The sequence below is a fragment of the Tinamus guttatus genome, unplaced genomic scaffold (assembly GCF_059628265.1).
Source record: "Tinamus guttatus ecotype Peru unplaced genomic scaffold, ASM5962826v1 Tinamus_guttatus_pri_ptg000175l, whole genome shotgun sequence".
Lineage (NCBI taxonomy): Eukaryota > Metazoa > Chordata > Aves > Tinamiformes > Tinamidae > Tinamus > Tinamus guttatus.
In genome coordinates this window covers 818,233-889,376 of record NW_028288709.1, presented here as the reverse complement: position 1 = coordinate 889,376, position 71,144 = coordinate 818,233, and positions in this window count along the sequence as shown.

The window sequence follows — 71,144 nt, the reverse complement described above, 5'->3', positions numbered from 1 at the left end:
GATATATCTATAGGTCTCCTTTTTTCTTTTCTTTTTTTTTTTTTTTTTTTTAGATACAGTGTAGCGGTGTATACATATAGCAAATACTACTCTTTTGGCTTTCATCACTTGTATGGTTTTACTGCCACATAATGTTGGTGGTATTTGTGTAGTGTGTGGGCTTAAAGTGCAGAATTTGGGTTGAGTTCATTCATCACAGAGTACATTTGCACAGTGCTTCACTGAAATGCTGCACAAGCTCAACGTGAGGATCTGTGTCTCTGCAAAGCGTCAGTCGAAGAGGTGGCGCTGCCCTGGTCTAGCAGGGACAGACATGTAGCTTCAGGGGTAGGGAAGAGCAGCAGCAACTTATACTTGCCATTTTGCTTGTCTGTCAGAGATGTGAATGTGCTCTGGAAGAGATGCACTAGCGCACTAGAAAGCAGGGAGCTGGCTCTTTGTTCAAGGCTTTGAAAGATTTTGATCTTTTTATTTGTTTTAGGCTGACAGGAAACGTCCTTGGTTCTAGGTGTAGATTCATCTGTTTAATGTCCTCCAAGCCGAAGGTGGTGGTTATCAGGTAAAACAGGGAATAAGGCAAGGGGTACTTCAAGGAGACACGAGTGTGTCCTTGAAGACTTTCTGCCTTCCACAGAAAGCTTGTTAACCTTTGCTTTGGAGGGATGGGAAGCTGCTATTTTTTTTAGCAGTGCTTTACTAGTGTCTCTACAGTCATACAAAGGAATTAATGCATTTCTGTAAAGTACCTTATTCTGATATTGTACGTTCATGAATAACAGCTTAGGCTTCAGCTTCTGTTGCGTAGAAGTGCTGAATGTTTGGTGCAAACTCCATATGTTTGTGTGTGTTTCAGATTCTAAAAGTCTGCAAGTCTCAGAAGTCTTAGTCTTTGACATGATATTCCCTCTTTTTCATAAGGCACTCTGAGGAAAGTATATCTAGACTGTATGGACACTTAAATTTCATCTTCCTCATAAAGTATTGCTCCCATCACTACGGGAGCTTTCATGGCATTGAGTTCTGTCACTTGGAAAGTCCTTTTTCAGCATAATTATGTTTTGCTTGCTGCTGTAGCAGATGCCAACAGCCATGCTTCTTGTATTGGCCTGCCTAACAGCATGCTTCCCAATTAATTTGGCACATTCAGTCTAATGCTTTTTTCTGTACCGCAGCCCCGGACTTGCAGTCTTGGAGATGGAGTTTTGGGAGGCTCCTGCTGGGAGAATAGGTCTGACTTGCCTCCTCACCCACAGAGTGGAAGCCCCTGCATCGATCATTGATCTGATTGGAGCTGCTTCTTTCTGTTCTGATTCTTGTCTGTGGATGGTTGCCTCCAAGTTCAGCTCAGCTCTGGAAGGAACCAGGGTAAAAGTGGACTAGGAAATACCAGGCCCTCTGCTAGATGGGAAGGGGGAGATAGTGACAAACGACTTGGGAAGGGATGAGATGCTTAGTGCCTTTTTTGCCTCTGTCTTCCCTGGCAAGACTGGCCTTCAGCAATCTCACCTTCAAATCTCCAGCCAGTCTTTCTTTGCTAGTATAAAGCCCAGCAGAACAGCAGTGCCTCCCCTCTGCCCACAAAATCTCTCGGCTCCAGCTAAACTTTGTGCCCGCGAGTGCAACCCTTAGCTCTGCCTTTCTGCCAAGTAAAGGAGATAGTGTCCCAAGTGTTGCAGAAGACAAGGTAGACCACATGCTCTGCCCTCCCCTCCTCCACCCAGACATCATGGAGGGCTCTCAAGAGTGGGTAAGCATGGTTTCCCCTTGTAGATGCGTGTCACTACCCTGAGCTCCTTCTTCCCAGGCTGGAGCTGGCGTGCCCATGGAGCCACCGGGTGCCCTGGGGCTTCTGCGGGGCTGCAGGTGAGGCTGCTGGGCCTGCTGTTGACAATGGCGGTGCCTTGCCTGGCAGGAGCTGGTCCTGCAGCCAGAGCATCTGCGCAGGCAGTGCGGGGCAGAGTGCTCAGGGAGGCATCACTGCTGCCATGAGCAGGGCCAGGAGCAGGGGGCCTTCCTGCCTCTCCATCCCAGTGTCCCCTGTCTGTGCGACTGTTGAGATCAAGGGGAGGGTGAGACTGGGGAAGAAGAATCACTCGACTCCTGCTACACAGCACACAAGAGTTTATTGCACATTTACTGCACTGACCCCCGGTGAGAGGGACACCCGGCTCAGCACGGGGCTGGTTAGCGGTGTCTCTGCCCCGCGCTGAGCTCTCCGGTGTCCCGCAGCTGCTCCTCCTGGCCTGGCAGCCCCATCAACTTCAACAGGACCAAGGCCAGGAGGAGCCGGGGAGGCCCCCATGAGCTCTGGGCCTCCCCCAAGTCTCTGTGTCCTGAGCTCAACTCTGAGCTCGGCTGTTCGGCCACTTCTCAGGCCATCTTCTGGCTGCTCGTCTCGCCCGCGCTTCCTGAGGTGGCCGAGGATCGTTGTTGTGGGAGCCCGTGTGCAGGGAGGGGTCACTGTTGGCAGGGCCAGGAGCAGGGGGCTTCCTGTGGCTCTGTGCTGGTGCTCCCTGCCTGGCTGTCTGGTGAAGGTGAGAAGCTTTGTGGGGAGAGGAGAGGCCCAGGAAGAGGCACTGGATTCCTGTGCCTCTCCTTGATGACGAGGGCCCCGTGTTCTCCATCGCGGTGCACAGATGTTTTTTGCACCGCCCAAGGGGACAGGGCACCCGGAGGCCCAGGGAGAGGCACTGATGGGCTGCACCTCTCCCAGATGACAAGGGCCTCCGGTACCCTGTTGCGGGGCACAGATGTTCACCCCAGGGGGACAGGGGCGCCGGGCCGGTGGGCGCTGCTCAGCACAGCCTCTGTACAGGGGCTGTGCTTCACAGAGTCCCACTGGTGTCATGGGCGGCCCGGCGGTCCCTGCGCCCTCTCCTCCTCCTCAGGGCGGCGACGCGGCGGCGGAGCCCCCTGCCCAGCGCCCGCCAGCCCCCGCAGGAGCAGCCGGGGCAGAGCAGGGAGCGAAGCGCCGCTCGCCAGCCGGAGCCGGCTGCAGGAGGGGAGGGAGCCTCCGTGTCCCCAGAGTCCACCGTTTCCCAGCGCTGCGGCGCTGGGACAGTGGAGGGCTCCTCGCTCCCGGAGCTGCTGCAAGGCTCGGGCTGGGGTGGAGACCCAGATGGGCTGGTCTCCACCACCAGGATGGGTGCCCAGAGGCGCTGCAGGGTGGATTTGCGCGCCGCAGTTGAGGGCCGATCTAGGTGGGGCTCCCTGGGGATGAAGCCAAGGAGTTCCTTGCCCGGCCCCAGGAACACCACCTGGCTGGCCCCGAACTGCACACGGCGGCGAGGTGGGGAAGGGCCACGAGGCTCCCTGGTCACCCCGCCGTCCGTGCCTGGGCACCTGGGAGGGAGAAGGCAGGTCAGGAGGGGCCCCGGGGCTGCCCAGTGTCCCCAGCAGGAGGCCCTGGCGCTGGCGGGTCCAAGGGAACCCGGCCCAACTCTTGGCCTCCTGGCCCACCCTGCTCCTGCTCGTGGGACCAAGCCAGCGCCTCAGGGCAGCCCTGGCAGGGCCGGGCTCCACTTACCCTTCCAGCCCCCTCCCAGCAGGCTCCTCCGGGAGCTCAAAGGGGAACACGGAGACTGTGGGAGAGAAGGCAAGAGGCTGTCAGCGCCCTGGGGCAGCCCCTGCGCAACCCCAGCCAGCAGAGGGGTGGGCGCCGGCAGCCGGGGTGCTGGCCAGGAGCCACTACCGTGGCTACGCTCAGGACAGGGCTGCTCACCTCCAGGGATGAACATCAAGGCCATCCAAAAAGACGCCAGGACGCGGCAGGCCGAGGGGATGCCCAGGATGGCAAGGAGCACGAGGCTCAGGGCCACAAGCTGGCACGCGGCTCGCACGCGAGAGTCCATGTCACCGAGGTGACAGGGCCTCGCGTGCGGCCGGCGCCGAGCTCTTCTCCCAAGTCCTGTTTGCAGAGGAAAACACGGCCCAGCTCATGTTAGTGGCCCCAGCAGTGACCCGCAAGCCCAGCCCCAGGTTGGGCAGCGGCACCACAGCCCTGCCCAGCTGCCTTCCCACCCACTGCACCCGCTCCTGGCCCCAGCCCCTCTGCTCTGGGCTCACCCTCGCGCCTGGCGTCCGCAGCAGAATAAATCCAATAACAAAATCAGCCCAAGGCTGACGAGAGGATATCTGGGAAGAGAAGGGCACCCTGTACTCACTCCATGTGCCCTCCCTGGCACCAGGCAGCAGCTGGGGGCCCTTGGGAGGTCACTGAGCAAAGGGAGGCTGGAGAGGGGACCCTGGAGTGGCTCTTACCCCGCAGCCTCACTCCTTGACCGCAAAGTCAAGTCTTTGCCCGTTCGCCAACGGGCAAAGTGAGCCAAGGCCACCCCAGCACCACCTTTATAACGGGCCTGGTATTGTGATGCAATAGCGGTGTCACAGCAACAGCCCTGGGCCACACGGCAGGGGTTCTGATGCGAAGCTGACGTCATGGCAACATCCCTGACTCTGGTGACACACGAGGGCTTGGAATGTTGTGTGATGCAGACGTCCCGGCAACATCCCTGGGCCTAGTGATGCCCCTGTGCTGTGCTGACATTGTCATCACCCAAACACCAACACTGCCCAGCACTGCAAGGAGAAGCCCAAGGCACCTAAGATCCATCATGGCCAAGCCCATGTGCAGGTTGCAGCCTTTGCCTGGCAATGATGGACTCTGGTGTCCTGGTCTTGCAGGGAAAGGCAGCACGGATGTGTCTCCAAATGCTTTGCTTCCCAAAAAGACCTTGTTCCCATCAGCGCTGTCTCTTCTTGCAGACTCCATCTAAGGAATGACTTTCGGGCAGAAAAATGATGCACTCAATATCCACCTCCCAGACCTCCCTGGCCCAGTAGTTACTGTGAGTGCGCATGATCACAGATTCACTGAATTAAGTGGAGAGCAGAGAAAGCGTGTGTGTGATGCGGAGGATTACCCTGGGGTAAAGGAGGTGTGAAAAGTCAAAACGCAAGCACAAAGTTAGTTGGGTCTTTCTGTACTTTCATTGCATATTATTTCCTCTTCTGCAACTCAATGTATGTGCCTTGAATATTGCCTTAGAGTACAATAAGAGCGGTTATGTAGATCGTTACTTTTGCAGCATAAAATAATCTTTTAAAAACTGCAATCCAGTAAACAAAGCCCTAGGAGATAAACATCCTTTACAACTGTCAAACTCTGAGCAAATGCTCATTTTTTTCGTTGCTGCAAGGCATGCCTTATTCTGAGAAAGAGAGAATAGCCAGTATCATGCCTAATATTTGAATGATCTGTTTGCAAGAACAGATATTGATGTTACCTTAAAGAAAAATGGTTGAGGGCTAAAAGGTAATAAACAAAAGTGCTGAAATACCAAGCACCACGTCTAACCCTACAGCTCAAGGGCTGTAAATTAATGGCATACTTTTTCAACATAGCAATGAACTACAAAAATTGTGCAGTCTCTTATTCCTTGCAAGGCCAACACATCTCTGAAACCTAAGTGACCTTTTGCCAAGTAAGACTGATCTTGGAAACACATCAGTGTTTCAAATCCTGCTTCTGGAAGGGTCCGTGTGAAACCTTTTGTAATGACGTTTCAGTTTTGGTGGTAACGCTGACTGTCATTTTTACTGGCCCAAAGCAAAACCAAGCATAGTTAACTAAGTCTCTTGTAGTGAATTCTATCAGCTAGATAAGACATGCAGCACTTAATGTACAGAACATTTGCTGATTGTGGATGTAGTCCAAGAATGTGAGGCCAGCTCATCTTTTTTGGTTAAACGCTCTGAGCAGGACAGTTCCATCTCTGCATAAAGAGACTATCATTACATAGTTCACCTCTGTTCCCATTTTTCAGGCTTATGCATGCAGTAAAAAGTTTACACAATGCATGCTGGAAATCGGTGGAAGAATTCCTACTGATTTCCATTAGATTGTGCCATAATATGGGGCCTTGTGTTTTATTGCGTTGCCTTAGCACTTGGTCATTAGTACTGAAGTGTCCCCTAATAAAAACTAAGGAGCCTTGGCAATTTTTTTTTTCTCGTATGACTCATAAACAAACAGCTGCATATAAAAATGAGAATATCAGACAAAGGTAAGTTCTTATATCATTTATACCTCCTTAATTATCTTTGCCAGAAGATCATTAAAACCAAAGTTATCATTGCTTTTAATTAAGCAAACGTCCTTAGAATGGCAAGACGTGCTGCCTTGTGTTTATCCCTGCTGGAAATGTTTATTTCTGTTGAGAAATTTTAATATGAAATATCAGGAGGAAGGAAGGAGAGTAGAGGCTTCAAATATCCTGGCTCCTGGTCCTGTATATTATGTTTTCCAAACTGTGTCTTCAAGGTGAGCAATCAAGATAAGCCACAGATCTGCAGCCCATCTAATTTGTTTTTCCATCATTTCCTTAACTTGGCTTACATGCAATAATCATTATAGTGCAAGTAACACTGCTGGGAAAATCATTTCTTCCTCACTGAATAGAATATAACTTATGCTACACTTGAATCATAATTGGCCTTGTGTTTATTTCACAGACTTGCAGTCAACCTATGACTTCTCTAGCTGAGGGAGTTCTGTGTCTTCTGGCAAAGATCCTGCTTGTTACAAAATATTATGAAATCTTCTTCTGATTAAATGTAATTAAAAACACTTAGGAATCTGAACTGATTTTTTATGTCAGATGTTCAATATTATGTTCCTGAAGATTTAAGAAGTTTCTGAATATTTATTAGGAAGGTGGAAGCCTATTCTAGACAGGCTTTGAACTGTGCTCCTTGCTAGAGTAACTGAATGACTTTCCGCAATACATTTGTCACATCTTCTATTATTATAAGGTTATTATTCCCTTCCACTGTTTATCTATAATTCAGCTGCAACAATGGAAACGACTCTTATGTGCTATATATGAGCATCAAGCCCGTATAAATGATGTCAGCTATTCAGCCAGAGGATGAACAGTAGTTGACAGAGGTTAGCAGTCCCCTGCATTGCACTCACACCCCTGGGATGTCATGCAGCGTGCCAGAAACATCTTCAGCTACACTCTCTTTGATTAAATATATTCAGGGCTGGTGGATTGCACTTAGCTTAATTTTAATGAGAAAGTGATATCTGAGGAAAAAAAAGGGGGGGTTTTAAATTTGTTTTTGTTTTGTTTTATTCATTTCAGTGATTTAGTTTCCTATGGAGTGCTTATGCTCCTGAGCTAATGCTCAGGGTATTTGCGATAACATCCCATTGAGAGGGGAGCTCATGGGTTTCTTTTTCTGTGATGAGCCATATAAACCCTCTGCATGCAGCAGACTCAGGAAAGACATGGGTTGGTGACCTTGAGTCCAAGAGAGGCTTGAAAAGCTGTTTATCACTGGCATATGGTTTTCCTCAGTTTCGGTATTGGGGGAGGAGAGCACTATTAAGCACTTTTTGAAGTAAAGTCCTCCCTTTGTTACCCAGAGGCAGCTGGGGATACTCCTTTTCTTATTCCTCCCTTTTAGGGTGTCTCTGTGCTGTAACTTTTCACTTTGCTATGAAGCTCCAGCTGAGGTCTTGCCGGGAGCAGCCGTGCGCCTCAGTGCCTGGGGGAAGGCGTTTGCAGAGCTGGGCTCCTGCTGCTGAAACCTGCCAGCCCTGCTCCAGCAGAACTGCATGTAAATTAGTAAGTGGAATTAAAACAGCCATGAAAAGCTACAATAGCTTTAAACTATACACCAGGGGTCCTCAAACTATGGCCCACGGGCCGGATATGGGCCGGATAGTCAAGAGCAACTGTCTAGAGGTCATCTTGACCCTTCCCTACATCTCAATAATCTCAGGCCGTACCACAACTGCCCAGCGCTTCCCTCTGTGCTTCCTACAATCTCCAGACTTTCCAACAGCAAGAAAGGTGCCAGCACAACAGCACATACCATACATCCTGAGGTTGCACGCAGTGATAGCAAAAAGATTCACACTGATCAAACCACCTTGCCCCGGACGGCCAGCCACTTACCCATTGGCAAGCATATCCAGTGCAGATACATGCAGCTTCTCCCGCTCAGTCGCTGCCTGTGATTTTGCCTGCCTCATCATCTTTCTCACTGCACTGTCCAGCTCTTTGTGGAGCCGTGCTCAACTTGCAGTGCCAAGCAGCTCCAAACCATGAGCCATGGCATGTAGGTGAAAGGGGTCCCAGGCTTTAAGACATTATCCAGTAAAATCAAACTGAAGAAGAGAAGGTTACACTCATTAAAACTTGGATCTGCTGCTTTTAACTTGGAGAGTCTCCTTATTGGTCCAGGTTGCATACTGTAACAGAGAAAGACAATTGCTAGAAAGCAGATGATGCTGAACTTCTTGTCATTCGCACAAGCAAGTCAAGCTCAAAAGTAAGCAAGCCAGAAGAGGAAAAGAGAAACTTTATTTTCAGGTAAGAGTTAGCTTAGTAGGATGATGGAGATCCTGGCTTCTTTAAGGCAAACCGGCAAGTGGAAGAACTTGCATTCTAGGGGATTATGCAGTTTATGTCTGGTGGTAGATTTTCCAGTGTTGAGTAGAAAGAGCTGACTGGCTGGAGGTTTGCCCTGCAGCTGGAGTATTTAGCATAGCTCTCTGAAAGAGAGATTTTTTTATTATTATTATATATTTTTTTGCTCTCTACTAATGGCTGGCATTAGTAGCCATGTGGCAGATGGCTTCTGAGGTTTCCCCTTCTCTTCTCAGACAGCCACTTTAACTCACAAGCCTTGCATGAAGGTCACATCTGGGAGTCCACAAGCTTCTGGTTATATCTGGATGAAATTGCTTAAAAGACTCCCATATTGCTGGGAAGACAAAGGGACACCTGTGCACGCATGCATGCACAGGCCTTGCTGAAGCCTTCTTACCTGAAGATTCTCATGTAAAAATAGCTTTTTTCTAATCTTTTGATTGATAAGAAATTTAAAGAATGTATGGAGCTGTTCATACACAAGGACCTTCATTTCACGAGCTGTCACTTTTTTCTCATTTTTTACCTTTAGGTGTGCTTCCACCGTGGTTAAAAAAAGGAGCAAGAAAAAGCTGGGAGGAAAATGTGAAGAGCCATCTAAAACCCTTACGGAGTAACAATCACACAGGAGAATCAATTAAATAGACTTAGCAGTGGTGGAAGAGGAGATGCACTTTAGAAGGTAGAAGATTTCCCCAGGTTATGAACCTTGCAAGCCCAGAACCATCCTGAATGCAATACAATGCCATGTTGGGCTAGTCAACTCTTCACAAGTAGTGACACAGCAAAAGAAAAGCGTGCTTTGCTTCTGATGAAATCAAGACCACAGGTAGCACACAGGCCCCATAATCTGACACATAAATCCACCAAGCGCCTGCATTAAAGACAGCTACTAACTGCCCACCCGACCTATGCACAGACCTTATGTAAAGGAAGAACATGCAAATCCCATCAAGATAAAATGCAATATCGCATCAGGCCAATGCACCTTCTTAACAAGTTACAAAACACCCATTGAGATGTCACACGCTCTACTGTTCTCAAACTGCTCCAATATTAAAAGCAGACATTTGACCATGTGTGTTGGAACCAGGCGCAGGACAACTGCACAGGCCTTTACAGGAGCCGAGCCGGATTACAAGACACGATCCCAATATGAGTTTAGATCTTGCTCCATTTATTAGCGGAAGTGCACATATATTTATACCTACAAGCATCTGAGGGATATCCAGGTTAGCTACGATTGGTTGCTAGGGAGGTTGCTATGTCCCGGCCGCATAGGCTCTTTCCCAGCTCTGCAAAGTTGTTTACCAGAGACAGCTAACTACTCTTTCCCACATAGCTCCCCATTCCCAGCCGGCCAAGGACAACTCACTAACACTCCCCAGTACATTATCAGCAAGGCGCAGGTGGTGCAGATTCTCAGCACAGTGCAGATTCCCAGCACAGTGCAGATTCTCAGCACAGCATTTCTCTACAATTCCCCCTTTTTTCTTTTGCACTAATAAAGCCTTGCTGGTAAGTGAGAATACCTTATGTCTAATACATGCAAAAGCACAGCCAAAAACTACAAGGCATAAGCAATAGAACAACTAGTAACATTAGCCGCGATTTAGTAATACATGCACCCATCCCCAAGTCCGTGTTGGCCTGCAAGGTCTTTCCAGTCAAAGAGTCCGACGTCCTGCTGAGCAGCGTCTGTTGTCTATTGATCTGCTGATGGGCAGTTCAAGGACTCTCGATCATTTCATCGCCGAGGTTTTACCAACCGCCTGGAGCCGTAAGGTGTCCTCGATCTCCAAGCCATTCCTCTATAAGTCCTCCTTTTTTCTTTTGCATTAACCAGGCGTTATGAGTAAGGGAGGATAGCATTCGCCTTAAGCATGCAAAGGCACAGCTGACTAAGCCTAGGATTAAAAGCATAATAATCAAAAGCATCAAACTTGTTTTAAGCAAGGATTTCAGCCACCCACCAATACCCAATAAATTAGTTAACCCATCCAGTCCAAAGAAGCCCACATCTTTTTGTATCTTCTGGGCATGTTCCATCAGCTGTTGGATTTGCTGGTGGATTGCCTTAGAGTGGTCTTGCAGATCCATACAGCACATTCCTTCAAAGTCTTCACATCCGTGCCCATGGGCTAGCAGCAGGAAGTCGACGGCTGCTCTGTTTTGTAGCACCGCATGTTGCACCTGTGATAAATCTCGCGCAAGATTAGAGAGGACATGACTGGTGACATTTGCTTGTTTAACCACCCAGCAAGATAGGGTGTCTAAGACTTTGTGAGCTCGCGCCGCTGCTGCCCCCGGTACAAAGAAGGATGTCAAAATTACTTCCCACTTGGACCAGAGTCGGACGTTGTCGTTACAGTCCTCCGTCTGGGTTATGCTACGTGCCATTCGTCGAGTTCTTCTTTTGACCCTGGTGCTGTTAGGATGGACCCAGGGGAAAGCCATACTTACTTGGCCTACTGTACATGGACCCCCTATGGGCTTTGATGGAATTCCGGACCAAGCCCGGTTGCCGCATATGAGAAAATATCCTGCAGGCAACGTTCGAGGGGTTACAGGGCTGGATCCCGGATGTGAGGAATTGTGGGACATCTTACCACACCATTTATTCCAACGACTCCCCTTGCCGATTGGGTACAACCAGGTGGGCGCCTGAGAGCTACTGCGACAATTATTATTATAACCCGAAGCGCAACCCTTATGCGATGCATTAATATAAAGGCAAATAGAAGCATTAAGAGAATCTATTAATTCTATCTCCTGTGGTTCAGGCCCTGCAGGCAGGTTGTGGCTCCAAAGATCGAAACAGTTGATTCCCGTTGCCAAGTTCTCGAGTACTGTCAATCTTTTCAAAGTTTGAGGATTCCCAAAGACGGCATTGCCTTTACTGCATTCCAGAAATACTTCCACGTGGTCTCGTTCACAGGTACCCCAACTAGACATATTACAAAGGAGGTACTAGGGGTGGCCAGACTAGCACAGAAGCGCGTGGTATTTAGCTCTTGAGCTAAGGTCACCCAGATGTTCTGTCGAGGATCAAACAACCTTGGATGGTACCCTGGAGCCCCTTATGTCCCAGAGCCCAGCACCCAGAACATCAGCAACGCTGCTGCCCACCACTGTCCTGCATGTCCCTTCCGACAGGACGGTCCCTCGTATCCGTGGGTCCTTTCGCAGGGCGAGTCCATCTGCTGGGAACCCATAGTGGACCTGTGGGTGTAGAAACACACATATGCCCTCGACCATTGAATACAACTTCTGCTGGACCCTCCCATAACCTGGTCCGAGGGTGCCGGTAGTGCACGCTCATAGATGATTCTTGTATCTTTTGACTACGGACCCGCTGCGCGTGCACCCACATGGGGGGTTCCGTGTCATCTCCAAACACACAAAGATGGTTTAATACAAACAGTGTATAGGACAACCGTTCTTTTGGGTCTGTCATTTCCTTAAATTTCATCAGGTAATCTTTTAAGGTGCGATTAGCCCGTTCTACCATGGCTTGGCCAGTGGGTGAATTTGGAATTCCCCTGACATGCTTAATACCCCATTTTTCGCAAAACTGATGAACACTGTCACTGGCATATGCCGGACCATTGTCTGTCTTAATCACTTCTGGGACTCCTAATACTGCAAAGCAAGCGGTTAGATGTTTTTTCACATGAAGGGCTCTTTCCCCAGGCTGAGCGGTTGCCCATATTACATGCGAGTAAGTATCGATAGACACATGCACATACTTAAGTCGAGCAAACTCCGGAACATGTGTGACATCCATCTGCCATATCTCTAATGCCTTCAGGCCCCTGGGATTCACACCAATGCCCAGACCTGGCCCGTGATGACTACATTGGGGACAGGCCTGCACAATTCCGCGGGCATCGGACATAGTTATACCATACATCTGGATCAGGCCTTTGGCATTAGTGTGGAACTGTTCATGAGCAATACGGGCGATTTCAAAACAACTTAGTGGCCCATGCTCGCGCACCAAGCTCACTAACCGGTCAGCCCGATCGTTACCCTCCCCCAAACCTAGTGTCCATTGATGACTCCGGACGTGGATGATACAGAATGCTGTCGAACGCCACCTCACCGCTCTTTTGATTTGTAGAAACAGCTGGAACAATCGCTGGTTAGAAGTTTCTTTCAAAAGAGCATCCTCAATTCGCTGTACTACTCCGAGGACGTACAGGGAGTCCGATACAATATTCAACGGGGTGTCCTTCCAGTGCATCAGCGCCCATGCGACAGCTGCCAATTCTAAAGTCTGCAACGAGTCACCTTCTACCGCTTGTAGGGTGTGGGCTTTCCATAGGTCTTTCTCCTTCCAGGTGATGGCCGCCCTTCTGGAAGATTTCCCTGCATCCGTGAATACCGTGAGGCCATCACGCAGAGGTCTTTCTACACACTTTGGTCTTTCTACCCACGAATAGCTGGTAAGGAAGTGGCCAAGCTTTCCTGCAGGCCTTTCCGAAGTCACCTCCCCAGGGAACTCCAAGAGCGCTAGCTGCAGCGCAGTGGAGTGCCACAGGGCCCACTCCAAATCTGCCGCCTGCAGGGGAAGGTGGATCGCCGCCGGCTCACCCCCTGAGATTGCCAGCACCCGAATTCTCCCACGGCGGATCATGTGAGCCACCGCTTCCAACCGAGGGGTCACACTCTTGCACGGTTGAACTGAGGAGAAAATCCATTCTAAAACTGCAAGGTAGTCTTCTCCCCCTTTTTTCTTTTGCCACTGCATGACTACCGCCGTAAGGGAATTCTCCCGTGAAAGAATGAGAAGGCGCAAAGACAATCCTGGAAGATACCGCGGGCATAAGCGCGTAGCTACTAACTCCCCTAATCGTTCGACACAGGCTTGCTGCGCTGGCGTGAGCGAAATCGGCTTCCCAGCGTCTGTACCTTTGAGCAAAGGACGTAGTGGCTCAAGGTCCTCATTAGAAATACCCAGCAATGAACGCACCCATTGTAGATCTCCCATTAGGGTCTGCACATCAGTTAGTGTACGTAGATTCACATGTAAGGTAACCTTTTGAGGAGCGACTGTGGATTCTGTAATAACCCAGCCAAGGTATTTCCATGGGCTAGTATGCTGTACCTTTTCCGGAGCGATGACCAGACCGGAGCTGCTGAGTGTGTTGGCGATTGCTTCCTCATCTTCTGTCGTGAATCGAGTCTTTCGGGCAAACAGGATGTCGTCCATATAGTGGTAGATGATGGTATCAGGCCATCGTTGTCGGAGAGGCTGTAAGGTAGCAGCGACAAACATCTGACACATGTTTCGCGTACCTTGAGGCAGGACGACCCACTGGAAATGCTGTGCCAGTTCTGCATGGTTCGCCGAAGGTAGCGTGAAGGTGAACCTCGAGGAATCCTCCGGATGTAAGGGAATGGTATAGAAACAGTCTTTTAAATCCACAATCAATAGATCCCACCCCTGAGGTAACATGGCAGGGGATGGAATCCCTGGCTGTAGCGCACCCATAGGTTCCAGTATCCGTAATGACACAAGCATACCCTTTCCCCCAGGTTATCAAGTCCAAGGCTCCCGTCCATTTTCCCGTGTTCCAGGCTCTCAGCATCACCTTACACAGACCCGTTTTTACTTCTGTCAGGGCCCCCTTTAGCCCAGCCCTATGCTTGACCATCCGAGGGACCAGGCTACCCTGGTGCAACCTCAAAAATTTAAAACGTATACTGCTCTTGCCAATTTTTCGTTTTTCGTAGCTGGCATTTCAGCGTTTGGTTCATATGTTCCACTATGTCATGGTCCTCAGGATGCAATGGTATGGTGAAAAAACAATCTTTTAAATCAATTAGTAAGTATTCCCCTAAGCTCTGTCCAAGGATACAAGTCAGAGTACGGCTCCCAGTCCTCCATCGGTGGGGGGGGTGGGCAGGGGAGGTAGGGGGTGACGCCGTAGTCTGAGTTATTCCTGACTTTCCCGTTTTCAAATTCTGGACTTTCTTGTTGTGCTTATTTAGCCCTCTCTGCTGATATATATTACACAATAAAGATCTAAAGACCACAGACACAAACAGCACAAACACAATTTCTATCCAGCGGCACGACCTCACATAGCTGTGCACTCCACTAGTGAGTTCCACTGGTTATCGGCAGGACACTGAGACTGAACATTCTCTCGATTTGGCAGATTGGAGGGTTGCTGACAGGCTCCTAACTCGGCGGGCGTCCCCGCAGAGACAACGTGGGTCTCAGTGTTAGGAGTCTCACCCCCACTCTCTCTGCACTGTCTGTTTACGCCCGGTGCATCCTGCCACGTAGGGCCAGTACGTGCCAGCAGGCAGACCGGGGAGCGGACAAACTCCGCCTTCAGTCACATAACCTTCCATCCTGGGTGCGCAAGTGCGCATGCCAGTAAGTGGTCCCAGCTGTCAGTCTGAGGGTCCTGCCTTTCTCATCTCCCTCCCTCTCGGGTGTTTGACCTTCAAATTAATTTAGAGGATGTTTGCAGTTAAGTTGGCTACAAGCCCGGTCGAGCAGCCACCTTCAACTGCTTTTCTGAGGAGGTCGGCTGTGAGCCTGGCTAAGCAGCCGCCTCCGCGCTCCTTATCTCTCAGCCTGGGCAGGCAAGCATCTTCTTTCTTAAGATCTTGGATTCTATTTCGCACAACAGTTTTATGACTCTACGGATCATACAAATTTCCAGCTTTCAACCATACCTCGTGTCAGCATCAATATACAAAGGACACAACACATAATAGAGATGAACATAGCAAATAGAAACAATAGCCCTAATAACGGTTTCCGTCCTCACTTAAAGCATTACAGTTCTACAACCCCCACTTTTAAAAGATGAATCAAATTCCTCTGCACCTCCCTCCTGGCTTTCATCAAGCCTTCAGCAACATAAGTCTCCTTGATCTCATTCGCACTTTATTCGCCCCTTCTTTTTTTTTTTTTTGAGGTTATCTAACAAGTCCTGGACCCAGCCAGGCCGTTCTTCAGGCACGATGGGGGGGGTTCCGGAAGCGGGGGCACAGACGGTGTAGGCACCGCAGGTGCAGGCACCGGGGCAGGCACGGGCGGGGGGTTTGGCGATGGATCTCCAAACACCAGCCGTTGTCGGTGGCGTGGCGGTCCCGGTCCTGAAGTGCTCACAAAGGCGGACATGACTCCGGCGGCCACTTTGCTTTTGGCTTTCACATCGGATTTGAATACTAGGTGGGCCTCGGCTTTGAACCCATTCTCTCTGCACCAGATCAAAAGCTTGCAGAGGGTCTGTTCTTCAGTAGCTTGCTCCAGGGATTGCACGAGCCTATTCACCAAATTTCCGTAAGACTTCTGCAATCCCTGCTTCACCATCGTAAATGATGGGGCCTTTCGTTCTGACGGCACTAAAAACAGCGCCTGCTTCCGTGAAGCATTATACATGGGCATCGAGTAGGTTAGCTGAGTCGCGGGGTCACCATAGAGATCCCGTCCCATAAGCATCTGCCCAGTCACACCACACAACGGATCTCCCGAGATGTTACGTGCGTTCACCACCTCTTGGATTTGTTTCTCCCACTCCCGTTCCCATAACAGATATTGCGCGGGAGTGAGGAGGACCTTTGCTATCATTACTTCTTGCCACGTACAACCCAAGTCCTTAGCCGTTTTACTACCCCCAATGGTGGCATCGCAGAGAGAGTCCCCTATCTCCTGCCACTCAGTGGCACTATACATAAGTTCCAGAGTCTGCAGATGTCCCATCTCTTGTGCCCATCGTAACAACTCATAGAGTTTCTTTGTACTCACAGCCGCCTCTCGCTTGGCGAGAATATACAATAGCAGCTGTGTTGCCGCCCCCCAGTCCATGGTTAAGGCGGTCTTCGCGGAGGGGCCCCGACGGCTCAACCGCCCCCGCCCCTAGACCCTGTGCCCAGCACTGTCCCGGCGGTGTGGGTACCTCACACCGGACGCCGCTTCCCAGCTCCTCAATCCTCCGTCACGCTGTGGTGACCCTGGATTTTCCGCGATCCTCTGTCAAGCCGCGGTGACCCCGGATCTTCCGCCCGCGGATCTTCCCCCGTCAGCCATGGCTATCCAGGATCTCCGACCTGCCACAGCACCTTCCTGCCGCCAGGTCCCAACGACCCTGCCGTTGGGTCCCTGTTCGGGCGCCAGATGTTGGAACCAGGCGCAGGACAACTGCACAGGCCTTTACGGGAGCCGAGCCGGATTACAAGACACGATCCCAATATGAGTTTAGATCTTGCTCCGTTTATTAGCGGAAGTGCACATATATTTATACCTACAAGCATCTGAGGGATATCCAGGTTAGCTACGATTGGTTGCTAGGGAGGTTGCTATGTCCCGGCCGCATAGGCTCTTTCCCAGCTCTGCAAAGTTGTTTACCCAAAACGGCTAACTACTCTTTCCCACATAGCTCCCCATTCCCAGCCGGCCAAGGACAACTCACTAACACTCCCCAGTACATTATCAGCAAGGCGCAGGTGGTGCAGATTCTCAGCACAGTGCAGATTCCCAGCACAGTGCAGATTCTCAGCACAGCATTTCTCTACAGGGAAGGTGCCGAAGGGGCCCCTGGCACTTGAGGTCTGGGGGGTCCCATCGCTGTCGCAGGGCAGAGCTGGTGGGAGGGGGTACCAATGGGATGGATCGTCGGGGCTTTTGGTGAGGGTCCCAGAGCACTGCGGGGTCCAAAGGGCACAAGGGTCCTGTCCCGGGATGCAGGCAGGGGTTGGGAAATGGTTCCAGGGGCTTCCCAAGACGCCCGATGGTGCAAGAGGGGGATTCCGAGGGGCCTGGAGGGGCCCAGGGGTGCCCCAGGCTGCAGGCAGGAGGGTCCCAAGGGGATTCCAAGGGTGCAACATGGGCATCACAAGGAGTTGGGGGGATGGTGTCCCGTGGGTGCCCCAGGGTATCACATGGGGGTTTAAATGTGTCTGGTGAGATCCCAGGGTGCAACAGGGGTGTCCCAAGTGGTCTGGGGTGGGAGTGGGGGTTCAGTGGTTCCCTATGGTGCAACGGGGGGGTCCCAAAGGGTCCGAAGGGACCACAGGTCCTCCAGGGTGCACACAGGGGGTCCCAACAGGTCTTGAGGGGCCCAGTGGTACCCTAGAGCATGGGCAGGATGGAGCCAAGGGGTCTGGGAGCCCCAAGGATGCCCCAGGGTGCAACAGGGGAGCCCCAAAGGGTCTGGGGGGCCCATGGGTGCCTCGGGGTGTAGGCTGGGGTGTCCCAAGGGGTCAGCAGTGTCCCGTGGGTACCCCAGTTTATGATACAGGGATTTCCAGGGATATGGGGATCCCAAGAGTGTCCCAGGGTCCAACATGGGGCTTCCAAGGGGCCTGGGGTTGCCATGGTGCAACATGGGGATCCCAATGGATAATGGTGGCCCGGGATGCAGGCAGGGGGATCTCAGTGTGTCTGGGAGGTTCCAAGGGTGCCCAGGGTGCTAGAGTGGGTCCCAATGGGTGTGTGTGGGGCAGGGGGGCAGGTCAAGGGTGCCCAGGATGCAGGCAGGGGGTTACAAGGCATCTGTAGCAGGGGGAGGGTTCCAAAGGTGCCCTGTGGTGCAAGAGGGGAATCCCAAGGGGTTTGGTGGGGTCCCATGGGTGCCCCAAGGTGCAAGCAGGGGGTTCTGATGAGTCTCTGGGCGTTCCATGGGTGCCCCAGGGTGCAGCAGGGGAGTCCCAAAGGGTCTAGGTGAGCAAGGGAGTCCCAGGGTACCTGGTGGGGGGTCCCAGTGGGTCTGGAGGGCAACAAGGGTGTCTCAGGGTGCAGGCCTGGGGGTGACAAGAGGGCTGCAGGGGGGCAAAGGTGCCTTGTGCTGCACAGGGAGTCCCGAAGGATCTGGTGGAGTCCCCTGGGTGCCCCAGGGTGCAGGCAGCGGGTTGCAAGGTTTTGGAGATCCCCAGAGTGTCCTCTGGTGCCACAGGGGGTCTGAAGGGGTGTGGGGGTCCCATGGAGCCCCAGGGGCAGGTGGGGGTACCAAGAAGTCTGGGCAAGACCAAGGGTTCCCCAAGGTGCAACGGGGGGATCCCAGTGGGTCTGTGGGGTTCCCAGGCTGCTCCAGGGTGCAGGCGGGTCCCAAGGCATCTGGGGCTCCAGTGGTTGCCCTGGGGTGCAGACGTGGGTCTGGAGGGGATCCCATAAGTGCCCTGTGGTGCAGCTGGGGGTTCCAGTGGGTCTGGAGAGCTGCCAGGGGCTCCTGGGGCAGGAGGGAAACTCCATGGAGTGGCTGGGGCTCCAGGGGGAAGGGGCCCCTGCCCCCCTGCACTGCTGGGTGCCTCCTGGTGACACCGAGCCCGGCACTGCTGGGTGCCTCCTGGTGACACCGAGCCCGGCACAGGGCTCCCCGCGGGTGCTGCGCTCCAAGGAGCTGGAGGGGGCCGTGGGGCCCAGCGCCCCCCCCGTGCCGGAGCTGCAGCTGCAGACGGGGCCCGCGGCCCCGCGAGCCCCCGCACAGGCGCCCCCACGCGCGGCGCCCCTCGCCCTGCGGCCCCCGGCACCCAGTGCCCCTGGGGCGCTGCCACCGGGACCTGCCACCCTGGGGGTCCCAGCACGAGGAGCCCTCGCTGTGGGGCCACCTGCACCAGGAGCCCTCCCTGCTGGGTCCCAACCAGCTGGACCCGTCACCTTCGGGCCCTCAACACCAGGGCCCCCCCCTCAGGGACACGTCCCACCTGGGCACCTCAACCTCGGGCTCCCGACCCCAGGCCCCTTCATCCCCAAAACTCCCGACCATGTCTGCATAGTTATAGAACCCCCACCCACAAGACCCCCCACCCCAGGCCAATATCCCAATGACCATTCACCCGTGGGAACAAGTCCCCAGGATCCCTCAGCCGCCTGCTGTAAACCTCAGGCTGCTTCAGTCCCACGGCTAGGCCCAGGGGACCCTTCATCCATGGGACGTCCCCCTCAGTACCATTTCACACATGGGCCCCCATTCCCAGGATCCCATCGACCCCCACCTATGCAACCCATCACCCGTGGGCCCTGGTACCCGGCACCCTTCATTTCTGGACCCCCACCTCCCGGCCCCTTCCCCCATGGGCCCCCAACTGTCAAACCCTTCTCCCCTGGGTCCTGCTTCCCTGGGTCCTCCTTCCGTAGTGCCCGCTGCCCTGGACCCTTCACCCATGGACCCCCGCCCCCAGTAACCATCCCCCGTGGACCCCAGATCCCAGACCCCACAGCCAGTGTTCCCCAACCTGCAGGACCCAATTCTCACAGGCGCAAAACTCCCGTACCCATCACTAAGGGTCCCCCCCCATCAGCACCCTTACCCCGTGGGCCCCCGCCTCCCAAATATTTCCCCTGTGGGCCCCGTTTCCCTGAACCCATGACCCGTGGTCCCTGGTTCCCTGACCCCTTCATTCATAGACCCCCAACTCTCGAACCCGTCGTCCCTGGACCCTTCTTCCCTGCACCCGTCCTCGGAAGGGTCCCCTCCCCTGAACCCTTCACCCGAAGGCCCCAACCTGCAGGATGCTTTACCCGAAGACCGTGTTCCCCTCGACCCTTCATTTGTGGACCCCCTCCTCCCGGCCCCTTTCCCCATGGGCCCCCAACTGTCAAACCCTTCTCCCATGGGTCCTGCTTCCCTGGGTCCTCCTTCCGTAGTGCCCGCTGCCCTGGACCCTTCACCCGTGGGCCCCCGCCCCCAGTAACGATTCCCCGTGGACCCCAGACCACAGACCCCACAACTTGTATTCCCCAACCTGCAGGACCCAATTCTCACGGGCGCAAAACTCCCGTACCCATCACTAAGGGTCCCCCCCCATCAGCACCCTTACCCCATGGGCCTCCACCTCCCAAATACTTCCCCCGTGGGCCCCGTTTCCCTGAAGCCATGACCCGTGGTCCCTGGTTCCCTGACCCCTTCATTCGTAGACCCCCAACTCTCGAACCCGTCGTCCCTGGACCCTTCTTCCCTGCACCCGTCCTCGGAAGGGTCCCCTCCCCTGAACCCTTCACCCGTGGGCCTCCACCTCCCGACCCCTTCCCCCATCAACCCCCACCTCCTGAGCCCTTTCCCCATGGGCCCCGATCCCCTGCATGCTTCTCCCATAGGGCCCCATCACCTGGACCCTTCCCCCATGGGCTCCCAGCTCCACGTCCCTTTATCCATCGACCCCCGCCTATGGAGCCCGTCATCCCTGGGCCCCGGTTCCCTGAACCCTTCATTTGTAGACCCCCACCTCCTGAAGCCTTCACCCCTGGGTCCCGGTTCCCTGAACGCTTCATTCGTAGACCCCCGCCTCCTGAAGCCTTCACCCCTGGGCCCCGGTTCCCTGAACCCTTCCAAAGGGCCCAAACCTCTGGACCCTTCCCCCATGGGCCCCCACCTTGTGGATACAGCACACGAAGACCCCAGGCCCCTCCACCTTTTATCCGTAGGGCCCCAGGCCCTGAACACTTCATCCATGGGCCCCCATCCCCTGGGTCCTTCATCCGTAGGTCCCCCTACCCTGGGCCCTTCACTCACGGACCTCCACATCCCGAACACTTTGCCCGTGGACCCCCCTTCCCTGGACCCTTTATCCATGGACCCCGCTTCCCTAGACCCTTTACCCGTGAACCCCACTTCCCTGGACCTTTTATCCATGGGCCCTGCTTCCCTGGACCCTTTACCCGTGAACCCCACTTCCCTGGACCCTTTACCCATGGGCCCCGCTTCCCTGGACCTTTTATCCACGGGCCCCGCTTCCCTGGACCCTTTACCCGTGGGGCCCAACCTCGCGGCCCCTTCCCCCATGGGCCCCCACCTCCTAAGCACTTTCCCCGTGGGTCCCGGCTCCCCGGACCCTTCTTCCGTAGGGCCCCGACCCCCTGAACACTTCAGCCAGGGGGTCCCCATCTGCTCGGTTGATCCATAGGCCCTATGAGCCATCCCCCTTGTGCCCCCACCCCCAGGACCGTTGACCCTTGGGTTCCCTTTCCCCAGCCTGATCCTCCCCCCAGCAGCCGCAGGGCCCTGTTGCCAGGACCCCCCACCCCCAGGACACTTCCCTCCCAGCCCCCGTCCAGGACCCCTCCCCCTTGAGCTGCCCCCAGCCCCCTTCACCCACAGACTCCGGTGCCCAGGACCCTTCCCCGCCTGGCCCTCACCCCAGCACCCTTCACCCGCACAGCTCCTGCCCCCAGCGCCCCTCGCTCCCCGCAACAGCCCCCGATCCCTCCTGCCACAGGCGCCCGGGACCCTCCAGCCACCCTTCCCCTGGCCCCTTCACCCACAGCAGCCTCCCCCGTGCAGCCTGGATGCCCAGAGCTCGTGCCCAAGCCCCTGCAGCCTTCAGGGCAGGGGTGCCCACATTGTCCCTGCGGGGCCGTGTGTCCCGAGTGCCCTGCACCCCTGGGTGCCCACGTGCCGGCGGGTGCTGCCGGCTGCCCCAGCACGTGCGCCCCTCGGGTGCCCTCAGGCAGGTGCCCCGGTGCCTGGGTGCTGGGGTGCGTGTGGGTGCCGGGACACCTGGGTGCGTGGGGGTGCCTGTCCCTAATGTGCCTGCAGGGCGGTACCTGCAAGCCTGGGCCCTTGGGTTCATGCGGGCGCCCGGACGCCTGGGCCCTCGGGTGCATGTGGGCGCCTGCTGGGGGGCACCCCGATGCCAGGGTCCTCGGGTGCCTGTGGGTGTCCAGAGTGAGCAGCGAGCTCACAGACACCCAGGTCTGTGGTGCATGCGGGAGGCCGGAGGCGAGCATGGAGCTCCTGGGTGCCCAGCGCCCAAGGTTTGCAGGTGCTCACACAGAACGTGGCAGTGCCCCTCACCGAGCTTCGGATGAAGTGTCAAGCGGCGCATGGACAACAAGGACAAGAGCAGGATGCCAGGTGAGGGCCCCGAGGCACCCACGGGTGCCCCGAGTCCCTGCTGACACCGCTGGAGTCAGAGGGGAAGAGCAAGGAATGGGGACGGCCAAGGGCACAGGGCAGCTCCCCCAGCAGGGGCAGCACCCGCCGAAAAGGGGCACGGGAGCATCCCCCGGGTGGGCAGCCCAGCCAGGTGCTCACCCATGGGTGCCCCCAGATGACTCTGATGACATGGACAACTGTTCAGAGGAGGAGAGCATCTACTTGGAGCAGGAGGGCAGCGACGATGCTCTGCACGGCAGGTGGGTGCTTGACGGGTGTCCCACTGCCTGCACGGCACCCACAGGTGCCCCCGATGGTGCCACCCTGTCACACTGTCCCCCAGGACCTTTTCTACAAGAAAGAGGAGCTGCAGAAAGTGAAGAAGAGGAGGAGGACGCTCCCAGGCTCTGCTTGGACCCAGGTGAGCAGGTGCCTCTCCAGGGTGGAGGTGACAGGGTGCCCGGGGGTCCTGCTGCAGCCTTGGGTGTTGTGGGTGCCGCAGGAGGAGCTGGGGGCAGTACCCAGGATGCTCCCCCACGTGCCAGGGTGCCAGGTCCTAGAGTTGTCCCCAGGATGTCCCCAGCGGTGCTGGGTCCCCAGGGTGCCCCTGCCTCTGCCCTGACCTATCCCCTCTCCGCAACAGCAGCCCAACATCAAGCAGAAATTGTTGGCGTTGCTGAGACACTTCACAGTGTTGGGTGAGGTAGGGTGTCCCCCCAGGCACCCATGGGTGGCCCTGGGCCCCTAGGCTCCCTGTGGAAAATGGGGCTCTGCAGATGGTCCCAAACACCCCCCAGCTCCCTCTACTCCCAATATTGAGGTGTCCCCAACCTCTCCCAGACACCCCTGGTATTGGGGTGAATCCACCTCCCTTCACCCCCACAGTATTTAGTTCCCCCAACCTTTCCCAGACCCTGCCCAGGATTGGGGTGCCCCAAGCTACATTTTCATCCAATATTGGGGTGTCCCAGTTCCTCCCCAGGATTGCAGTGCCCCCAAATCCCTCCACCGCCAATACTGAGGTGCCCCAATCCCTTCACATCTAATATTGGGTGCCCTAGGACCCCCAGCACCTTTTAATATGGATATTGGGATGCTCATCTCCCCCCCAGTATGAGGTTCCCCTTTATCCAACATTCTGGGGTACCCCAGACTCCCCTCACTATTGAGGTGCCTCCCATCTGCCTCCCCCCAGTACTGGGGTGCCCCAGGATATTCTAAGTGCTGGGCTGCCCTCTAATGCCTTCCTCCCGTATTGGGGTAGCTCAGACTCCCCCAGTATCGGGATTCCCCCAGCTCCCTTTAACCCAATAGAAGGGTGAGACCCTCCCATAATGGAGTTCCCCAGGTTCCATCTCCTGATATGGGAGGGAATTGCCCCACTTCCCACTCAGGTTTGGGTTGCTCCCAAATCCCTTCATCCACAATTTTGGGCTACCCTGGGCCACCTCTGTAATGGGATGCCACCAGAAACCTTCATCCCTAATATCAGGAGTCCCCAGAGACCCCAATATTGTTGCCAGACCCCCTAGCCCTGGTGGTTCCCTCAACTCTTTTCACCCCTGTCCTGGGTTACCGCAGAGCCCTCCAGTTTTGAGGGTGCCCCCCAGGTCCCTTTCCCCTCAGTTGTGGGGTGCCACAGACCCCCCAGCATTGGTGATCCCCCCCCACTCTGTACACCCCTAGTGTTAGGGTGTCCCCAACTTCTGCCAGGCTCCTCCTAATATGGATCTGCCCCCTGCTCCATTTACACTGGATATTGGGGTGTCTCAGAGCCCTCTGCAGTATTGGGGGTGCCCCAGACTCCCTTCAGCCCAGGTATTGTTGGGCCCCAGCTACTTGCATGGCCAATACTGAGGTGCCCCCGACATCTCCCAGACCCCTCCCTGTAGTGCAGGTGCCCACAGCTCCCTTCACCCAAAATACTGGGGTGCCCCAGATCCCCCCAACATTGGGGTGCCCAAAGCACCCCTGGCTGCCAGTATTGGGGTCCCCTGGAATCCCCCAGTATTGGGGATGCTCCCAGCTGCCTTCACTCAAAAGTTGGGGTGCCCTGACCCTTTTGCCAAGTATGTGGGTGCCCCAAATTCCCCCCCCCCACATATTGGAGTCGCTCCTAGTTTTTTGAGACCCTACCCAATACTTCTCTCTCAAAACAACCAAACAAACAATATTGGGGTGCCCTAGAGAATTTCATCCATAATATTGGGGTATTCTGCACTCACCACCCCAGGTTTGGGTGCCCCCAGCTCCCTTTTCTCCCCAAATGGGTATGCGTAATTTCCCCCCCATATTGGGGTGCCCCAACTGACTGCCCTAACCCCCCCAATGACCTTTCCCTGCACAGGCTGCAGGAGGAGGACCATAAAAAGATCATGGATTCTGGAGGAATCCCCAAAAAGTTGAAGACCCAAGTGAAAAGCAGCCAAGAGGAGCTGACATCAGCCAGGTAAGGGGCAAGCTGGGGTGGAGGGTGCCAGGCAACCGAGGCTGGGGTTTGGGGTAGAGGGGGAGATATGGGTTGAGTTGGGGTCCTTGGCTCCTGAGGTGTGGGAACATTGGGGTTGCAGGAGGAATTTGGGGCCCCTAAAGTGAGATTTGGGGTCCCCGAGTGGATGAGGGATTTTGGAGTGCAGGAGAAAGGGAGGAAACTGGGTTCCCAAGAGGGCTTGAGGGTCCCTGTTGAGGAAGCAAGAAGGGATCTGTGGGGTTGGGTGGATTTTGCATCTCAGACAGGGGTCATCTCAGGCCCCTGCATGTCCTGAGTGGTGCCCTCGTTGCCCCAGAGCTGCCAGCGCAGGACAGAGGTGCTCCAGGCGGTGGAGGTGGTGGTGGTGGGTGCACAGGGGGGCACAGCCCCCTGTTGCCTTGTTTCCTGCGGCGGCTGCTGCTGGGCACCCGCCGTGCCGAGTGGCCGGGCTGTCTGCGCTGCCTCCTCGTGCTGCAGGTGCGTCACCTTGGTCGGGGACAGTGCAGGGACGTGGGGGGACACGGGATATTGGGTGGACACCTGGGGCATGAGGGACACATGGGAGATTGGGCACAGATGGGATCAGGGACACAGGGGGCATGTGGGATTAGGGATACAGAGGGCAGGGGAGGGAAACATAGAGAACCGAGGATATGCGTGGCATGAAGAACGCAGGACATTACGAATACAGCAGGACCTCGAGGGGCCAAGGGCATAGAAGGCACACAAGACTTTGGGGACACATGGGACATTGGAGAAACATGGGGAATCAGAGGGTTTACAGGAGATTAAGGAACACGCAGGGCATTGGGGGATGCAGAAGGAAATGGAGATTACAGGACATTGGGGGACACAGGACATGCAGGGACACATTGTCAGGACGAGGACATCAGGGGACACAGAAAATTAAGGACTTATGGACATGAGGCACAGAGCACATTAGGGACACACAGGAAAGAGGGGGAATTTGAGGCATAAAGGACACATGGGACACTGGAGAAACATGCAGAATGGGAGGAGATGGAGGAGATCAGGGAACACGCAGGGCATTGAGTGCAAAGAAGTCTTTGGGGAGACATGGGGCACTGGAGACACATGGAGTATCAGAGCACACCACTGAAGGGTCACAGAGGACATCAGGGGGCATATGGAGCACTGGGTGGGCATATGATGCATAAGGGACACAGGATATTAAGGACACATAGGACATTGAGGGGCCTGCCAGAGGAAGGAGACAGCCCAGGGATGCAGGACGTCACAGCAGGGATGGGGGCATTGGGGCAGTGATAAGACAGGGACAGGCAGAGTTTCCCCCGTCCCTGCCGTGGGCACTATGGCGGTCCGTGGGGTGGTGACACCAGTGTAGGCACAGTGTGGGGACACCCTGGGAGCCACCAGCACTGGCTTCCCGGTTGTCCTCGTCCCCTTGGGTGCCCCCGCGGATGCTGAGCGTGTTGGGGCCCCCACAGGGCTCCCGCCAGGTGCTCCCTGAGCAGCTCCAGCAGCTCTGGGTGTGAGACAGCCCTTCCCGAGAGCATCGTTGTGGTAGAGACGGCCGAGCGGCAGGGCCAGGTGAGCGTCGGGGCACCCCCGGGTCCTGCTGGGAGCGGGGGGACACGGGGACCCTGCCGGGCACGTGCTGACCCCTCTGCACAACCACCCCTGTCTGTCCCCAGCTTGTTGGGGACCTGCTGCAGGAGCAGAAGAAGCCACTGGTGGCTGCTGTCAAGCTGCAGGCCGAGCTCTCGGACGTCCTCACCCACATCCAGCACTAGTGAGTGTCACTGCTGGGTCCCCAGGATCACTCCAGTCACCCTCAGTAGTTTCCATGTCTCCTCTGTGCCAGGCCTGGGGTGCCCATGTTACCCATGTCCCCTCCATGTCATCGCTGGGGTGCTCGTGGTCCCCATGTCCCCCCTGTGCCATGTTTTGGGTGCCCATGGTCCCCATGACCCCATTGGGTGACCCCACCCACCCCAACATGCCCCAACGCTCCATGAGATCCCCAGTGGGTCCCCCCCAACCTGGTACCCCCCCGCACACAGTGGGAGCCACTTTGGGTGCCCACTCCCAACCCAACATGAGAACCGCTGGGTTCCCCCGTGACCCTGCTCTGGGCCCAAAGGGGACCCCGAGCGTCCCCTGCGTGTCCTGAGTGGTGCCCTCGTTGCCCCAGAGCTGCCAGCGCAGGACAGAGGTGCTCCAGGCGGTGGAGGTGGTGGTGGTGGGTGCACAGGGGGGCACAGCCCCCTGTTCCCTTGTTTCCTGCAGCGGCAGCTGCTGCTGGGCACCCGCCGTGCCGAGTGGCCGGGCTGTCTGCGCTGCCTCCTCGTGCTGCAGGTGCGTCACCTTGGTCGGGGACAGTGCAGGGACGCGGGGGGACACAAGGCATTGGGGGCCACGGGGTATTGGGTGGACACATGGGGCATGAGGGACACACGGGAGATTGGGCACAGATGGGATCAGGGACACAGGGGGCATGTGGGATTAGGGATACAGAGGACAGGGGAGGGAAACATAGAGAACCGAGGACATGCGTGGCATGAAGAACGCAGGACATTAGGAACACAGGAGGACCTTGAGGGGACAGGGGCATAGAATTCACATAAGACTTTGGGTGTGGGAATATATAGGATAAAAGGTTCATGAAGGGAACCTGTTGAAGATTGCAAAACTAGGACTGAGGAACTGCTGGTGAAGCAGAGGAGATCCAGGATTGGTCACTGGGATGCTGACGCTCCAGGATTGGTGGGTTAAGATGTATGAAGGTTATATAAATACCCAACCATAGTTGGGTATATATACCAACCCTTCAGCCTTTGACTGAAGACCATTGGCCCATCAATTACTCTACAGTGCTTATAACCTACTTTCCAAAGGAACTTCGTAGCATACGACAGTTTTCCTCTGCCTGAATTCGTGACACTTCAGAGGATCCTCACCTCCCTCAGCATCACAAACCTCAGCTTCTTCTGACGATGATGATTCTATAAAATGAAATAAAATGGCAGAAAGTGATGTTTCACCTGTTTATAACTCCAGAAAGCAGTTTCAAGTGTCTTTTCTCAATGCATAGTACAAGGGAAACAAACACAGTAGGTTTTTTCAGGACACAAAGTGACAAGAGGGTAAGAGTACCATGTTGGGTTTATGACTTTTCTTTCAAGGATATGTACATATATCTTTTTATACTTCTCAGTGGAGATCTTTAAATTAAAATCAGTAAATTTGGATATGGAAATAACAAAACTGAAAGGTTAAGTTTTTGATAAAACAGTGCAATGAAAGAAAAAAGGCATTATAAACTAAACTACAAGTAGAAACAAATTTATAAAAAGTAGACATTCTGAAGTGACCCTTCAGCAGCCCATTTGTAATGGGGCATTGACAGAAATGGCAATGAGCAACTGAAGTGGCAAAGAAATGCAATGTACACAGGTTACATGCATGCAATAAATGCAGCAAAATGCACTTGCAGAAGAAATTTAAATCAAAGTTGAGTGTGTGTGTATATAAATATATTCAAGAAATTGTATCTCATTTATATGCAATCATTTAGCCCTGGAGAGTACCTGTGCACATAACCTACTTTCCAAAGGAGCTTGGTAGCATATGACAGTTTTCCTCTGCCTGAGGCCGGAACGCTTCCGAGGATCCTCACCTTCCTCAGCATCACAAACATCAGCTGCTTCTGACGATGATGATGATTCTGTAACTGCAGCAGGAGGATACACTTCAGAGGAGCTCTCATGCACATCTCCCTTCCTGAAAATTCTTGCTGTGCTGCACAAAACCAGGAAAACTGCCCCACTATTGCTGTAGCAAGAGCACTGTTTCCCATGCTGAATAATACTGCCCGTTTACTTGACTTCCCACCTGTCTGTGGCATCTGTTGCCTTTTATTTGTGTTTGGTTGTGAGCATGTTGTGAATGTGTTCCTTTATTTTTCTGAGCATCTGTCCTGAGCTCAGCCCAGCCCAGCCCTGACATCCATCCCTCTGGCTTGTAACCCCGATGGCAATAGAGAATTATGCACACATGGAAATTATCCAGTAGTTAGCTCACTTCTGTGAGCAGTAAAGATAGTTTAAAGCCAGAATTAACCTATCACCTGAGTTGCATAAGCTTTTTCAGCAGCTTCATTCTTCTTGGGAGCATACATCAAGTTTCCCTGCTTAAAAGAACCAAGAAAATCAGTCACAAATATGCAGAGCACCTGACATGCACGTACTTTGTGCCTGTATAGAAACTTTATCAAGGCACTGCATATACACAAAAGATCCATTTTTTTCTGCTCTACTTGAAAAAAAAGGAATTTGGACCTAAGCAGGAAGCTACGAAGGCAACTTTCTAGCCTGCTCACAAAATGAAGTGTTCAGCATCCCAAACGAAGAATTCCAGTTACCAGCAAAAGGAGGCAATAAGGATTGCTGTGTGCTTCAACAGCAGCTCCTCCAGCGGCACAAGACTACTTAAGATGACGTGCAATGCAGGCACAGCAACAAATACATAGAAAGCAGCCACCAGGAAATGTGGTTTAGAAATTAGAAGGCTTCAAAACCCTAAAAAGGTAACTCTGGAAGTGGCTTTTAATCAGTGAATATTCTAAAATGGGCTTTAAGTCGACTTAAGAAAATGCTTACATGCTACATTTGCCTTTCACAGCTGATGAAACTACACTATACAGGACATTCTTTGTAAAGTGAGGAGATTTTAAGAGAAAAATACAGGTCATGAGGAATCAAAGTTTGAGTCACGTCACACTGACAAACACACAGAGGCATTCTACAGTGCATTTTATAGGCTGTAACTTAACTTAGCTTTCCAAACTTTCCCCCGCCATGATCAGAAACTTAACTTAGGAACGAAGGCTGGTGGTGGATAAAGGATTTTCTGAGGCCAATAATTATGGGAATAGTTAGGAGGAAAGGTTAATAAGGATCACCTGGTGAAGGTAAAGAGATGTGGGGATACAGAGGTCACCTGTAGAAGATTAGGGAGTGCCCTTCTCTGGGATTGGTCACTGGGTTATTGGAACCCCAGGTGAGAAGGTTGTGAAAATACCAAAACCCTGAGCTTAGAAGGGGCTGCTGAGCTGTTCCTGCTCCTCTGAGATCCCCATAGGCTAAGATGAAAGAAGCAGTGGGAAAGGGCTAGGATGAAAGGGCTAGGGCTACAGCTCGGGGCTAAAAGAATAGGAATAAAGAAGAATAAAGAGTTAGGAGTTTGGGATAAACAGTGTAAGACAGAGATTGAAAGCTCAGGATAAATCCTAGGGCTTTAGGGCCAAAGGGCCTTGGAACTATGGGCTTACTTGTACTTCTGCATGTTGAATGCCATTTTCTAATCAGAGGGGTGATACTGTGCATAGATGCACGACACTCCTGTTTGGTGGAAGCTGGGGGTGATGGGAGCCAGTGCTGCTCCGTTTTCTTTCCTTTGGGGTGTGTGTCTTGTTTTGTTTGGATTTCATTATCACAATATTCATAGACAGTCCCAATGCTGTTCCTGCCGTATGTCATGCGGCCTCAGCGACCTCCAGCAAACTCTCTTTTTTTTTTTTTTCTTCTCTTCCCTTTCTAGGTAGTTCCTTATCTTTTCTAAATAAAATGACTGGTGTTGTTCTTAAGTTACACTCTCGTGTGTGTTCCTTCTCGGCTATCGGATACAAAAAAACCCTTTTGCTCCTCTGTGTCGAATGAGTGCAGAAAAAGAGCAAAGGGAAGATAGGTGGCCCTGCAAACCTTGACTCACGTTAATCCTGCCAGATCGGTAACCACAGCCATAACCCTGGTGAGTAACTGATGGAGTGATGAGAGCAGCAGGAACATTTCTGGAGCATTTCCAGAAAGGCCCAAGGGTAATTCAATGGCATCTTCCTGCCTCTTGAGTCCTGTGTTAGGGAGAGCACAGCTAAAGGGCATGTGCTTTCTTGTGCTTCAATCCTCCTCTCTTTCCCCTGCACACACTGACGTCCCAGGGTGGCTTCCAGGAAGATGCAGTCCCTGTTTTCCTTCCAGCACATTTCATACCTAGGGTGGCTTCTCTCTAGCTGAAAGCTAGATAGGTTTCATGCAGAATTGTTTTAAGTCAATGAAATATAGTCAATGAAATATGGAAGCACTGAAGCTAAAGGTTAAGCTACCCTTAGACAAGTCCCTTAGACATGGTCAGGCTAACTTTCAGTCCTGCACTAGAGAGCTGGACTGACCTTTTGAAACAAAACACAGCAGAGAGCTGTTGTTACAGAATTGACAGAGGTGCCTTTGGTGGCAAAACACTTGCTATGGCCGGGAGCAGCCTCCATCCTACTGGAGAGGCCGTTGCTCAGGGATGGCACGTCGCAAAGGCACCACACCGATGGCTCTGTGTTTGTGATTTTCAAGGCTCAAAGGGCTGCTTGGCCCCCGCAGCTGGTTGCCAGCGGCTCTGGCGGAATGTTTGCTCTGGAACCTGCAGTCTCCCTGGACAGCGCTTGTGCTGCCACACCGTTTCCTCCCTAAGCTGGAGCATCGCTACTTTGCCCTGCCTTCTTTAAAGGATAACTGCTCCTTTTCCCTCCCATCTCAATTCAGCAAGACCCTTCCAAGGGACAAGCGGCCTGGCTAAAGCAAGGGCTGAGCAAACAGAGCGCAGCGGCCGAGGTGCAGCAGGCGCCAGCATGTGTGCGTGCCCTGCAGAGCAGGAGCAGGACCCCAGCTTGGCCAGGAGCACCGGGCTCTCCCAAGCACACACATGGCACATTGCTTCCCGAGACGCATCCCGATCCCACCGGCAATGCCCCCATGAACATTGTCTTCAACCGCATTGAGGATTTGGAGGAAATTTCTGAAGAAGAAGCAGAAGAGCCCTGGAATCTGACACCCCCATTTCTTTCAGAAGCACCGGGCTCTCCCAAGCATACAGATGGCTCATCGGCTCACCAGACTGACCCCTTTCCAACAGGCAACAAGCCACTGAACATCCCTTCCTACTGCCATGAGGATTTGCAAAATATCTCCAAGGAAGAATTTAAAGATCCCTTGGAAAAGGAGGAGTTCGTGCAAATCTGCATTACAGATTTGATGCTTGCAACCTCCACCAAGAAGAGGCCAAGGCTGTTACCCCCTCAACAGGAAGATGTATATCGAGGTGCGTTGTGACAAAGAAAGGGCCACAGAAGTGAAAAATAGCACTCTGCTCCCACCAGAGCACTGCCGTCGTGTTGAGGCCACGGGTGCAATGGGAGCTGCTGGCATGTCCAAGGCAGAGGCCTTTCACGGGACATTTCCTCCCTCACCACACACTCAGGACAGCGGCTGCAGCACACCCAATACTGCTGCTCAGCCACACAATGTGCTATGGACCGTGGCCAGCAAAGACACCGACCACCCTCAGCCTGAGCTGGGAGCAGCATCAGGCAGCAGCCACAAGCAGAATCCAAGAGGGAATCGCAAGAGGAGCCTCGCTTCCCCTCCGCCCCACACACCTACGGAGCAGTCTCCAGAGGAAAGGTGTCTTGAACAGCTCCCGCTATCGCTCCTGCTGCCAGGAGGGAAGCGAGGGCTTCCCTCTGCTACGGCGAGCTGCCGCTCTCTTGCAGCGTGCCAGCCCCTGAGCATCTGCACCCAACCTGCCCTTCCCCAGCACTGCTGCCTCAGTCATCTCCAGAAAACTCTCGTTGTTTTTTTTACTTCCTTTCCAGGTAGTTCCTTATGTTTTCTAAATAAAATGACTGGTGTTGTTTTCAAGTTACCCTCTCACGTGTGTTCCTTCTCGGCTATCGGCTACGTAAAAACTGCTCCTAAAAAAGCTCTTGGGGGAAGGAACAGGAGGCTACAGGGAGGTTCTACTACACCCGGAAGTATGGTATTCCAATTGAATAATTAAGCCATTCTTCACACTATGCTTAAATGACTATGAGGATATGAGGATTAGAGCGAATAATAGGAGAGCATGAATGAGAAGAGAATGCCGTGAAAAGCATTACACAAAATACTAGTTACTAGTGGAGTGGCTAGATTTAATGGATCTTCATTCAACACTACTCCATCTCCAGCTCTGCCAAGGACAAAAATGTACTCTTACTAGAAGGGGTAGAATTGTAATATGAGAACTGATTTCTATATGTCAGGATTAAATTAATTAGAATTGCATTAATTTTTAAAATTAAGGTTAGAATGTTTAAATAGCAACCTTGTTAGATGAAAAGAACACTGTGCAATGATGCTTGGGTATAGGTAGTATTTCTACAAGCTGATGTCAGAAGAGGATCTGTTGATTCCAGTCCCAAAAGGGGCTCATACAGCTGCCATGAGTCGAGGCGGTGGGAATACCATCCAAATGAGAGCTCTAACATGGTGAAAGGACCTAAATGAGAGGCCTCTCCACTCTGCAGCCTCGCAGCGTTATTGCAGGAAGCCAAGCTTGCGCAGGTCGGGTCGCCTCTTCCTCGTCCTCCTGCCATCACCCACTTCTCTGCTGAGAGCAGGAAAGCTGCCTCCAGCACAGCACGGAGACGGCACCAAGAGAGGCACCGTTCTGTCCTCCCACGCCTAAATCTCTCACTCCCATGGGCAGCACAAGGACAGCGCGCTCTCTACCTGCTTCCCTTGGCTCTGCTCTGCTTTGGACAAAGGCTTTGCAGACAGGTCAAGGTTATCGCCAGCAGGAGGGGCACACAAAGTGATTTTGGCCATGCAGCACGGCTGCCACAGTCAGTGGCAGAGGTTTCTCCCCTTCCTACGCTTTGCCAAAGCGGCTCTGCCAAAATAGGTCACGATGGGCTGGAGGCTCTTCAAGGCTCTGAACCCAAGGCACAACTGGAGCCTTCCATGTCCCTTGGTATTCCCATATCTTCTAAACCCAATTTACAATACTGATGCAATTAACTCATCCTATATGTTCCCCTATTGGTTGGCCTCGGAAAAACCTTTATCCATCAAGCAATCAGGCCACTGTTTTCATAGCTGGCTACACCTACCTGTCTTCCTACATATTGCTATACTTGATGGTCCGTATAGATCAGCCCATGGAACTTCCTCAGGCTGCCAAGAGAATCTGCAGAGGCTCTCAGAACCAGAGCACTGCGGAGGCTCTCAGCTCAGGAGTGCTACATGCCAAGCAACAGCCCTTACCCTCTTTCTTTACAATTTCCTATCTCACAACACACAGTAAAGCCTAGAAGTGTTCCATGTCCTCAACAGTGCTCCATGTCCCAAGGAAGGAAGGAGACAATTCCACGGGAATGAGAGCCATTCCATAGCTGTCGTCTTCCCCTCCTGTTTGTTTTTTCTCTTCAATATTCAGCCCCAGTAACTGCTGCTATTTCCTACATTTATAGAGCTCAATGGGACTTCAGCACCAGCCTCTGCAGTAATTTTCTTCACCCAGCCATCACTGCCATAGCAGTGTTGCTTGCAAGAGTTCCACTACACATGTGAAAAGCCTTTCTAAGTGCCCCCTCCACACACTACAGAAGTCTACAGAAGTCCCTCCCAATTCTTGCAAACCCAAGCTGCCCTATATCCAGAGAGACTGCTGATGAAAGAGGCCAGCACAATGCAGAAGAAATGCTGCTAGTGCCTGACCCCATTGAAGGCAGAGGAAAGGCTCAGGGGGCTTTTACACCCACTTGGACTAAGAGAGCAAGTAGATTGAGGCTTGTCAAGGAAAGGCTTTTGTGGCCAAAATCCAGCCTTGCTGTGGCAGCCGGACACAGGCTTTGCCCTCACCGATTCTTTGGCTTCTCTTTTGTTTGTTCTCTTTCACACATCTCACCTACCTATTCTTCTCAGAGTGCCGAGGCACCCCACACACACTATACACACCAACAGATACAGAAATCAAGAGCTTCTTCGTGGCCAAGGGACATCTGCATCCTATTCCAAGTGCAATGGAAACAGGTTGCTTTGATGGAGATGCTCCTCTGTCTTTTCTGCTCCTTTCACTTTACTCTTGTTACTTTACTTGATATTATAGAAGCTATTAGACCAGTAATAAAATAATTCCAAGGGAGAATGTTCTCTTTAGCCTCGCTGCACGCTAACGGCCCCTAAGGCCAGGAGTTCCTCCCTTAGCCCAGGTGCTCTTAGAGTCGTCCCAGGTTCCCCAGTGACCTCGCAATTTTTTGTTGCCACAGACAGGGCATTCTAGTGAGCAACACCAAGGCCCTGCAGCCTCTAACCCATGTCTTGAGCAAGCAGGAAAAACCTCAATGGAAAAGGACAGAGGAGAAGACGCTGTTTCTTTGCAGACTGCCTTTATTTTACGTTGCTCTCCACCTCCCTTTCCATCTCTTTCTTTCTTCCTTTTCTTTGTTTTGTATGTCTTCAGCCACTGAAGCCCAGAAGATCCTTTTTTCCTCTTGGAGGCAGTGGTCGCACATTTCCTGCTGGGCCACAGAAAGGCAATATCACAGAATATGAGTCTCAGCTTATGACTTTTTTTTTTCTCTTTTCAGAGGGGTAGCTTGTGCTCTTCTGTTCCTCCTCTTTGTCCCTTTCTATCAACAGTATTTTGTTCACAAGGCACAGTGCAGAGGCCCTTTCTACATTGAATAGAGATCTAAACGATCACTGATCTACAGGGAAACTGCATATTTTCTATCACATAAAAGTTCACAATTAATATTACTAGAGGAAATATTGCCCCAAAAAAATGCTCTGAAGCCTTTTCTGAGACTATCTGTAGGAAGAATACTCTGTCAAAATTTGGAGCAAGTGGCAGCTTTGAAAGACAGAGCCAGGAGAAGCTCCTGCATGTTCCAGTGGCCTCATAGCAAGGGCTCACTCCTGAGCAGCCAGTCACGTGTGTTCACAGAGCTGTCTCCAGGCTGACGCAAACATCTACCCATCCATTCAACCAACCTACCTGTCCTGTGGTTGCACATCCTGCACAAACAGGAGTTGCTGCCTGGCCTTGGGCTGCAGGGCCTGTCTGCCCTCGGGGGTTCCTGGGGCACGGTGGCAGTCTGAAAGCACACGAGGAGAGGAGGACATGGGAGTGTGGGGTGAGTTTCTTCTCCTCCTTGCACTCCCGGGCTGCACACCTGCTTCTGCAGCAGGAGGTGCTTCTGCACAAGTGTTTTCCTTAGCCAAAAAGGGGAAGGCAAATGCCCAAGCTGTCACACTCAGCTGTGCCCCAGCACTGCCCACCTACAGTGCAGGTCGTGTAGGCCTGGGCACCCTTTTGAACAGACAGGAGAATAAGAGGAGCAGGGTCAGTACTCAGATACCTGCCCTGTTAAGAAGTTACCCAGAGAACCTTTTGACTTCTTCCCCTGTCATGAGCTGCTTCTAGACCCAGTACTCATGACAGGTGCTCCAGCCCTTCCGGAGCTCATATGGCCTCTGAGTGCTGGGGAAACCTCTCCCGCACACAACAGAAAATCCCAGAATCACCCCAAAGTACTTCTGCGGGGGTTCTCACTTGGAAGAAGGCACTGCTTTCTTGGCCACCTCCCTTGCTTCTTCCTGGATGGTTGGCAGCCCAGGAGCTTGTGCCTTCTTTTGAGCATGAAGCCTCCTCTGGGTAATGAGGCACCTGGCAGGACTCCCTGAAAGGATGGATCAGGAGAAAGTGCCACTGCGCAGCTGAAGACAGTCGCACAGTGCTCCCTGCACCGCCAAGGCCCTCTCCTCTGGAGGCTGAACAAACCCACACCTCCCAGCTTCTCCTTGACCAGCACATGTGCCTGTCCCCTAGGGACCTTAGTGGCAGTGCTCCCTTTTGAGGTGGCCTTTACCTTGCGCTGCTGCAGCGTGGAGGAGGCCAGATTTGGAGCCTGCTCTGTTCGGTGCCCTCTCAACCTCACACCTGCAAAGAGGAAGCATATAAGGATGCCTCAGAAAGGAGAGTCTCCAGGAAAGCTGCTCTGCCCTTGCCTGCCCAGCACCAGGAAAAGCCAGGTCATGGTGACAAGGGGGCAATAACCTTCCAGAGCACAGGGAGACTTTGTGTCCCAGCGAAACATCTCTGCCCACGTACAAGCACAGCATTGTCCAAGGCGCTCACCTCTCAGGAGACTCGTCTCTATAGGCAGTCTTCCCCATTTCCTCTGCCACCGCTCTCGCTCGCCGGGCCAGTTCCTCAGGTGTAATCCGCTTGCGAGCGAGGAGCCGCTTGCAGGCACGGGTTAGAGGGAGGCTACCTGGCAGGGGGAAAGAAGAACACTCTTCAGAAAGCCAGGCCAGCTTGGACCAGCGTTTTGGGTTCATGTCCTGCCAAGGGTGCTGTGTCACCAAGGATGGCCCTTGCACTGCCTCTCCTGGCACCCTCATTAAGGGCTGAATCACGCCCCCGTGAATTTCCCTCCTTTGCCTGCTGCTCTTCCTGCAGCTTCTCTCTCTTGCCTCTCCTCTGTTGCCTCTTTTCGCCTAGGTATCCCTGAGAAACCTCTGTCTCTTTCTACTCTATAATGAACCCCAGTGGGTGCAAGGAAGTGTCTGTGTGGGGGTGTCAAAGCAAGCAGTCAAGCCAGCCTCCCTCGGCCTTCCCGTCTCCACACAGAACAAACCGAGCTGCCTCAGGGTCCCCCAGTATGTCAGGCTCTTCCCCGTGTCAAGCTTTGTGGCCGTGTTCTCCCTTTCTGCTTTCTTTTTGTCATGGGAGGAACTTGTCTGAAGAATGGAGCTTTTGTAGGCTGCTCTTCTGGATGTTGTCAACCTGGAAACAAGGAGACAAGGACAAGCACAGCATGCATCACAGAACCACACAATGATTGCCCTTGGAAGAGACCTTTGGAGATCACTGAGTCCAACCCTCCTGCACAGGCAGGGTCAGCTAGAGCACACTGCGCTCGATCGTGTCCACGCGGGTTTTGGTGCTCTTCCTAATGTACCCCAGGACACCACTGGCTGCCTTGGCCACAAGGGCACATTGCTGGCTCCTGGTCTACTTGTTGTCCAGCAGGACCCCCATGTCCTTCTCTGCAGAGCTGCTCTCCTGCAGGTCAACCCTCAGGCTGTCCTGGGGCATGGGGTTATTCCTGCCCAGGGGCAGGACCTTGCACTTGCCCTTGTTGAACTTCACAAGGGTCCTTTCCACCCATCTCTACAGCCTGTCCCGCTCCCTCTGAAAGGCTGCACAGCCCTCCGGACTAGTAGCCACAGCCCCAGTTTTCTATCATGAACAAACTTGCTGAGGCTGCACTTAGTCCCTTCAGCCAGCTCATTCAGGAATACACTGGACAGGATTGGACCCAATACTGACCTTTTGGGGACACCTACATCCACAAGCCTCCAAACAGACACTGCACCACTAACCACAAGCCTTTGAGCTCTGCCATTCAGGCAGTTTTCAGTCTAACTCAGTGTCTGCTCATCTAACCCACACTTCCTAAGCTTGCCTATGTTATGGGGGACAGTGTCTGTAGCCTGGCTGAAGTCAAGGCAGACAACATCCACTGCTCTCGCCTCATCTACACAGCCAGTCATTCCATCCTAGAAGGTTTGCAGGTTGATGAAGGATCATTTCCCCTGGGTGAATCCATGCAGACTACTGATCACCTTCTTGCTCCCCGCAGGCTTACAGACAACATCCAGGACGAGCTCTTCCATCCCCTTCGAAGGGATGGAGGGGAAATTCACACAAGATGCTGCTAAACACTTGCTATGCACAAGAAAACAGAGGTGGTGCACGGTGGAAGGGGGTAATAAGCTTTCCGAGTCAAGAAGGGCTCTGTGGCCCAGTGACACATCTCTCTCCCGCAGTCAGCCCGCTTGTTGCCTTCTCCCAGGTTCTCACCTCACCGCAGACTTGCTCTCCTCCCTCGCTCTGGACGTCTCCGTGAGCCCAGTTACGCTCCAGGAAGAGCGGTTGTGATGAGGCAAGAGGCGCTTCCCAGGACGGCTCCCTGAAATGGGGATTGGGAGAGAGACCATCGGCTGTTTTAGTCCAGGCATCCTATTTCCCTCTTGCCTACAATTCCCTAGCAAGAAGAACAAAGCGAAAGCGTACCAAATCTAAGGAAGGTCCTGACACGGGTTACTTTACCTTTCTCTAAATTGTCAACACCAGCCTCTTCCTCCACGGTCTTTTTTGGCCTGGGCGTAAGAGGCGGATGGGGCACTCTTGGTGGTGGAGGTCTTGGCACGAGCTTGTATTCGGAGCTGAAAAGAGGAGGAAAAAAATGAGCCTGACGAGAGGCTTGCAATTTCCAGCTACACACTGTTGTGCAGCAAAAAAGCAGCAGGCATGAAGGGAGGAGGGCAACCATCCTTCAGAGGTCACAAAGACTTTGTGTCCAGGAAAACTATCTCCCTCCCACAATACCTGAGCACACGATCAGCCCAACTGCCTTCCCCCAGGCTCTCACCTTGCAGGAAACCTGCTGCTCCCTCCCGCTTCTGCTCGTGCTGCGATGCCACGAACCCTCCGTGCGCAACGTCTTTCACTGGGAAAGAGGCGCTTTCCAAGAGGACTCCCTGAAAAAAGGGACCATGAGAGCTCATCAGCTCTACTAAGCCACACAGAAGCTCTGTGCCTTGGCTAGAATTCCCTAGCAAGAGGAACAAAGCATAGGCCAGCAAAGCTCCAGGAAAATTCCTGTCAGGTCTTACATTACCTTTGTTTGCGGTGTCTTCGCCGCCTTCTTCCCCACTCCTCTTTGGGCTGGGGTCTGCAGGTGCCCGAGGTACCCGTGCTGGGGGAGGTCTAGGACAGAACTTAAACGCGCCCCTGGAATCAAGAAGCACAGATCAATGAGCCTGAGAGGAGAGTCCCAAAAGGCCGCTACCTCCTTGCTGTGCAGGAACAAAGCGCCGGGCATGGGGGAAGAGGTAACCACCTTTCTGAATGGAGAAGACTTTGCATCTGAGTGACCCATCTCCCTCCCGCAAGCACTAGAGCACAGTAATATCCCAAATGCCTTCCCTCTCACCTCGCAGCACCCTTGCTGTTCCCCGCTACTTCTGGCAATGTGACACCGCTTACGCTCTGGCCACAGTGCCTCCCTTGGGAAAACGGGTGCTTCCCAAGAGGACTCTCTGAAATGGGGAATGGGAGAGAGCTCATCAGCTTTACTGCTCCATACACCACCTTGGAGCTAGCAACAAGCAAAAGGACAATAAAGGACCAATAGACCTCTACGAAACTTCTGTTGGGTCTTAAATTACCTTTAGTGGTCTTCTCATTGCCACTCTCTTCTTGCCCGGTCACCTTTGGGCTGGGTCTTAGAGGTGCATGTGCCACTCTTGGCGGGGGCCTCGGATAGAACTTGACTGCACCTCTGAGAACAAGAAGAAGGAAAAATGAGCCTGAGAAGAGGGTCACAAAAGCCTGCTCCCTCCTTGCTGTGCAGCAAGAAAGCACAGGGCATGGTAGAAGGGGGCAACCACCATGTCTGAATTCAGAAAGTCTTTGTGTCCAGGAAACACAGCTCCCTCCCACAAGTAGCAGAGCACAGTATTCACCCACGTGCTCGAACGCCTTCTCCCAGGCTCTCACCTCTCAGGAGACTTGCTCTTCGGGGCAAGAGCAAGTTCTTCTGCCTGGGATGTGGCCCCACTTACACTCTGGGAGGAATTGCTCTCTTGGGGCAAGAGGCCCTCCCCAGGAACACTCCCTGAATGCAGGATAGGAAAAATGTGATCAGAACAGCAGCCCACGGTGAGTGTGAACACAAGTCCCATTTTCATCTGCTCCAGGCTCCTAAAACACTGTGCCAGCAATCTGTGTTTCCCCACAGACATGCTTCCAAAGACGTTGTTAGTCTCCCTTTCACGTTGCCTGTAGTGACTCTGCCTCCTTTCCTCTTAATTTCTCCATGGCACTACTGCTAGAGTGCTATTATGTACCACAAGTATTTCCTGGGGAATGGACCTTTTCTGGAGCTCACATTCCCTGATGGCTCTAATTCCCGCTCCCAGGCCTGCCCAGACCTCTCCCACATGCACCAGGGTCTTCGTACCAGGTCTCACCCTCACTGCTCTTCACATACACACTAGAAATCGCTGCTGAAAGCCTTACCATCGATGGTGACATCAGGGACAGTAGGGAACATGTTAGGCTTCGTGCCGTCCATATTTCCACACGCTCCCTCTAGGTGAGGACTGAACGAAGAAGGCAAAAGGGACCTTCCTCCTCTGCAACCGTCTCTCACCTACACTTCACCAAACGGCCTGGCCCTGTGAGCCCACTGGCTCCCTTTGCCTTCCCCAACTCTCGGGAAAGCAGCTCCAGAGGATGGAAAATCAGCCCAGAGAGCAGCAGCCAGCGACCGGGATCCCACAGGCCTCACAGTGAAGTGTGCGCCGGGGCCAGGGGCACCGTGATATCAGGGGCCTTGTGGCTGTGACACATGAGGGCCCCTCTGGGACCCCACACCTCGTCACACACAGAGGGCTGCAGGGCCCTGACCACCCTCAACGACACCCACCCACATCACGGCCTGCAGCGGACAGGGAGGTGGCACTGCTCTTGTAGGGAGCTGCCCTCCTCCTCCTCTGCCTGTGCCTGGGTCAGGGAATGGAGAAGGAGGCCTGCGCTGTCAGCCACACTCACACACTGCTGCCAGGGAAGGGCTGCTGCTGCTGGTACTTCCTTAGGCCATGAGCCAGCAAATGGCACTGGCTGCCCATGGAGCACAGCCATGTCCTCTCTCTGCCCCTGGAGAAGGCTTACTTCCTTCACCACAGCAATGGTCAAAGACCTTGAAGCAAGTCTTACTGTGAACGCCTCCAGCAGGAGGAAAAGCCTCTGAAACATCTCAAACAGGACTTGGACAGTTGCTTCCAATCCCTCCACACAAGCCTTCCCCTGTATGAGGAGCAATGAGAAGGCTTGGGTTGGCAGGGCTTTTTTGGGTTGCCCTTCAGTTATTAGTTTTTGTCTTAAGTGGTCACAAAAACATATGGAGGAGTCCAAGGAAAGCTTGGCCACAGGCTGAGATGGTTATGGGAGACAGAACACCAACTTCCGCTGCCAGGTGCTCCTTTTGTGCAAGCAGGACACGACACTCACTTGCAGCCTCCAAGACACCTTTCCCCTGGAGGGCTTCAGGACCCACTCCCATCCCACAATATGGCAACACAGCACAAGAGACCCAAATGACACATGGAAATAACCTGCATGTGTCACATCATCTGATGATGTACAGCTCTCTCTGGGTACCTCTCTGTCACATAGGGGTCTCTAGCCCCAAGTCTCTAACCCGTGCTGCAGTAAGCAGTTTCTCCCTTGCACACCTCTGCAATGGTCGCATCTCTGGCAGGGAGAAGAAGGGGGAAGTATGAAGAGAAAAGATCTCGTTCTCAGAAGTGTTCAGTTATGTGAACACAAGCTCAAGTTTTGCCGACTGTAACTGCAATGACAAGAGCCTGGAGGAGTCCACCTTCCCAGCCGGTGCTTAGCCTTCCCTTTGAACCCTGGTGCCTTAGAAGATGGCACTGTTGGTTGGTACTTAAGAGAATGGTCCCCCTGACAGCAGTCATGTAAGGTATTTGAAATTAGAGAAAAAGAACTGTTTATTGCAGTCACCTCTCTCTTAGGCAGAAGAAGCAGCTTCCACGCTCAGTGCAGCAGTCATGGTCATGAGCAGCAACCCTTTGTATGAATGAAGCTGGTTTTGGAGCTGGACAGGGCGTTTCTTCCCGCAGCAGGGAGGTGACCTCAGCACTGGGGAAGCCAGCTGCTATTCCCACAGAGAAGCCCCAAATCAGGCTCCTCACCATGGCTGGAAATCTGATTTCCTTCCTAAACTGACAGCCACTCTTTGCAAAATCTGTGTAAGCCTAAGCAGATTCCCCACACTATGCATGAAGAGCTGGCACACATTCTGGGTGCTGGCTCATTCCACATGCTGGGAAGGAAGTACGAGGTGACCTTGATGTCTCTTGGGGCTCTTTTGGTCCTCGTCATTCCTCTGGGGGCTCCCGACTGTTAACCATGTCCATGACCAGCAGGAGATGGGAAAGGGCGATGAAATGCTATCCATTCTGGCTAGGCAAGAAAGTGGCTCCAAATGCTCACAATCAAGTAGGTGACTCTCAGGTGCCTCTGAAATCCAGGAGCATTAGGCACTTGATTGTGGGGAGCCAGAGGAGCCAGAGGCTCCCTCTAAACCCAGGATCCAGGGTATTTCAACAACCTTCCCAGGTGACCTTTATATCCTCACAGCTCTTTCTCTCTCATCCTATATGTTCCCATATTGGTTGGCCTCAGAAAATCCTTTATCCATCAAGTAATTAGGCCACTGTTTTCATCCCTGGCTACACCTACCTTTCTTCCTACATATTCCTATACTTGCTGGACCATATGGATCTGCCCACAGAACTTCCTCAGGCTGCCAAGAGAAGCTGCAGAGGCTTTCAGTTCAGGAGTGCTACACGACAAGCAACTGCCCTTACCCTCTTTCTTTACAATTTCCTATCTCACAACACAAAGTAAAGCCTAGAAGTGTTCCATGTCCTCAGCAGTGCTCCACCTCCCTGAGGAAGGAAGGAGAATATCTCACAGGAATGAGAGCAGTTCCATAGTTGTCAGGTTCCCCTCATGTTTGTTCTTCCTCCTCACTCCTCAGCCCCAGTGACTGGTGCTATTTCCTGCATTTACAGAGCTCAATGGGACTTCAGCACCAGCCTCTCCAGTATTTTTCTTCACGCAGCATCACTGCCATAGCAGTGTTTCTTGCAAGAGAAAGTCTTTTCACATGCAGAGTGGAACTAAGTGCCCCCCACACACACTACAGAAGTCTACAGAAAAGTCCCTCCCAATTCTTGCAAACCCAAGCTGCCCCACATCCAGAGGGACTGCTGGTGAAAGAGGCAAGCACAATGCAGAAGAAACACTGAGAGTGCTCGACCCCACTGAAGGCAGAGGAAAGGCTCTGGGGGGTTTTACACCCGCTTGGACTAAGAAGAGCAAGTAGATTGAGGCTTGTCAAGGAAGGGCTTTCATGGCCAAAATACAGCATTCCTGTGGTAGCCAGCCACAGGCATTGCCCTCACTGCTTCTTTGGCTTCTCTTTTGTTTTTTTTTCTTTCAGACATCCCACCTACCTTTCTTCTCAGAGTGCCTAGGCACCCCACACACACTGTACACACCAACAGATACAGAAATCAAGAGCTTTTTTCTAGTTGAGGGACATCTGCATCCTATTCCAATGCAATGGAAACAGGTTGCTTTGATGGAGATGCTCCTCTGTCTTTACTGCTCCTTTCATTTTACTCTTTTGACTTTACTCGATAATTTAGAAAGGTTTAGACTGATAAATAAATAATTCCAAGGGAGAATGTTCTCTTTAGCCCCACTTCATGCTAACAGCCCCTAAGGCCAGGAGATCCTCCCTTAGCCCAGGTTCTGTAACAGTCCTCCCAGTTTCGCCAGTGATCTCGCAATCTTTTGTTGCCACAGATGGGCGTTCCAGTGAGCAACACCAAGGCCCTTCAGCTGGAAAGCCCTCTAACCCGTCTCTTGAGCAAGCAGGAAACACTTCAATGGAAAAGGACAGAGGAGAACATGCTGTTTGTTTGAAGATTGCTTCTATTTTATATTGCTCTGCGCCTCTTCTGCCATCTCCTTCTTTCTTCCCTTTCCTTCCTTTCTATATCTTCGGCTAGTGAAGCCCAGAAGATCTTTTTCTCCTCCTTCAGGCAGTGGGCACACATTTCCTGCAGGCCACAGAAAGGCAATATCATAGAATATGAGTCTCAGATTTTATCTTTTTTTTTCTTTTTTTCTGTTTTTTTTTCTTTTCAGAGGAGTAGCTTGTGCTCTTCCGTTCCTTCTCTTTGTGCCTTTTTGTCAGCAGTGTTTTGTCAGCCCTGTTCCACATTGAATAGAGATCTAAACGATCACTGATCTACAAGGAAACTGCATATTTTCTATCACAGAAAAGTTCACAGTATTACTAGAAGAAAACATTGACCAAAGAAAAAGCTCCGAAGATGTTCCTGAGAATATTTGTAGGAAGAATACGCTGTCAAAATTTGGAGCAAATGGCAGGTTAGAAATTCAGAGCCAGAAGAAGCTACTGCATGTTCCAGTGGCCTCATAGCAAGGGCTCACTCCTCAGCAGCCATTCAAGTGTGTTCACAGAGCTGTCTCCAGGCTGACACAAGAATCCTACCGCTCCAGTCAACCAACTTACCTGTCCTGTGGTTGGACATCCTTCGCAAACAGGCGTTGCTGCCTGGCCTTGTGCTGTAGGGCTTGTCTGCCCTTGGGAGTTGCTGGGACACGGTGGCAATCTGAAAGCACATGAGGAGAGGAGGACATGAGCGTGTGGGATGAGTTTCTTCCCCTCCTTGTGCACACAGGCTGAACAGCTGCATCTGCAGCAGGAGTTTGCTTCTGCACAAGTGTTTTCCTCAGCAAGAGAAGCCAAAAAGGGAAAGGCAAATGCCCGAGCTGTAACACTCAGCTGTGTCCCAAACTCCCCACCTACAATGCAGGCAGTGCAGGCCTAGGTGCCCTTTTGAACAGACTGGAGCATAAGAACAGCAGTGTCAGTACTCAGATACCTGCCCTGTCAGAAAGTTACCCAGAGAACCTTTTGACTTCCTCCCTTGTCATGAGCTGCTTCTAGACCCAGCATTCGTGACAGGTGCTCAAGCTATTCCGGAGCTCATATGGATTCTGAGGGCTGGGGAAGCCTCTCCCTCACACAACAGAAAAGCACAGAATCTCCCAAAATCCTTTCTCTGGGGGGGTGTTCTCACCTGGAAGAAGGCACTGCTCTCTTGGCCACCTCCCTTGCTTCCTCCTGGATGGTGGGCAGCACAGGAACTTGTGCCTGCTTTTGAGCACAGAGCCTCCTCTGGCTAATAAGGCACCTTGCAGGACTCCCTGAAAGGATGGATCAGGAGAAAGTGCCATTACGGGGCTGAAGACAGTCGCACAGGGCTCCCTGCACCGCCAAGGCCCTCTCCTCTGGAGGCCGAACAAACCCACACCTCCCAGCTTCTCCTTGAACAGCACATGTGCATGTCCCCTGGGACCTTTGTGGCAGTGCTCCCTTTTCTGGCAGCTTACTACCTTGTGCTGTTGCAGTATGGAGGAGGGCAGATTTGGAGCCTGTTCTTTCTGGTGCCCTCTCAACCTCGCACCTGCAAAGGGGAAGCATATAAGGATGCATCAGACAGGAGAGTCCCCAGGAAAGCTGCTCTGCACTTGCCTGCCCGGCACCAGGAAAAGCCAGGTCATGGTGACAAGGGGGCAATAACCTTCCAGAGCACAGGGAGACTCTGTGTCCCAGCGAAACATCTCAGCCCACGTACAAGCACAGCATTGTCCAAGGCGCTCACCTCTCAGGAGACTCTTCTCTATAAGCACTCTTCCCCATTTCCTCTGACACCACCCTCGCTCGCTCTGCCAGTTCCTCAGGCGTAATCCTCTTTCGAGCGAGGAGTCGCTTGCAGGCACGGGTTAGAGGAAGGCTCTCTGACAGGGTGAAAGAAGAACACTCTTCAGAAAGCCAGGCCAGCTTGGACCAGCGTCCTCAGCTTCACGTCCTGCCAAGGGTGCTGTGCCACCAAGGACGGCCCTTCCATTGCCTCTGCTGGCAACCCTTCTAAGGGCTGACGGATGCCTCCACGAATTTCTTTCCTTTGTGTGCTGCTCCTCCTGACACCTCTCTCTGTTGCCCCTTCCCCCACCCAGGGTACACCTGAGAAATCTCTGCCTCCTCTATGATTATCAACAGTTGGTGTGAGGACATGGTGTGAGTAGGCGCCACAGGAAGCATTAAAGCCAGCCTCCCCAGCATTCCCAGCTCCACATGCTACTAACCTAGTAGCTTAAGCGTCTCCCAGTAAGTGAGGCGCTTCTCCGTGCCAAGCGGGGTGGCTGCATCCTCCCTTTCTGCTGTCCTTTTCTTATGGGAGGCATTTTTGGGAAGAGTAGAACTTTGCCAGGATGGTCTTGTTGGTGCCTTCCAGAGACTCGAGCTGGAAACAAGGAGACAAAGATGAGAATGACATGGCAGTCTCACAAGATACTGCTAGATGTTTGTCATGCAGCAAAAAAGCAGCAGGCATGGTGGGAGGAGGGTAACCATCCTTTCAGAGGTCACAAAGACCTTGTGCCTCAGAAAACTATCTCCCTCCCGCAAGTACCTGAGCACATGATCAGCCCAACTGCCTTCCCCCAGACTCTCACCGTGCAGGAGACTTGCTGCCCCCTCCCACTTCTGCTTGTTCTGTGATGCCACGAATGCTCGGTGAGCAGCATCTTTGACTGGTAAGGAGGCGCCTTCCAAGAAGACTCCCTGAAAACAGGGACAATGAGAGCTCATCAGCTCTACTAAGACATACAGAACCTTTGTGCCTTGGCTAGAATTCCCTAGCAAGAGGAACAAAGCATAGGCCAACAAAGCTCCAGGAAAATTCCTGTCAGGTCTTACATTACCTTTGCTTGCGTTGTCTTTGCCACCTTCTTCTTGCCCGCTCTTCTTTGGGCTGGCATTTGCGGGTGCCCGAGGTACCCGTGCTGGGGGAGGTCTTGGCAAGAACTTGAACGCGCCCCTAGAATCAAGAAGCACAGATCAATGAACTCGAGAGGAGAGTCACAAAAGGCCGCTACCTCCTTGCTGTGCAGGAAGAAAGTGCCGGGCATAGTGGAAGAGGTAACCACCTCTCCGAATTGAGAAGACTTTGCAACTGAGTGGCCCACCTCCCTGCCACAAGCACTAGAGCACAGTAATATCCCAAATGCCTTCTCTCTCACCTCGCAGCAGACGTGCTGTTCCCCACTGCTTCTCCTGGCACTGTGACACCTCTTACGCCTCGGCCACAATGCCTCTGTTGGGAAAGCAGGTGCCTCCCAAGAGGACTCTCTGAAAGGTGGAATGGGAGAGAGCTCATCAGCTTAACTGCTCCATATATCACCTTGGAGCCTAGCCTAGATCTCCCTAACAACAAGAAAAAGCACAAGAAAGGGCCAACAAACCTCTAAGAAACTTCTGTTGGGTCTTACATTACCTTTATTGGTCTTCTCATGGCCATCCTCTTCTTGCCCACTCGCCTTTGGGCTGGGCCTTAGAGGTGCATGTGCCCCTCTTGGTGGGGGCCTTGGAAAGAACTTGAACGCACCACTGAGAACAAGAAGAGGAGAAAAATGAGCCTGAGAAGAGGGTCACAAAAACCTGCTCCCTCCTTGCTGTGCAGCAAGAAAGCACAGGGCATCGTAGAAGGGGGCAACCACCATGCCTGAATTCATAAAGTCTTTGTGTCCAGGAAACACATCTCCCTCACACAAGTAGCAGAGCACAGTATTCGCCCACATGCTCAAATGCCTTCTCCCAGGCTCTCACCTCTCAGGAGACTTGCTCTTCGGGGCAAGACCAAGTTCTTCCTCCTGGGATGTGGCCCCACTTACACTCTGGGAAGAATTGCTGTCCTGGGGCAAGAGGCACTTCCCAGGAACACTCCCTGAACGCAGGATAGGAAAAATCTGATCAGAACAGCAGCTCATGGCGAGTGGGAACACAACCCCCATTTTCATCTGCTCCAGTCTCCTAAAAGACTGAGGCAGCAATCTGCGTTTCCCCACAGACATGCTTCTGAAGACGTTGTGGGTCTCCCTTTCACGTTGCCTGTAGTGACTCTGCCTCCTTTCCTCTTAATTTCTACAGTGCACTACTGTTAGGGTGCTATTATGTACCACAAGTATTCCCTGAGGAAGGGACCATGTCTGGAGCTCACATTCTCTGATGGCTCTAGTTCCTGCTCCCAGGCCTGCTCAGATCTCTCCCACACGCGCCAAGGTCTACATAGTAGTTCTCACACTCACTCCTCTTCACATACACACAAGAAATCGCTGCTGAAAGCCTTACCATTGGTGGTGAGATCAGGGAGTTTCAGGAACATGTTAAGCCTCTTGCCTTCCATATTTCTGCACGTTCCCACTAGGTGAAGACTGGATGAAGAAGGTAAAAAGGAACTTCCTCCTCTCCAGCCGTCTCTCACCTACACTTCACCAAACAGCCTTATCCTGCTAGCCCACTGCCTCCCTTTGCCTTCCCCAACTCTCAGGAAAGCAGCTCCTGAGAAACTGAAAAGCAGCCCAGAAAGCAGCAGCGAGCAACTGGAATCTCGCAGGCCTCGCAGTGAAGTGTCCACCGGGGCCAGGGGCACCGTGATATCAGGGGCCTTGTGGCTGTGACGCGGGAGGGCCCCACTGTGACCCCACACCTTGTCACACACAGAGGGCTGCAGGGCCCTGACCGCCCTCAACGACACCCACCCACATCACGGCCTGCACCGGACATGGAGGTGGCACCGCTCTTGTAGGGAGCTGCCCTCCTCCTCCTCTGCCTGTGCCTGGGTCAGGGAATGGAGAAGGAGGCCTGTGTTGTCAGCCACGCTCAGGCACCGCTGCCAGGGAAGGGCTGATGCTGCTGGTACTTCCTTAGGCCATGAGCCAGCAAATGGCACTGGCTGCCCAAGGAGCACAGCCATGTCCTCTCTCTGCCCCTGGAGAAGGCTTACTCCCTTCACCACAGCAACGGTCAAAGACCTTGAAGCAAGTCTTACTGTGAACACCTCCAGCCAGAGGAAAAGCCTCTGAAACATCTCCAAAAGGACTTGGACAGTTGCTTCCTTTCTCTCTGCACAAGCCTTCCCCTGTACCATAGAGCAATGAGAAGAATTGGGGTGACAGCTCTTTTTTGGGTTGGCCTTCAGTTATTAGTTTTTGTCTTAAGTGGTCACAAAAACATATGGAGGAGTCCAAGGAAAGCTGGGCCACAGGCTGAGATGGTTATGGGAGACAGAACCAACTTCCGCTGCCAGGTGCTCCTTTAGTGCAAGCAGGACACGACACTCACTTGCAGCCTCCAAGACACCTGTCCCCTGGAGGGCTTCAGGACCCACTCCCATCCCACAGTATGGCAACACAGCACAAGAGACCCAAATGACACATGGAAATAACCTGCATGTGGCACATCATCTGATGATGTACAGCTCTCTCTGGGTACCTCTCCGTCACATAGGGGTCTCTAGCCCCAAGTCTCTAACCCGTGCTGCAGTAAGCAGTTTCTCCCTTGCACACCTCTGCAAGGTCTGCAATTGTTGCATCTCTGGCAGGGAGAAGGAGGGGGAAGTATGAAGAGAAAAGATCTCGTTCTCAGAAGTGTTCAGTTATGTGAACACAAGCTCAAGTTTTGCCGACTGTAACTGCAATGACAAGAGCCTGGAGGAGTCCACCTTCCCAGCCGGTGCTTAGCCTTCCCTTTGAACCCTGATGCCTTAGAAGATGGCACTGTTGGTTGGTACTTAAGAGAATGGTCCCCCTGACAGCAGTCATGGAAGGTGTTTGAAATAAGAGGAAAATAACTGTTTATTGCAGTCACCTCCCTCTTAGGCAGAAGAAGCAGCTTCCATGCTCAGTGCAGCAATCATGGTCATGAGGTGGGTCAACACTTCCCAGAGATCCAGATAGTGTTGAAGCTGGACAGGGCGTTTCTGCCTGCAGCAGGGAAGTGACTTCAGCACTGGGAAAGCCAGCTGCTATTCCCACACAGAAGCCCTAAATAAGGCTCCCCACCTTGGCTGAAAATCTGATTTCCTTCCTACGCTGGCAGCCACTCTTTGCAAAATCTGTGTAAGCATAAGCAGATCCCCACACTATGCATGAATAGCTGGCACACAAGCCATGTGCTCATTCCACGTGCTGGGAAGGAAGCACGAGATGACCTTGGTGTCTCTGGGTGCTCTTTTGGTCCCTCTGTCGCTGCTGGAACATCTCAGAGGGGCACTTATTGCCACGGGAACACGGATGGTTCCCAGGGCTCCGTCCCACTCTGCCCCTGGGGCTGGCCAGGCAGCAGCAAGGCCACGTGTAGAGCAGGGCCACACAGCACCAGGGGCCACCAGCGCAGTGCTGGTGACTCCCAGGGCCTTGGAGGTTCCCCTAAGGCATCCGGCACCCAAGCTCTGGCCAACGCCGCTCTTGTCTGCAGCTGCTGCTGCCGGGAGCCACAAGTGCCCGAGCAGCCGTGCGGGGCCAGGGGCAGCTGAGGCAGGTGAGGGAGGGCAGCCCTCGCATCACGCGCGCACAGCAGCGCTGCTCACTCGTCCCGCGCAGCCCAGCCCACTCTGCTGTCTGGACACACACACAAGGGCTCACACTTGCTGCTGGCTGCAGAGCAAGTCCACAGCATGCGCCTCCCATCACTGGGAACACCCCAAGAAGACCCCTGCTCTCAGGTTTCTCATCACGCAAACATGTATCTGAGCGTGGTGACTGCCTCCCTCATCTTTTGCCCCACCAGCTTCTCAGAAAGAATGAACAGATGGAGATTTGCCAGGCATGAGAAGATCACATCAGGTAAGAAAAAAAAAAAAAAAGACTCCTACATATATTTTATGAGATGGAAATTGTATTAAAGCAGCTAATTCTGTGCTTGATCTTTAAGGAGGACCGGAGCAGATGGATAGTTATGATGAAGCACATCTCCAGAGCTGCTCTTGCATCTGCGGGGGCAGGAGCCTGCCCAGCCACGAGGGCACAGGGCAACTTTTGGGGCCCCAAGAGAGGGCCTTCAGCTGGCACAGGTGGCCATGGCCTCCACACTGCAGAGTCCCCATATCCTGAATGGCCACAAGCAGAGCCCAGTCCTGTTGGGGACGGCACAAGAGGGGCACTCGGCACTCCCCCGTCCCCCTCCCCGCTGCCACCCCACCCCATTGCCAAGGAGCTCCCAGTCACAGAGGAGCTGCTGCAGTCACAATGGAGGGGCTGCTGTGCTGTCGCCCTGGCTCGCGGCGCCTGCCAGTCTGCGCCTCCTGGCCACGGCGGCAGCATGGCGCACGTGCGGAGGCCAGGCCGTGCTGCGGGCAGCAGAGCCAGGGATGCATCCCAGGCGCTCCCCGAGCCCGCCAGGAACGGGCCGCGCACGCTTGCGCGGCGCCCGGCACCTCCCCTGCTGCGTGCGCCCGACTACCAGAGCCTGGAGCAGGGCGGGCAGCGCAGGAGGAAGCTGGGGCCTCCCCAGGGCAGGTGAGCGCTGCTCGTGCTGCGCACCCAGCCCAGGGCGCTGCCCTCGCGCAGCCTCCCGGCCCCCAGAGCCCCAGACGCCCCGGGCTGAGCCGCCACTTCAGCCTCTGTGGAGGGGCAGCTGCAGCCAGGAGCTGCCTGGGCCACCCCTTGGCCACCAGCTGCCCTTGAGCAGTGTCCCGGGCCCTGCCAAGGGAGCTGCCCGTGCCCGCGTGTGCCTGCCCCGCGCTGACCCTCTCCGCGGAGGGCAAAAAGCCCCTGGCAGCTCTCGCACAGCCCTGCTCCAGGGCCAGCCGCACGCTGCGTCGGGGAGCACTTGCCCGCCCAGCTGGGGCAAGCTCAGCCGGCAGCCGGGAGGCCAATGCCAGCCCAGGCTGCTGCTGCCGCCCAGGGCCTGGCTGCCTCTGGGGCCCTGCCAGGTGCCTGGGGCAGCTCTGAGCAAGGACGCTGCTGCCCAGTGCGCAACCCCGGGGCTCTCTCTGCTCTCTTGCAGCGTGGACACCTTCTCCCGCATCTTCCATCGGGAGAGAGAGCCGCGAAACGTCCTGGAGGCAGAGACACGCACCCCCAAGCCACCAGAAAGGCTCCCCGAGCTGCGCAACAGCCCCCATCCCCGCCACATCCGCAGGATCCCGGCCATTGGGCAGGGCGGCGCGCAGTGCGTTTTCCTAGTGGAAACAGAGGGCACCAAGGAAGAGCAGGTAGGAAGCGCTGCCTCACGGGGCTGGGAGCAAGCCGGGGCCATGGGGAACAAGAGCCCTGGGCAGGCCACAAAGAGCAAGGAGAAGCAGTGGGCGCTCCGTGGCCTCCCATCCAGGCCAGGGGCCACTGCCTCCTGCACCCCCAAAGCTGCCTGCCCCGCGGAAGCCACACGAGCTCCTTCCGACCCTTCTCTTCCTCGGCAGGCTCGCTGGTGGCAGTGGGCGCGCACCTCCAGCCCCAGGGAGCGCTTCAGGAGGCCAGCGGGTAAGTTGTGTCCACCGCAAAAAGCCCGCGCAGAACCGCCCTCCCCTTGGGGCTGCTGGGGGAGCCGGGTCCCTCGGCCCGAGCCCCTGTGGCGGGGGCTTCCCCGCTGCCCTGGAGAGGCACCAACCCTCCCTCCGTCGCAAGGGCTCCAGGCGCTCGGCACCTCCTCTCAGGCAGCCGCGGCGCTGCTGTCGCTGGCTTTTCAGGGCTGCAGCAGGGCAGCCCTTCCTCACACACTGCTGGTCCCTCGGCCAGCCTTCCTGTGGCCCCTGCACGCGTCCCCCTTGCAGCCGCCTTGCTCTGAGCCTCAGCAGCTCTCAGCCTCCTCTGGGGGCCGGGACTCCACGGTGCCACCTCCTTGCCCTACGGGGCCCCTCACAGCTTGACCAGCAAGAGGGAAGCAGCCTGAGATGAGCCTGCTCAACAGGCACCGCAGCGTTTCTCACCGCTTGCCTTCCTCTCTTTTCCCAGGGCCACAGGAAGCCTCTGTGGAGGCCGTCAGGTTTCCCAGCCTCTCCTGAGCTGCACGTGTCGTGCAGTCCCTGCCCAGGGGAAGGCAGGAGGCACGGGGACCTGCCCAGGAACACCAGCTTGGAGGGAAGCAGCTGGAGCAGCCCCCGAGTTACCGACTGCCCGTGCACGGCCCAGTCGAGCGGCTGGGGGCCTGCAGAGCCCTGCGACGGCCAGCACCTCCTTTACCCTTGCAAGCCAAGGCTCTGTTCACGCTGGAGGCTGCAAGGAAGGGCCAGTTCATCAGGGCTCACAGCACTTACCTACTCTTTGTGCTGTTGTTATTGTTGATATTAGTGTTGCTGTTGCTTTTACTGTTGATATTGTTGATATTACTGTCTTTATTGTTGTTTTCATTGTTGGTGTTGCTGTTCAAGTACATATCCTTGTGCCATTCTTTGGGTGTTTTGTGTTGTTTCCCAGGGAGCTCAGGCACAAAAGCATCCCCACTGCAGCTATGTCTGTGCAGAGCCGTCTTCTCAGGCTCCAGGTGCAGGGGAGCACCAGCAAAAAGCTCCCTCTAGGATTTCCCTTGGAACATGGCTCAGGGGATGCCCAAAGAGGAAGGTGCCACAGCCCTAGTGCGGGGTAGCCCTGACGCTCTCAGAGGCCTGAGACAACAAGTCCCCGCAGTGCCCAGGCCACGGGCAAAGGGCAGCTCTTGGGGGTCAGGGACACGGGGCCTTGAGATGCAGAGCTGAGTGCCCCAGCCCCTGGGTGAGCACAGGGCCCATCGGGGCTGGGACACGCTCAGGGACGGCAGGAAGGGGGTGCGTGCAGTCTCCCCACAGGAACTGCTGCAGAAATTGCCTCCTGTCAGGAACAGCCCCGTGCTGGGGACCATCATGGAGGCTGCTCTGTCGCTCTGCAGCCCCACGGACAGGGACCACACACCAAGGCAGGTCCTCCCGCTCCATGGGTACTCTGGGCTTTCCTGTGCAGGGCCCATTTGCTCTACTGGAATTGTGTGACACCCAAGTCCTCAGGCTGCCAACAGCCTTTCCCAGCCTTTCCCTATCCTGGGCCGCCCGCCATTCCCTCTGCCAGGAGCTCGAGGCAGAGCTCAGCGCTGCGTGTGAGCGCTGGCGCAGAGGAGCTGGGCTGGCCAAGGGGCCGTCCCTGTGCGGAGGGCCCAGAGCGCAGCAGCGCAAGCTGCAAGCTCCCTGCCACGGGGAGAAGGCAGGAGCTGCCCAGAGCAGGGCCCGGCACTGGCCACAGCTGGGAGAGCAGGTGCCACGGCTGCTCTCTGCAATGCACCACTTTGCAGAGGCACCTTTGGCACCAGGGTGCAGCGGGGCCCTGCGTGCAGCAGCCAGGGAGGTGTCCCCATGCTGGGGAAGGTGTCCTGCCCTCAGCACCACAGGGAAGAGCTTGGCACCATCCTCTTTACATTCTCCCTCAGCTATTTGGGCCTGTTGATAAAACCTCCTATCAATCTCTTCTCCACCCAAAACAGGCCTGTTTAGTCTTTCCTCATAAGAGGGATAATGTGTCCCTCAATCACAAATGCTCACCACTGGGATGGAACTTGTCGGCTGTATGCTGCTGGCTCCAGAGAGCCCAGGAGAGGTGAAACTCTCCTATTCTCCTATTCTCTCTCCTATTCTCCTGAATGCAAGAGAGGACAAGCTGATCCTCAGGAGAGCGCACACTGCTCTCTGCATGGGAAGGGAGCTCCCAAGGCCCTGCCTGAAAAGCAACAACGTCACCAGCGTTTCCTTTGTAGCCATGTGGATCCGTTGCACAGAGGGGCAGTAGAAGGACTCGCTGGGGTCGGGAGATGGGAGGGAGCGGGTGCTGCACGGCAAAACGGCACAAGCAAGGTGGGAGACCAGGAGGCTGCGGGTAGATGAGCTCTAAGGCAGCACTGCCAGCCCAGCAGTGCGTGGCACACAGGGAGCAACTGTGTGCGCGGAGCAGCCTGCGCCACTGCGGGCAACGCTGCAGCGACCACCCCTCGGGAACCAGCTGGCCCCGTTCTTGCTGGACTCATTCCGCCCTCTCTTCAGCTTCCCACAACAAAGTTGCCGTGGTTCTTCGGCCTCTGTGCCTGTCTCTTGCTTATGGATTCAGGCCCAGAGGGCAGCCTGACATCCTCCAAAAGCCACATTGTCCTGATGAGGGGCAGGATGTTCTCTCCTTCCAGCAGCCTGGAACACAGGAATAAGGAGCCAGGGAAAGGAGACAGAGGAGAGGATGGGGGCAGTTTTGGCCCAAAGCACGCTCTCTTGAGATACCCCAGGGCAAGAAAAGGACCCTACGCTCTGCAAAGCTCCAGCCCCAGCTGCGCTTCAGCTGTGAGTGCATTTTGCGCACACTGAGGCCTTGTGCTAGTTTGTCCATGAGCCAGGCCACAAAATGTGCTGTGGGAAAGAGGACGGGCTCTGCCCTCATCCCCTGCAGCCCCTGCCCTGGCCTGCTGGCTCCAGGCTCCCTGCTCTTGGAGGCCTGGGCTCCAACCTGGGGTTCTATTTTCTTCCCAGTTAAGAGCTTCCCATCCACAAAGCCATTGTGTGGCACCAACCCACACAGCCTAGGAGCCTACACAGACAACCTTGCTCCATTTTGTGTAGCTAAAACTACTGCTCTTAACTCTCCTACTTGGGCACTGCCTTCACTTTCTTCTATTACTTCTTCACCAGTGGTAATATTTAATGCAACAGTCTTTTATAGCCATTTACCATTTAAACTTTTTGCCGAAGCATCTCTAAACCACATGTTTTCTGTCGGTCTTCCATTGATGACAGATGGTATATTCAGAATTGATGAAGGTTTAAGAGCTTGTCCCAATGCTAATGGATCTGTTTTTACAGGCATCTGTGATTTGGGAACCTTAGTATGGCCTTCAGTTTGGTGCATATTTTCTGCAACTCCTGATAGGTAGGCATACCATTTTGTGGTAGTGGGGTGTTGTGCAATTCCTTCTGGGGAGCAGTCCCCTTTAGGATTGCTTCTAGTAAATGAAACGGTCCTCTAGTTTGCACAGGTTGTCTTTGATGTGTTTTCTCAATCTGTTTAACTGCTCAGACTAAGGATAAAAGTCCTTTTTCTCCCATTCAGAATGTTGTAGTTCCCTTTCTTTAAACGCAGTCAAGCTAAACAATAAATATCTTTTTGTTCCATCAGGGCTAGCCTCTAAGTAAGTTACAGTAAGTAACAGTAAGTTACTGTACCTCAGTAACAGTAAGTTATTTACTGTAACTTACAGCAAGTAGCAGGTTCAGGGAAACCCCATTCAGCTGTAAGAGGGTTGTGGGGGTGTTCTGGTCGCAGTGACTGAAATGTTTCTAGTTCTCCACTGGGAGTTTTGACTGTCTCTTTGTGTTCTAATTCCCGCTTCCAAGGTTTGTCTTTCCTTAAGAGCGAATATAATGGACGGGCAATGATAGAAAATCCAGGTAGGTGCCTTCTCCACTATCCTAAAGTTCCCATCTATTGTTGTAATTCTTTCCCTGATCGGGGCATTTGCAGCTCTTCAGTTTTTCTTAAGGTATCTGCAGGAATCCCTGCACTGCCAGCTATCCACCAAGTCCCTAGGAATTTTAGCTCTTTGCTTGGTCCCTGGCATTCCTCAGGTGGTACCTCAATGTCAGCCTCAAGTAGGATTTGCCATACTGCTGTGGCTACTTTCCCAACCTTTTGGGGAAAATCACCCCCAATTAGGATGCCATCTATGTACTGGCATATGCGTTGGCATATGTATATGTATTATAAAATATAAATGGTCACATACTACTCTACCAGAAGCAATAACTGAAGGAAATGCTATTGCAGACAAATTGATGATGGCAGCAGTACTGCCGCGCAGTTTGGAGCAAGCCCGATTATGTCACCACTTCTTTTATCAAAATGCCTCTTCCTTATGTAAACAAGTTGCTCTGTCCAGAGAACAAGCCACAGAAATTGTCTGTGCATGCCCTGATTGTCAATGTATTACACCAGTATCATCATACACAGGAGTGAACCCTCAATGTTTACGAGCTAATGAACTGTGGCAGAGTGATGTCACACATATATCAACATTTGGCCGTCTGCGTTACATGCATGTTAGTGTGGATACCTTCCCAGGGTTTCTGGTAGCCACTGCACATACTGCAGAAAAGGCACGCGATGTGAAACGCCTCTGGTTAAGAGGTTTTGCCGCTATGGACATTCCGAAAGGAATTCAAGTTGATGCTGGTCCTGCTAATGTTTCACAAACAGTTTCTGTCTTCCTACAAGACTGTGGTATACAGCACGTTACAGGTATACCGCGTTCCCCCACTGGACAAGCCATTACTGAACGTGTCCATGGGACTCTCAAGGCTATGTTAAATAAACAAAAAAAGAGGAAATCCTATGGGCAGTGTTACCCCACAGGAACAGTTAGACAAAGCATTATATGTGCTTAATGTTTTGAATCCTTCTGATCATCTGTTATTTACACCAGCAGCTGATCGACAATTCGAGATGGTGTCTGCAGTTGTGCCCCCATCAAAGGGATGGTATAAAGAATTGGGAGAACCACCAGGGAGAGGCTCCATAGAACTAATAACATGGGGAAGGGGATATGTGTGTGTTCTCCTTCCCACAGGTGCTCGCTGGTTACCAGCAAAAGATGCAAAGCCTCAACTGGCGACAGAGCAGTCACAGCCATGGAAGAATTCCAGCCAAGTCCAGGAGTCAAAAACCATTGAGCTGTCGGAGTGAATCATGAATCATTTGTAAACATTTGGTGCAGCAGGGAATAGATGTAGTGATGTTTGCAATTCTATGCCTTTATATTGATCTTAACCTATATAATTAAGAGTTTATGTTTCTATGCACTTTGATCTTCACCTATATCCTCTCTATATATAACCTATATATGTTCACTTTATTCATCAATGTCCTGGATGAAGGCACAGAGTGCTCCCTCAGCAAGTTTGCTGATGATACGAAACTGGGAAAAGTAGCTGATACCCCAGAGGGCTGTGCTGCCATCCAGAGGGACCTGGACAGACTGGACAACTGGACAGTGAAAAACCTCATGCAATTCAACAAGGCCAAGTGCAAGGTCCTGCACCTGAGGAGGAATAACCCCAGACACCAGTACAGGTTGGGGACCGAGCTTGTGGAGAGCAGCTCTGCAGAGAGGGACCTGGGTGTCATGGTGGACGACAAGTTGACCATGAGGCAGCAGTGTGCCCTCATGGTCAAGAAGGCCAATGGGGTCCTGAGGTGCCTTAAGAAGAGCGTCTCCAGCAGGTCGAGGGAGGTGATCCTGCCCCTCTACTCAGCCCTAGTGACGCCGCATCCGGAGTACTGTGTCCAGTTCTGGGTTACACAGTCTAAGAGGGATGTGGAGCTGCTGGAGAGAGTCCAGCGCAGGGCTACGAGGATGATGCTTAGGGGCCGGGAACATCTGCCCTATGAGGAGAGGCTGAGGGAGCTGGGCCTGTTCAGCCTGGAGAAGTCTGAAAGGGGATCTGATCAGTGTCTGTCAGTACCTCAAGGGAGGGAGTGAGGAGGATGGTGCTGGTCTCTTTTCAGTGGTGGCCACTGATAGAACTAAAGGAAACAGCCAGAAACTAAAGCATTAAAACTTCCACAGGAACTTAAGGAAAAAATTCGTAACAGGGAGGGTGACGGAGCACTGGAACAGGCTGCCCAGAGACGTTGTGGAGTCTCCTTCTCTGGAGATCTTCAAACCCGCTTGGACGCAGTCCTGTGCCACGTGCTCTAGGTGACCCTGCGTATGCAGGGGGGTTGGACTAGATGATCTCTAGAGGTCCCTTCCAACCCTAAGCATTCTGTGATTCTATGATTCTATGTAAGGGAAAAGCTGGAGGGCGGGAGAGGCTTCGCTGACTGCTGCGAGGAGTAGCAAGGGGTCAGGTTATTGGCTGCAGCCTGCTGCAGAGAGTGCGTACCCATCTCCTCTAAGAGGGGGACCCCAATCCCTTCACAACCTGCGTTTGCTGCTGCTTGGTTTGCCAAAGAAAAGACACGACACACAGTGAAGAGACAGGAACGTTTCTTTAATGAGGCCTGTGCACAGAGCAGCCTGGCATCAGGACGTGGCCGAGCACCAACAGCAAAGACTGACACCTTGCAGAGGGCAGTGCCGCCTCTCCCACGCTCTCCTCAGGCGGTTGCACAGGCCTTCCTGGGCGCCCGTGGATGCAGCCCCCTTCCCTGCAGCTCTCAGGATCAGCATGGTTTGGGTGGCCAGGGAAGAGATGGATGGGCTGCTGTCCTCCTGCAGGCCTTTCAGGGCTGACGGGGGAAGCACGAGCTCAGATGAAGCCCCCGTATCCCCACGGGCCCCAGGCCTCTCCTCTTAACACCACCCATCCCACCCAGCTCTTGCCACAGCCAGGATGGAGCCAGGGGCTCTAATGGATTAGCTGGCTAATCCAGTTGCCCAGGAATGTGCCCAAGGTGCCTGAAATGTCTCTCTACTCTCCCCACACCACTTCTGCTCTGCTCCTCTCGGGCAGCAGAGCCCTCCTCACCTACACAGGGATGGGAGCTCCTTGGCCAGGGTCTCTCTTTGTCCCCCCAACCCCGTGTGACACCCCGCTTGCCCTCACTCACTCTCACAGATGTCCTCCACCGTCTCCTTGCTCTGCTCCCTGGTGTGCTGCCCAGCATGCCCTAGGCACACACACAGCGCCCCATAAATCCTGCTCCTCAAAGCTGTCCCCCCCAGTCCTGCCCACCTGGCCAGGCACCCGCCTCCCCTCGGGCAGGGCTCACCCCAGTTCCCTTTCCCCAGTGTAACCCCCAGGGCTCCTGCTCGAGGGACTCCCACCAGCCCCACCGCTGCGGGCAGAGATGGCTGAGGGTGGCACGGAGCCTCCAGGCGCCCAGGCGCTGCCTCAGGCACGCGGGGCTGCTGCAGTCACAGGGCTGCTTTTGCTGCCAGCGCAGCAGCCGGGGCTGAGGCCGAGCTGTCCCAGGACAGCGATGGAGCCCAGGGCTCGGGGCTCACCCAGGAACCGCACGGCCGCCTCGCGCAGGGACTCCTGGCTGCTCTCCAGGTAGGACAGGCTCTGGCGCAGGTATTCGTCCGCCCTCCTCCTGCCCCTCCTCCCGGCCAGCTGGGGAGAGCACAGGGCTCAGCGCACACCGTCCTCTCGCCGTCCTTCCCCCAGGAGCAGCCGCCTCCCCCTGCCACCACACTCAGGACCCCCCGCAGAGGCCGGGCAGCGCCGAGCCGGCGTTGGAGGCAGCGGAGGGCCGGCTGCTGCCCCGCGCGCTGAGGGGCCCTCCTGCTGCAAGGCCCCGCGGGGCCAGGGGCAGCTTCAGCATCCCAGGGCTCAGCACAGGCACAGGAGCCTGCAGAAGAGCCCGCGAGTGCTGCTCCTGCACCTGGAGCCACCAGCCACACGCACTGGGCACGGAGGAGGAAAGAGCTGCTCCGGGCTGGGCTGCGGCCTGGGGACTGTCCTTACCAGGCACTTGCTGATCAGCCAAGTCTGCTGGCTCTGAGCCAAGCGCCTCAGCTCCTTCCACTTGAGGAGCTTGGCGGCACCAAGGAGGGCTTCCTGAGCAGCCTGCACATGGAAGAAATGGAGAGATGCCACCGCAGCCCATGGGACAAGAGCCTGTGCTCCCCCACTGCCCTCCTCTTGACAAGACTCAAGGCACTTTCTGGCCCTTCATGGCAAGGGGCAGCAGCAGGGCACTGAATCTGCTTTGGGGTCCTTGGCCCCCCTCGCTGGGCAGAAACATGGAGCAGGCACCACCTGAGCCAGCCTGTCCTGAACAGGCAGCACAGCAGAGACTCCCGAGAGCTGCTGAGCTGCAGCCCAGGCCAGCAGGAGGCTGAAGGGCTGCAGCCCCAGAGACATCCAGGCAGGACTCAGCCAGGACCACCTCCCACAGCTATTCCCAACGTGGCTACTCGGCTCCCCAGCGTGCCCCATTGCTCAGCCGTACCTCCACCACGCTGGGGCTCTCATCCTGCAGGTGGAAGAGCAGTGGCAGCGTGCTCGTGTGCACTTGCTGCTTCATCTGCTCCCTGGCGGTGCCCGCTGCTGTCTCCACGAGCCTGCTGAAGAGCTGCATGGAGAGCTTTCGTGTGTGCTCGCGCTCCTGGTGGCAAGGAAGAGAGAGCTCCTCAGCCCTGGCACCGCACGTGGCAGCTTCCTGCACAGGCTGCATTGGTGCAATGCAGCCCTGCAGCCAGGACAGCACGGGCAGCACAGGGCAGTATCCCAAGAGCCCTTGGCAGAAAGGCTCCTGGCAGCCTCCCACACACCAGCCAGCCCCACAGCTCTGCCCCCCGCCTTACATCCTCAAAGAGTGGCAGGAGCTTCTCAGCCAGCTCTGGAGCCATGTCCGTGAGTGTTGGTCTCTCCAGGACACGGACCACACGGCTGAGCACGAGAAGGGCCTGGCTGCTCATGTCCCTGTCCTCGTCCTGCAAGTGTCTCATGAGCAGAGGCATCAGGACATGCATTTTTCTGACCTGTATGTGGGAAATACAAGTTCAATTTAAAAAAAAAAAAAAAAAAACAGAAATAAAAGGCTACCCTGGCACCTTATTAGACAGCAGCTTCCCTCAGTCTCACACCCTTTCAGACACGGCTTGCTAGGTGCTGGGCTGAGATCTGCAGCCCCCTCAGCTCCCGAGGCCCAGCAAAGTCCAAGCCAGCCTGTTCCCTGGCACCCAGCGCCCAGCTCACACAGCTTCCCCCAGTGATGCCCTGCTCACCATCTCCTGTCTGCTGCACAGCACGAGGAGGCATCTGAGTCCCAGCTTATGCATTACCCTGCTGTGACTCTTCAGGGACACCACAGAGATTCCCAGGAAGACATCTTCATCTGCCTGAAGGTCACTGCAGGCCATAAGCTGCAATGCACGGCACAGAGAAGGTGGCAATGGCCGCAGCACTGCCTGTGTCGGACACCACTGGATCCCAGCAGTAGCTCAGGGCAAGGGCAGCGGGCTCAGAGGAAGCCTGGCCAAGGGCAGCAGTGACGGCAGGGAGCCCCCGGGACCCCCTCCCTGCCTGGGGCCTCAGGGTACAGCGCAGGGCACAGCCTTGGCCTGCTCCTCCCCTCCCTGCACCAGCCTCCTGTCCTCATGCTTTGGAGAAACCCTTCGACAAAGACACGACACAAAGGAGGCATCAAATACACGTGGGGACAAGAAGGAGCCCGCTGCAGAGGGGTGAAGGCTGAGGGGACTCATGGCAGAACACCCACTGCCCCACTGGCGCTCGTTGCCCTCCATCCCACAGCTGGGGCTAGTAGAGAGCACTGGAGCTAGAAGCAGCCCAGAAGGGCAGTGCCCACACGAGGCTCACCTCCACCAGGAAAGCCATGGCAGGGATCTCTGTGCAGGGCTCCTCGCCCAAGAGCAGCACTGCCAGCTGTTGGAACAGCAGCAGGCGCAGCACTCTTGGGCTCTTCCTCATCTCTCTGGCGGAGGGAAGAAGGCACTGTGAGGCCTGAGCAGCCCAGGCAAAGCTCTCCTGAGCCTGCACCCTCACTGCCTCCCATCACATCCCTCGGGCCACCACGCACAGAACAAAGCCACCTTTGTGTGCAGAACTGGGCACCCCCGTGGGCTCTGAGAGTCACCCTGTGCGCAGGGGTGAAATGCTGCGGCAGAGCAGGGAGATGGGGGCTCTCACCTGGCCAGCAAACCCACTCCCTGGTGATGGGTCTCAGCGTGCAGGAGCATATCCCAGCCGCCCTTCCTTGCCATGGCCAGCATCACGTTCTCGTAGCCGGCACGGCACAGCAGTGCTTTCATGGTCTGCACTGCAAGCCTGTGTGCAGAGAAAACACCCGCTCACACTCGCACCCCTGGCCCTGCCTGCAGCCCTGCCTGCCAGGGACGGCGGGGACGTGATGGAGCACCTCACGGGGCTGCTGCACGTGGACTCCTCCCTTCGGCATTTCCCCCACAATGCGTCTGACTCGTTCTGCTCCAGCGCTGCCATGAAAGAGCTTTGGAAGAGCAGCGCCAGCAGGAGCTGGGGGAAGAACGCCCCTAGCACGTGCAGGCAGTGGGGCTGGTGGAGGATCTCCTGGAGCGCACGCGTTGCCTGCAGAAAAAGCCCAGAGACAGCCCTTGCTGCTGACATGTCCCTCCTGTGCTGCTGGAGCTCGGGGGTGAAACTCCTAGCAGTGCCCTGCGCCTTGGAGGGGCTGCCTGGCCAGAGCAGAGCCACGGCAGCTCCTGGGGCTCGGGTGCCACAAAGCCACCATGAGCCTTCCTGGGCAGTGGGAACATCCCCCTGGAGGGCCACACGTAGCCTGGAGGGCACCCTGGTTCCCCTGACTCGGCCCTGATGACGTTTCTGCTGCCTGGAACCCTAACGTGGCCCTGGCCCCTAGTCCTGTCCCCAGCGCAGGCTGAGCGCGTGCCGCATGCGGCAGGGCGATGCAGGGGTGCAGGGGGACACGCAGCTGCTCCGGCCAGCTCCGTGTGTCCGGGTGTGCAGAGGGCCCAAAGCAGGCCCAGCAGCCCAGCAAGCTGGCGCTGGCCAGGCCCTGCCAGCCGTAGCCCCCCTCCCACGCTGGGCCTGTGCATCCCGGGGAGGCCCCAGCTTGGGGCTGCATGGAGAGGGGCAGCAGGAGCCCTGCCTCTCGCCGCAGGGGCAAGGGCAGCCCGAGGGCAGAGCGGGGCTTCCCCCACAAACTCACGGCCAGGGAAGAGGCGGCCGAGGCCGCTGCCTCGGGCAGCCGCCAGTCCTGCAGCGCGCCGAGCAGCTCCCGCAGCACCGGCTCCGCGGCGCCAGGCCTGGACAGCAGCACCTTCCACATGGCCCCGGCGGCGCTGCGGGCCCAGAGCGCTTTGTCAGCGGCTGCCGTGGCTGCAGCCGCGTGGCCTGCGAGGCCACAGCCCTGTCCCTGCCCCTGCCCCGGCCAGCACAGACCTGTCACATGAGGGGCAGCAGCTCAGCAGGCTGGCGACCACCTTGTCCGGGCATGTGTTGCTCAGCAGGAGAAGAGCTCTGTCCAGGCTGAGCCGTGCAGATGCATCTCGCACGGCCAGGATGTTTTCCCATATGTTCTTTACCAGCCTTGGCACCTGCAACCCACATGGCAGAGTGTGAGGCTGCTGCCGCACTGCAGCCCTCTGCACAGCTCCCGCGGAGAATGCCTGCCCTTGCCACCACTCTGGGCTGGCCACAGAGGCAGTTGGGTGCCTGGTGCATGAGCACTCAGGGGAAAAACAAGACCCCAAAGGGCCTGAACCCCGGCCGTGCCACCCGCAGGCTACTCACATGCTCCAAAAGGCACGCGTCGTCCGTGACGAGCTCGTCCAGCATGTGAGCAGCCGCCTGCGTGTCGTAGCTGCTGCAGGCTCTCATGCCCCGGATGGCTACAAGGATGGCCTCTGCCTTCTCGTCTGGATGGAGGTGTTTCCCAAACATCTAGGGCACAAAAGAAGGCAGCCCTGAGGGAGATGTCACAGCCAGGCTCCCAACTGCGTTGCCTGGCTGAGCAGTACGTGGCCCTGAGAGCGACATGGGGCAGCGCTGGCACAGCGAGTCCCTCCGAGCCAGGAGCTGGGGCTCTGCTGGCTGGGGTGACGGCGCTGGGATGGGGCTGGTGCCTGGGGTTAAGGTCCCCACCCGCTGCTCCTGCAGGGAAGCAGAGCTTGTGGGATGCACACAGGAAGCCCCTGGCTAGTCCTGGCCTAAGGAAAGTGCAGGCCCTCTCCTCAGCCCACCTGGCAGCCGCCCCTCTCCGCGTCCACGTTGCAGGCTGACCCCACAGCTGGAAGTCCCAGCCAGGGAGGTGCTCCTTACCCTGCTCATTTCCCTGGTGTCCTTGGACCGGGAAAGCCTCAAGGTGCCTGCAGTTTCCCACTCCTCTCGGAGCTCCTGCTGCCAGGCACTCTCCTGCGACGGCTCCCGGCCTGCACGGGAGGGGCAACACAGAACACTCAGCATGAAGGCTGCACAGCTGGACATGGCCCATGGAAGGCATCAGGGACAAACCTCCCCTGGCAGGGGAAAAGGCCCTAGCAGGGAAGAGTGCACAGCAGGACGGCCAGGGAGGCACTGGGCCTATTGCAAGGGGTGGGCGAGGGGAATTGCTTGCAACCACACAGGAATTCTTACTCTCTCCCTGCAGGAGGAACTCATAGAGGTGCCACAGGGCCTCCGCAGCCTCGTCGCTGCGCCCCTCGTCCTTGCAGGCACCGCAGAGGGTGAGATGTCCCACCAGCTGCCCCAGGACCGGCACGCTCTTCTCCAAGAAGCTGCCACAGCTGGCACCGCCCACTTGGAAGCATTCCCGGACCTGGGAAAGGGAGGCAGTGCTGACACGAGGCCGGAGGGCAGCGCTCGGGATCAAAGCCCTGGGCCCACGCTCCTTGCAGGCTTGGATCCCGGCTGAGCCGGAGCCTTGGTGGCTTCCCTTGGAGGCAGCCTGGAGCTCCAGGACACGGCTGCATGTGACAAGGGATAGGCAGTGGCTGCAGCTTGCCTGCACCATAGGCTGCTTACCGACACCAAAGAAGAGCTGGTCAGGAGATCCCCCAGCTTCGCCAGGCGTCCCACAGCCCTCTCGTGCACAGCTGCTTGCTGGCACTCAGCGTAGGGCAGTAGGAGCTGCAAGGAGAAAAGCTGCTGCTCTGTCCTGTGTCCCAGAAAATGCCTGGCCACGTTTGTGCCTTGGAGCACCGGCAGAGCCCAGAGAGGGGATCTTGTGTCCAGAGTCCTTTGTGACTGTGGGGCAAATCTCCCAGATGGGCCTGATGTGACAGCAGGAGCCCATGGGGGTTGTAATGGGTGCAGGAGCGGGTTGAGGAAGAGCGGATGCTGGTTGTAGCCAAGGGACACTGGGCTCACACAGGAGAACTGTGGGGATCCCCATTCCCATGAGGGAGCTTGTCCCCTCTCAGCACTGGGCTCTCTCCAGCCGCTGCTGGACAACTCCCCCCATCCCAGCACAGGGCCTGGAGCTGGCAGCTCTGCTCCTGGCAAATAGCAGACCTGCAGGATGGTCTTCATGTCCACCACGCTGGAGGAAGGGCTGCCGAGCATCAAGGCCTTCAGCATGCTGTCCATGGCGTCCAGCAGCTGCAAGGGGGACAGAGGGCTGAGGCGCTTCTTCCCCATTGCCCCACAGCTGTCAGAGAGGGCTCTGAATTCCTCCTGTGCCAGGGGAACGTGTAGGGTAGTGCTGAGGGCAGGAGAGCCCCCAGGGCAGGGGAGCTGCTGCTGCTGCTGCACAGGGCGCAGCCTGGGGACACTGCCCATGGCCCTGGGGACACTGCCCATGGCCCTGTCCAGGGCAAGGGGGACAGGGCAGGGGCGAGGGAGAGGCAAGCTGGGAGCCTGCCCTGAGCCTCACTTCAGCAGCCAGCACCCACCTGGGAGTAGAGAGCAGCATCCAGGTGCTCCCTTGGAGGCAGGGAGAAGACGCTGGAGAAGCAGGCTGCCAGCAGGCTCTCCAGCTCGCTCTCCAGCAGCAGCCCGGCTTTGCTGCAAGCAGAGAGAGGGGCCTTTCAGTCCGTGGGGCTGGCAGCAGCCAGCAACACCCTTATGTCCTTGGAAGGTGGATGCACCCAGGGCTTGGGAGGCCCGTGAGCGATAGCGACGTCAGGTGGGGAGGGAGCCCCATAGAGAGTCACCTCTTCTCGCCAGCATGCTGTCCAGGGACAGAGGACACAGCGGGCAGGGGGGCCCAATCATCTCCCCACCTCCTGCCTCACCCCTGGGGAAAGGCCCACACCCATGGGAGAGCTCCAGGGCCCTCTCTGCTCTCCCGGCTCCAACCCTCTCTGTCCCACTGGATGCCAATGGGAGACTCCCTCAGGACGAGGGAAGGCTCCCTGCAGGACTGGGGCCCTCTGGGGTATCTGCTGGGGAGGCTGTGGCCAAGCCAGGCTCTGGGGCAGCTACCTCATGGCACTGATGCTGAGCATGACCTGCTGCCGCACGGCCGTGCCCAGGTGGTTCCTGGGCTCCTCTTGCAGCAGCACCTGGAGAGCAAAAGCAGGAAGGGTCGTAGGGAGCTGCCAGGGCACCACAAGTGGCTGTGCCCACCAGCCAGGACCCCACACCTCCCCACGCTCACACAAGCCCCTTCTGCTTGCAGAGCTGGGCCGGTGCCCTCCCGAGCAGCCCCTGGAGCCCCGCGTGCCCTCACCTCCAGCGCCTCTGCCAGCTGGGATTTGCACTGCCACAGCTCCTGGCGCAGCAGCAGAGCAGGCAGGCTAGGCGAGCAGGACGCTGTGCAGAGGGTGCAGATGCAGGCCAGAAACTGCAGCTTCTCGGCCTCTTCCTGCTGCAGGAGCAGAGGGACAAGGAGAGAGCGTAAGAGGGGCAGGCGCACGGCCAGCAGCACCAGCGCATGGCAGGGGCTGCAGCGACACGTGGGCGCCTGCGAGGGAGCAGCCCCCAGCGCCAGCAGCCCCGTGGGGCCGTCGGAGCGCCCCGAGGGAGCCGGCAGGAGAGGCCGGGCAGCCCCGAGCGGGACGGCGACACTCACCTTCCCTCCGCGCCGGAGAAAGGCGCGCACGCGCTCCAGGGCTTCCTCTGCCTCCTCCATGGGCAGATCCGCACCGGGAGCTGGTGGGGAAAGAGAGCGGGCAGAGCTGCAGGGCTGCCCGGAGCTGCAGGAGGCAGCGGAGCGCTCTGCCCTGCGCACGCTGCTGCCGGCCGCACCGCGAGAGCTCGTGGCCCCCGGCACGGCCAGCGCTGCCCCCGCACTCACCCGACGGCGCCTCCTCGGGCGCACGGCTCGAGTGGGGCTCCAGGTCGCACATGCTCGCTGCAACCGCCCCATCCTCCTCCTCCTCAGCAGCCACCGAGCGGTGGCCGGGGAGTCGCTCCGCCATCCTGGCCGTGAGGCCAAACTCTGCAGAGCTGCCCGGGGGCAACGGGGAAATTCCTGGGTGCTCAGGGGGCTTTTCGGCCAGCACCTTCGCTCCCGTCCTCTCCCGCCGCCGTCGTCCCGAACACTGCGGGCCGAGCCCGCCGGGCCAGGATGTCACAGCAGCGCAGTCACAAAGGGCCCCGCTGTCACCTGAGGCCACCTGTGACCCCGCTGGGGAGGGGCAGCGGGTGTCCCCTCGGGGCGCACACCTGTGGGGTGGCTGCAGCAGGCTGGAGACCTTCTTGCCCGGGCACATGCTGCTCGGCAGCAGAAAGGTCCGTGCCCGGCCACGCAGACGTGTCCGTGGCAGTGCGGACGTTTCTCCACGCGCGCTGCACCAGCCTTGGCACCTGCAGCCAGGATGGGCTGCTGAGTGTGGGGCTGCCACCAGGCCGCAGCCACCTGCACAGCTCCCACCGCCAACGGCAGCCCTTGCCACCCCTCTGGGCTGGCCTCGGAGGCTGCTGCGGGCCTGATATTCTGGGCACCAGCTTGAATGTCAAAGCTTCTGAAGAGACAGGTCAAAAAAAAAAAAAAAAAAAAGGGGTAGGAGTGGATTTTCAATCCTGGCAAAATAATCCAAGAAACTGAAGACCCACCAGCTGACTCTTCCATACATGAGTTGAGAATGCTTTAGAATCACAGAATGCTTAAGGTTGGAAGGGACCTCTAGAGGTCATCTAGTCCAACCCCCCTGCACACGCAGGGTCACCTAGAGCATGTGGCACAGGACTGTATCCAAGTGGGTTTTGTAGATCTCCAGAGAAGGAGACTCCACAACCTCTCTGGGCAGCCTGTTCTGAACACAGATAAACAGGCATTTATACTATCTACCTGAGTTCTGCATCCCCAGAAGGACCTGCTGCCTGGGAGTCACAACCAGGTTAGTTGGTGTCCTTGTGTACTCGAAATACAGCCAGAGATCAAACACGGCATTCAGGTTGAACAGAGATGCAATGGCAAGTTTTAGAATAAAGAAAAAAAGGTTTTATAATGCTAGATGGTATGACCATGAGTAATAACTTATTTTTAATATTAAAAAACAACTTTAAAATACATAAACAACTGTTCTTGTAAGTGCCTCTGAGGACAGAGGTAAGGCTTCTTCAGGGGTTATTTTATACAAGAACCAGTTCAGACCTTTCTACATTAAAATTCACTGATGTGGCTAGAATTCATTTATGGCACTATAATGCCTATTTGTCAAAGTGCAAGGTATTTTCCAGGCAGAACACAAACTCTACAAGGAAGTTTCACACTCCTTTGCAAGGCTCTTCCACCAAACCTTCTGTCCCTCATCTTCACATTTGCCTCCCTCCTCCTCCTTTCCATCCTCCAAGAGGATTTGATACAGCTCCTTTGGAGTCTCCTCCACTGAAAGGAACTTTCATGACCTGGAAATGTCACGCAGCCTCACAACAGGGCCGCCAAGAGACTCCTCCCTGTCACTACAGTGAGGAAATTCCCACAGCTTTAACAGGGGTAAAATAAAATAAAATTAAGTTTTGCCTTTCTTTTTCCAAGCTGTCTTTAAAACAACTTCCCCAGGAAGAAAACAGAAGCACGAAATAGTCCCCTCTCCCCAAACTCATTGACGGGCAGTGACAACTCACCAATAAACCAGAGAGGCCAGAAGGGGCTATTGTAGTACGTGCTGAGAAGTTTTCCAGTCCTGGTGAGGAAATAAAATAAAACAGGAAAAGTTACCAACGGGCAGTAATGGGGTTCTGGGAAGTACCGAGGCCTGCACAAGGCAGGATGTTTTCCGTAACGCAGTCACATTCGCAGCCAACATACATGTCCACGCAGATCATGCCGGCAGTGCAGATATTCAGGAGCCCCCAGGCCCAGAGCACCTTCTGCTCTCCAGCCTCTCTCCTCATCCTCATGCTCCTCTCAACCTGTAAAAGTGACTTCAGTGAAATAATGGGGCTTTGAGGGGAAAAAAACAGCTAAAGATGAGGGGGAAATGGAATAAAAAGGCTGAAAAATGAGGGGGAAGGAAAGAGAAAAGCTGAAAGAGGGAGAAAATGAAGGAAAAAGCTAAAACAACGAAAAAATATAAAAGAGGAAAAAAACATGAAAAAAGATAAAAGGTGGAGCCAAAAAGAAAACTAAAAGAGAGAGAGAAAGGAAATAAAAAAGTTGAAAGGGGGCAAAGAATGAAGGAAAAATAAGCTAAAAGAGGGAAAAAAATAATGAAAACAGTTAAAAGGGGTAAAAACAAAGGAAAAATGTAAAAGGGGAAAAATAAGAAACAAGGATAAAATGCATGAAAACAAACGAAAAAGATTAAAGGGGGACAAGGATAGAAGAAAGCTTATAAAGGAGAAAAAAAGATAAAAATGCTAAAAAAAGGAGAAAAAAGGTGAAAAACAAACGAAAAGGTGAAAAACAAAACATCTGTGCACCACAACAGGGTACCTGAGGCCCTTGTCATCTGGGAGAGGCGCAGCCCATCAGTGCCTCTCCCTGGGCCTGCTGGTGCCCTGTCCCCTTTTGGGCGGTGCAAAAAACATCTGTGCACGGCGATGGAGAACACGAGGCCCTTGTCATCAGGGAGAGGCACAGGATACCAGTGCCTCTCCCTGGGCCTCTCCTCTGCCCACAAAACTTCTCACCTTCGCCAGACAGCCAGGCAGGGAGCACCAGCACAGAGCCACAGGAAGCCCCCCTGCTCCTGGCCCTGGCAACAGTGACCCCTCCCTGCACACGGGCTCCCACAACAACGATCCTCGGCCACCTCAGGAAGCGCGGGCGAGACGAGCAGCCAGAAGATGGCCTGAGAAGTGGCCGAACAGCCGAGCTCAGAGTTGAGCTCAGGACATAGAGACTTGGGGGAGGCCCAGAGCTCATGGGGGCCTCCCCGGCTCCTCCTGGCCTTGGTCCTGTTGAAGTTGATGGAGCTGCCAGGCCAGGAGGAGCAGCTGCGGGGCACCGGAGAGCTCAGCACAGGACAGAGACACCGCTAACCAGCCCCGCGCTGAGCCGGGTGTCCCTCTCACCGGGGGCAGTGCAGTAAATGTGCAATAGACACTTGTGTGCTGTGTAGCAGGAGTCGAGTGATTCTTCTTCCCCAATCTCACCCTCCCCTTGATCTCAACAGTTGTACAGGCAGGGGACACTGGGATGGAGCGGCAGGAAGGCCCCCTGCTCCTGGCCCTGCTCATGGCAGCAGTGATG